The sequence below is a fragment of the Salmo trutta genome, chromosome 19, assembly GCF_901001165.1.
Source record: "Salmo trutta chromosome 19, fSalTru1.1, whole genome shotgun sequence".
NCBI lineage: Eukaryota > Metazoa > Chordata > Actinopteri > Salmoniformes > Salmonidae > Salmo > Salmo trutta.
The window spans coordinates 3,855,819-3,927,907 of NC_042975.1; the positions used below are offsets into that span (position 1 = coordinate 3,855,819).

Here is a 72,089-nt window from a genome sequence, read left to right on the forward strand (position 1 = left end):
ACCCTAACCCTATCCCTAACCCTAACCCTAGTCTATTTTGGATGGCCTTCCAGCTCTCCACCGGCACCCTGGGTGAAGATGAAAGTTTTCAAATGTAAATAAACGATGTCTATATGTGTGTTTCCAATAAAACTAATTAACGTGCAAATAAGGGGTTCTGAAAACGTGTGTGTTTTATTTGCATTATCTACTTCACCTGATTGTTTGTAAAATGTCCGATGGCATGGGTCGTTTCGAGTGATCAACAATGAGCAACATTGACCAAATCCTCATTATTTAGAGAATGACGCCACCCTGTGGATATTTATCTGGGCACTACTCTCAAGAACAAGACCAAAAAAGCAGCATGACAAGCAAAAAGCCCTTGGTATTTGTTTCCTGTTTCCTGTTTCCTTATATTTAAGCAATCTTTGATTATTAGTAATTAATTAGCAATAGTTATTATATCAACAACAATAATGATAGTACTAGGGGCATTTTACTGTTGCTTATTCCAAGAAGCATTTCCACTTCAAACAATGACCTTATCCTTACGCAGAATTAAGAGCCACACAGTATTTTTGTTGAAAAAAATAAAATGTATTAAATAACAAATATAACTTGTATTAAATATAGGCTAACTGTAATTATATAAAAATAAACACTCCACATCCCACTCCAACCCACACAGTGGAACCAACAGTTGTCACATATGACCCGTGACCTGTTCGTCAGACGAAACAGAGAACTCATCGTCTGAGAAAGTGGACCAATACGCAGCGGAGTTAGTGTTCATCAGTGAAGTTTAATTTACTAAAGAACACTACACAAAACAAAACAAGAAAACTGACAGCCAAACTGTCAGGTGCAAAACACTAAACAGAAAAAATTACCCACAAAACCCCAACGGAAAAACAGGCACTTATGTGTGACTCCCAATCAGCAACAACACTCTACAGCTGTGCCTGATTGGAAGCCACGCGGCCATAATCAACGAAAGAAACCAACATAGAAAAATGCACATAGAACGCCCACCCAATGTAACACCCTGGCCTGACCAAAATAAAGAACAAAAACCCCTCTCTATGGCCAGGGCGTTACACTGTTTCCATGGGTGGGAAGCACCTCCCCCCCTTGCACTTGGCCACACGCTCTGGCTCACCATTTTTTGGGGTGGTTTTGACATATTTTTTTGTCTGTTTTCTTTTGTGGACTGTTGAGAGAGAGAGAACATTTATTTAGTTAATCCATTTTAGTCTAAGCCATGTCTAAGGGAAGAGGGTACTACTAAGCTATATGGAATTGTTTTAAGAAGGTCATACCAAAGATCATTTTGCTATTTGATTTTGAATTTTAACCCCTTGAAGTATACGGTCAGCTCCAGAGTGGGATGCGGTCAGCCCCAGAGTGGGATACGGCCAGCCCCAGAGTGGGATGCGGCCAGCTCCAGAGTGGGATGCGGCCAGCCCCAGAGTGGGATACGGCCAGCCCCAGAGTGGGATGCGGTCAGCCCCAGAGTGGGATGCGGCCAGCCCCAGAGTGGGATGCGGCCAGCCCCAGAGTGGGATGCGGCCAGACCCAGAGTGGAGAGGATGGAAGTCCTGGAGCAGGAGGGCCTGGCATGGCGTGTCGTGGCGGGGATGAGGGACCAGTGGTGTGACCAGAGGAGGATGGACGTGGCAGGGCCGAGAGGCCGACAGTAGCGAAGCTAGAGGGGCTGAGGGCAGGGATGGTGGAACATGACAGGCCTGTTGAGAGGCCGACAGTAGCGAAACCAGAGTGGCTGTTGAGAGGCCGACAGTAGCGAAAACAGAGTGGCTGTGGGCAGGGATGGTGGAACGTGACGGGGCTGTTGAGAGGCCACATATGAAACTGGTGTTGGTTCTGCAGCTAGGGGGCCTTTCCGGGGGATGTTCGTACGTCCCCGTCCAACGGCTGTAGAATGTCCTCGTCCGGGGAGGGCGGTTGTCCGACCGCCCCCCGTCCCGCTGCCCGCAGCTGCCTCAGGGCTAGAGCTGTGACGGTGACCGTATTACCGCCACACCGATGGTCATGAGTCATGATGGCAGTCAAATTCTATGTGATCGTTTAGTCACGTAATCAGGTTTCTCCAAGCTCTGATGCTGCTGATGTTCGTTAGTAACCTACCAGACATACTAACTGCCTAGTACTCAGCACTCTATTGTCTCTCTAATCACTCTGACATCAATGCAAATGTCTTCGAAAATCTAATCAAGGACTTCATGAGAGCCCATGAGCTCATGTTGCACAACATTTATATAGGCTATACAATTGCGTGAGAAAACAGAGTTATGATGGTCTCTATTAAAAAGAGGAGGATCACATCAGCTTTCTATAGCCTAGGCCTACTATATATATTTATCAACCTTCCTAATATTAAGCACAATGCATATCTTTACAGCAGCAGATACCTGAGACCCCAACTCTTTAAGGAATACCTGGGATAGGATTAAGTAATCCTTCTAACCCCCCCCCCAAAAAAAAGATATAGATGTACTATTGTAAAGTGGTTGTTCAACTGGATATCATAAGGTGAATGCACCAATTTGTAAGTCGCTCTGGGTAAGAGCGTCTGCTAAATGACGTAAATGTAATGTAAATGAGTATAACCTGCTTGGTTGGCATGAAAATTAAACATGGGAAAAGCTGTTTAAGTCCTTAGATGATATGTATTTTTTTCCCCGCTGCCCCTGTTCCGAGACAGGAGCATGATAATGGTCCATCCTAAATCAAAACTAATTTTACACATGTATTATTTAGTACAGTGCCTTCATAAATAATTCAGACCCCTTGACTTTTTCCACACTTTGTTTTTGTTACAGCCTTATTCTTAATTTCTTTTTTTTTTTAATCCTCAGCAATCTATACACAATACCGCATAATGACAAAGTGAAAACAGGTTTTCAGAAATTGTTGCAAATGTATTAAAAATAAAAAACAGAAATACCTTATTTACATAAATATTCAGATTCTTTGCTATGAGATTCGAAATTGAGCTCAGGTGCATCCTGTTTCATCCTTGAGATGTTTCTACAACTATGATTGGAGTCCACTTGTGGTAAATTCAATTGGTTGGACATGATTTGGAAAGGCACACACCTGTCTATATAAGGTCCCACAGTTGACAGTGCATGTCAGAGCAAAAACCAAGCCATGAGGTCAAAGGAACTGACTAATACTAATACAGACTAATACTAATACAGACTAATACTAATAGAGACATACTAATACAGACATATACTAATACTAATACAGACATATACCAATACAGACTAATACTAATACAGACTAATACTAATACAGACTAATACTAATACAGACTAATACTAATACAGACTAATACAGACTAATACTAATACAGACTAATATAGACTAATACTAATACAGACTAATACTAATACAGACTAATACTAATACAGACTAATACTAATACAGACTAATACTAATACAGACATACTAATACAGACATACTAATACTAATACAGACTAATACTAATATAGACTAATACTAATACAGACATACTAATACTAATACAGACATACTAATACTAAAACAGACATACTAATACTAATACTAATACAGACATACTAATACTAATACAGACATACTAATACTAATAAAGACATACTAATACTAATACAGACTAATACTAATACAGACTAATACTAATACAGACATACTAATACTAATACAGACATACTAATACTAATACAGACATACTAATACTAATACAGACATACTAATACTAATACAGATATACTAATACTAATGCAGACATACTAATACTAATACAGACTAATACTAATACAGACTAATACTAATACAGACTAATACTAATACAGACTAATACTAATACAGACTAATACAGACTAATACTAATACAGACATACTAATACTAATACAGACATACTAATACATACATACTAATACAGACATACTAATACAGACATAATAATACTAATACAGACTAATACTAATACAGACTAATACTAATAGAGACTAATACTAATAGAGACTAATACTAATAGAGACTAATACTAATAGAGACTAATACTAATACAGACATACTAATATAGACTAATACTAATATAGACTAATACTAATACAGACTAATACTAATACAGACTAATACTAATACAGACATACTAATACTAATACAGACATACTAATACTAATACAGACTAATACTAATACAGACATACTAATACTAATACAGACTAATACTAATACAGACATACTAATACAGACTAATACTAATACAGACTAATACTAATATAGACTAATACTAATATAGACTAATACTAATACAGACTAATACTAATACAGACTAATACTAATATAGACTAATACTAATACTAGACTAATACTAATATAGACTAATACTAATATAGACTAATACTAATACAGACTAATACTAATACAGACTAATACTAATACAGACTAATACTAATATAGACTAATATTAATACAGACATACTAATACTAATACAGACATACTAATACAGACATACTAATACTAATACAGACTAATACTAATACAGACTAATACTAATACAGACATACTAATACAGACTAATACTAATAGAGACATACTAATACAGACTAATACTAATACAGACAGACTAATACTAATACAGACATACTAATACAGACTAATACTAATACAGACAGACTAATACTAATACAGACATACTAATACAGACTAATACTAATACAGACTAATACTAATACAGACTAATACTAATACAGACTAATACTAATACAGACAAATACTAATACAGACATACTAATACTAATACAGACTAATACTAATACAGACATACTAATACAGACTAATACTAATACAGACTAATACTAATATAGACTAATACTAATACAGACTAATACTAATACAGACTAATACTAATATAGACTAATACTAATACAGACTAATACTAATACAGACATACTAATACAGACTAATACTAATACAGACTAATACTAATATAGACTAATACTAATACAGACTAATACTAATACAGACTAATACTAATATAGACTAATACTAATACAGACTAATACTAATACAGACTAATACTAATACAGTCTAATACTAATACAGACTAATACTAATAGAGACATACTAATACTAATACAGACTAATACAGACATACTAATACAGACTAATACTAATACAGACTAATACTAATACAGACTAATACTAATACAGACTAATACTAATACAGACAAATACTAATACAGACATACTAATACTAATACAGACTAATACTAATACAGACATACTAATACAGACTAATACTAATACAGACTAATACTAATATAGACTAATACTAATACAGACTAATACTAATACAGACTAATACTAATATAGACTAATACTAATACAGACTAATACTAATACAGACATACTAATACAGACTAATACTAATACAGACTAATACTAATATAGACTAATACTAATACAGACTAATACTAATACAGACTAATACTAATATAGACTAATACTAATACAGACTAATACTAATACAGACTAATACTAATACAGTCTAATACTAATACAGACTAATACTAATAGAGACATACTAATACTAATACAGACTAATACAGACATACTAATACAGACTAATACTAATACAGACATACTAATACAGACTAATACTAATACAGACTAATACTAATACAGACATACTAATACAGACTAATACTAATATAGACTAATACTAATATAGACTAATACTAATACAGACTAATACTAATACAGACATACTAATACAGACTAATACTAATATAGACTAATACTAATATAGACTAATACTAATACAGACTAATACTAATACAGACTAATACTAATACAGACGAATACTAATACAGACCAATACTAATATAGACTAATACTAATACTAGACTAATACAAGTCATACTAATACAGACTAATACTAATACTAGACTAATATGAATATAGACTAATACTAATACAGCCATACTAATACAGCCATACTAATACAAACTAATACTAATACAGCCATACTAATACAAACTAATTCTAATACAGACTAATACTAATATAGACTAATACTATTACAGCCATACTAATACAAACTAATACTAATACAGCCATACTAATACAGACTAATACTAATATAGACTAATACTAATATAGACTAATACTAATACAGACATACCAATATAGACTAAAACTAATACAGACTAATACTAATACAGACTAATACTAATACAGACATACTAATACAGACTAATACTAATATAGACTAATACTAATACTCGACTAATACTAATACAGACTAATACTAATACAGACATACTGTCACGTCCTGGCCAGTATAAGGGTTAATTGGTATTGTAGTTTGGTCAGGACGTGGCAGAGGGTATTTGTTTTATGTGGTTCAGGGTGGTGTTTTTGTTGTAAGGGCATTTGATTTAGTATTCCGGGGTTTTTGGGTACTGTTTGAGTTTCACGTATTTCTATGTTGATCTAGTTAGTTGTATGTCTATGTTTGGTCAATTGGGGTGGACTTCCAATTGAAGGCAGCTGTGTGGTGTTGCCTTTGATTGGAAGTCCTATATTAGTTGGGTGTATTTGTCTGTTCAATTGTGGGAAATTGTTCTGTGTTTAGCCTTGTGCCTTGCCAGACTGTCTGTTAATCGTTCGTTCTCTTGTTTTGGTGTTCATTTTGGAAGTTAATAAACGTCAAGATGAGCTTACACATACCTGCTGCGTTTTGGTCCTCCATTACCAACGACAACCGTGACACATACTAATACAGACGAATACTAATACAGACGAATACTAATACTCGACTAATACTAATACAGACTAATACTAATACAGACTAATACTAATACAGACTAATACTAATACATACTAATACTCGACTAATACAGACTAATATTAATACAGACTAATACTAATACAGACGGTGCAGAGTGACTGACTCTCTCTCCCCAACCCCTCTCTCTTGCTCTCTCTCCCTCTTCCTCTCTCCCTCTCTCCCTCCCTCCCTCTCTCTGTCATCCCCTCTCTCTCTCTCCCTCCCTCCCCCAGTACTCCAGCGGTATGTGGTGGCCATTGATACCAGTAACCCTCTGATCGTGAGAGATGGAGAGAGGGCTGGACAGGACTATCTCCTCTGTGGCCGGTGAGAGCTACAGAGTTTGACGTGAGTTTGTCTGGAATTTTTCTGTTACAAAAAAATCATATTTAGTAAGAGTGTGATTTTTAGAAAATAAGTATATTGAGATATATATAATTTCTTATGTTTTAATGTAAAGTTTGTTTTCAATTTCTTTGTGGGTCTGTGTAATCTGAGGGAAATACACTGCATGACCAAAAGCATGAGGACACCTGCTCGTCGAGCACCACCAATCAGCCTACACCATTGCGCACACACCCGTCGTTACTATGACAACTAGCGTAGCCGTGTCAACAAATAACTGTCTGAACACACACACACACACAAGATCCGATTTGGTCACTTGTAAGTTGATGTTTGGAAAACCAGTATTCCAAAAACGGATTTAAAATACAAAACTGATTTGAGCATTAAGGCCTACAGTGTGGGCAAGGCTTAGTCATCTCTTCTCTGCAGATCACCATGGAAGAGGATGAGTCCTCATTAAGAATGACAATATTTAAGGGGCAAGAAGACTGGACCTTGGTCCATGTTTCAGGGGACAGCGACCCCTCTCAGTTGAAGTGGATAGATCTTGGTCCATGTTTCAGGGGACAGCGACCCCTCTCAGTTGAAGTGGATAGATCTTGGTCCATGTTTCAGGGGACAGCGACCCCTCTCAGTTGAAGTGGATAGATCTTGGTCCATGTTTCAGGGGACAGCGACCCCTCTCAGTTGAAGTGGATAGATCTTGGTCCATGTTTCAGGGGACAGCGACCCCTCTCAGTTGAAGTGGATAGATCTTGGTCCATGTTTCAGGGGACAGCGACCCCTCTCAGTTGAAGTGGATAGATCTTGGTCCATGTTTCAGGGGACAGCGACCCCTCTCAGTTGATGTGGATAGATCTTGGTCCATGTTTCAGGGGACAGCGACCCCTCTCAGTTGAAGTGGATAGATCTTGGTCCATGTTTCAGGGGACAGCGACCCCTCTCAGTTGAAGTGGATAGATCTTGGTCTATGTTTCAGGGGACAGCGACCCCTCTCAGTTGAAGTGGATAGATCTTGGTCCATGTTTCAGGGGACAGCGACCCCTCTCAGTTGATGTGGATAGATCTTGGTCCATGTTTCAGGGGACAGCGACCCTTCTCAGTTGAAGTGGATAGATCTTGGTCCATGTTTCAGGGGACAGCGACCCCTCTCAGTTGAAGTGGATAGATCTTGGTCTATGTTTCAGGGGACAGCGACCCCTCTCAGTTGAAGTGGATAGATCTTGGTCCATGTTTCAGGGGACAGCGACCCCTCTCAGTTGAAGTGGATAGATCTTGGTCCATGTTTCAGGGGACAGCGACCCCTCTCAGTTGATGTGGATAGATCTTGGTCCATGTTTCAGGGGACAGCGACCCCTCTCAGTTGAAGTGGATAGATCTTGGTCTATGTTTCAGCGGACAGCGACCCCTCTCAGTTGAAGTGGATAGATCTTGGTCCATGTTTCAGGGGACAGCGACCCCTCTCAGTTGAAGTGGATTAGATCTTGGTCCATGTTTCAGGGGACAGCGACCCCTCTCAGTTGAAGTGGATAGATCTTGGTCTATGTTTCAGGGGACAGCGACCCCTCTCAGTTGAAGTGGATAGATCTTGGTCCATGTTTCAGGGGACAGCGACCCCTCTCAGTTGATGTGGATAGATCTTGGTCCATGTTTCAGGGGACAGCGACCCCTCTCAGTTGAAGTGGATAGATCTTGGTCTATGTTTCAGCGGACAGCGACCCCTCTCAGCTGAAGTGGATAGATCTTGGTCCATGTTTCAGGGGACAGCGACCCCTCTCAGTTGAAGTGGATAGATCTTGGTCCATGTTTCAGGGGACAGCGACCCCTCTCAGTTGAAGTGGATAGATCTTGGTCCATGTTTCAGGGGACAGCGACCCCTCTCAGTTGAAGTGGATAGATCTTGGTCCATGTTTCAGGGGACAGCGACCCCTCTCAGTTGAAGTGGATAGATCTTGGTCCATGTTTCAGGGGACAGCGACCCCTCTCAGTTGATGTGGATAGATCTTGGTCCATGTTTCAGGGGACAGCGACCCCTCTCAGTTGATGTGGATAGATCTTGGTCCATGTTTCAGGGGACAGCAACCCCTCTCAGTTGAAGTGGATAGATCTTGGTCCATGTTTCAGGGGACAGCGACCCCTCTCAGTTGAAGTGGATAGATCTTGGTCCATGTTTCAGGGGACAGCGACCCCTCTCAGTTGAAATGAAAAGCTGGGAGCTCTGCTGCCTGCTATACAACATTCAACCACTTGGAGGTGCTGTTGTATCAGCAGACTGGGCCCGACCGTATTCACAAAGCGGTCTCAGAGTAGGAGTGCTGAACTAGGATCAGTTTTGCCTTTTAGATCTTTAATGAATTTGATTATATTGACAAATTGGGAGGGACCTGATCCTAGATCAGCATTCCTACTCAGATGCTGTGGAAGTGTCTTTAGAAGACTGACAATAAGTCGCTTTAAGAAGTTAAGAGCTAGAAGCGAGGCAGCCTTCTCTGTCGGCGCCATTTTATTTTGTGAGAACAGAGTTCCCCATGGTGGCGGTGGGGTTATGGTATGGGCTGGCATAAGCTACGGACAACCAATACAATTCGCATTTTATCGATGGCAATTTGAATGCACAAAATTACAGTGATGAGATCCTGAGGCCCATTGGGAGGCTCACTGGGAGGCCCACTGGGAGGCCCATTGTGTGATCAACAGATGCATATATCTGTATTCCTGGTCATGTGAAATCCATAGATTAGGGCCTAATGAATTTATTTCAATTGACTGATTTCCTTATATGAACTGTCACTTTAGACCGCACATGCCAAAGTCATTTCACGGAGGGCCGAGTGTCTGCAGGTTTTCGCTCCTCCCTTGTACTTGATTGATGAATTAAGGTCACTAATTAGTAAGGAACTCCCCTCACCTGATTGTCTAGGGCTTAATTGAAAGGAACGGTTCAGAAAAAGGACATTCAGTGGGATGGGTGTGTTGTTGTCTTATTCATTAAATCCTTGTAGTGTGATTTGTATTGTTGTTTTTTTATTTCCAGACTCAGATAAACTATTTTTTTTTGTTTTTTAATAAAACGTGAAATTATTGAGCACAGAAGAGGCCATTTTCACCACATTGAATCAACCATCGCAACTCACATACTGGCTGCCCATGCACTGCGCAAAGAACTGGACATAGACTTTATAGTCACTGCCATAGTACATCACACACACACACACACACACGTTCAGGGAATGAGGAGTAGAACGGAAGCTGCGGTGGTGATGGTCTCCACGGTGTCTTTAAAGTCGTTGCCAAAGTAACGCACCAGCAGTAGGTTGAAGATACCCACAATGCACATCAGGAACAGGAAGGACAGGACACGTTTCCCAAACAGGTACCCAGGAGTGCTGACAGACGGAAAATACAATACAGTCAGTCAGATACACACACACACACACACACACACACACACACACACACACACACACACACACACACACACAATCATACTTCACACAAACAGGCACACACACAGGCACACACACACACAAAACAGGCACACACACACACAAACAGGCACACACACAGGCACACACAAAACAGGCACACACACACTCTCACCTTTGAGATGTCTGACCCATATATCCAACAAAGTACTTCTGTCTGGCCACCAGGTAGACGAGCCCTGCGAACGCAGCAGGAGCTGAACACACCAAGATCACAGTCAGACTTAGTTAGGGAATCACACTAGATCACAGTCAGACTTAGTTAGGGAATCACACTAGATCACAGTCAGACTTAGTTAGGGAATCACACTAGATCACAGTCAGACTTAGTTAGGGAATCACACTAGATCACAGTCAGACTTAGTTAGGGAATCACACTAGATCACAGTCAGACTTAGTTAGGGAATCACACTAGATCACAATACAGAAACATACTGTCAATTTTACCACTGGAGAATGTTGTGTGTGTGTGTGTCTGTGTCTGTGTCTGTGTCTGTATGCATGTGTGTCAGGCTGGGTTTCTGTACAGCACTTTGAGTTATCAGCTGATGTAAGAAGGGCCTATATAAATACATTTGATTTGATTTGTTAGTAATTTACCTTGGTTGAGACACAGTCCAGCACACCACATGACAGCCAGGAAGGTAGGGTAGGAATCCATGCAGTTACGGCTTGGGGGGGGGGGTTCACACACACAAACAGGAGAATCACATTGGGAAATATTTCTCACAGCGATGTATACTGTCCTTGTCAAAGAAACCTAATAAAGTCAAGTAAATGGAAACCAAACTAAAAACCACAATTCTAGTAACTGGACTCATAACAGCTGAGGGCCGGATCCTAACAGACACTTCAAGTTTAATATTCACTTAGTGACGTCAGAAGAAGATCTAGGATTCCACCCCTTGTGTTTTGTAGGAACTGATGTAAACGATGCTGAAAATAAAATGAGTTTTACCAGACAGACTTGAGTCTCACTCAACTTCAGATTGAATCACTGGGGTGAAACCCTTTTACTACAAGAGAGCCGTTTCACATTAGTCTGTGGTGTGTAGTCTGTGTATTCTGAAGTGTTCCGGAACAATGATGTAATGGGACGGAAGCAGTGGTGGTTCTAGACCTTTTCAACTAGGGGGGGGGGGGGGCAAGCTGGGGCCAGTCGTACTGTTAGAGGGGGCCAGTTACATTAGACGTTATTGTTGTCATATAGTTTTCTTCACTGCTGTCACAGTTGTCTTCAGTGAAATAGGACCAAGGCGCAGCGGAAGTGTGGATACCCATATTTTTAATGTTCAAAAGAAAGGAGTAGAGCATCCACTTGAAACAAACAAAACAAAACAACAAACAATACTCACAACAGCAACAGCATGGCAGGCTCAAACAAAACACAGCAGTGCACACAACAATTCCCCACAAACCCAAAAGGCAAAGTAGGCCACTTATGTGTGACTCCCAATCAGCCACAACCCTCTACAGCTGTGCCTGATTGGAAGTCACACGGCCAAAATTAATGAAACCACAAAACACACAGACTCTTCTGCCACGTCCTGACCCAACTACACCCTCTACTGGTCAGGACGTGACAACTGCATTAGCAGGCAAAAGACCATGTTCATAATCATCATCGTTGCCACTGTCTAATAACGGATGTAAAAAAAAGAATGATAGCAAAAATTTGTTATGTAAAAATTATTTTATACTCCACATTTAGGGCGGCCACAAGGGGGTCCAAAATTGTTGTCACAGGGGCACTTCCCCCCCCCCCAGAACCGCTAGTGGACGCAAGGAATGACAGCACACCATTCCGCTCTCCCTCTCACTGGGTCGGAGGGGTGAAGGGAGGGACAGGTCTTGCAGTAGAAAAACAGCCCCCCCCCCCCCCCAAAAAAAAAATACAAAATAATTTCACTAGACACCTAACGGACAAAAACTGCCTCAAACGAGGAGGGACTACCTGTACTTGTCCATTAAGAAACTCTTGTTTGTGTCGCAAAAACATTTTCCGGTTGCGAAACATTTTGCTGTAATGTGCACAACTGAATACGGGAATGTTCTACTACTACTGCTGCACCTTGGAAAGTTGTAGAGACTGGGGACGTGTCCCAATAGTCAAGGCTGTAGAGACTGGGGACGTGTCCCAATAGGCTGTAGAGACTGGGGACGTGTCCCAATAGTCAAGCCTGTAGAGACTGGGGACGTGTCCTAATAGTCAAGGCTGCAGAGACCGGGGACGTGTCCCAATAGTCAAGCCTGTAGAGACTGGGGACGTGTCCCAATAGTCAAGGCTGTAGAGACTGGGGACGTGTCCCAATAGTCAAGGCTGTAGAGACTGGGGACGTGTCCCAATAGTCAAGGCTGCAGAGACTGGGCACGTGTCCCAATAGTCAAGGCTGCAGAGACTGGGCACGTGTCCCAATAGTCAAGGCTGTAGAGACTGGGGACGTGTCCTAATAGTCAAGGCTGCAGAGGCCGGGGACGTGTCCCAATAGTCAAGCCTGTAGAGACTGGGGACGTGGCCTAATAGTCAAGGCTGTAGAGACTGGGGACGTGTCCCAATAGTCAAGGCTGCAGAGTCTGGGGACGTGTCCCAATAGTCAAGGCTGTAGAGACTGGGGACGTGTCCTAATAGTCAAGGCTGCAGAGACCGGGGACGTGTCCCAATAGTCAAGGCTGCAGAGACCGGGGACGTGTCCCAATAGTCAAGGCTGTAGAGACTAGGAACGTGTCCCAACAGTCAAGACTGTAGAGTCCGGGGACGTGTCCCAATAGTCAAGTCTGTAGAGACTGGGGACGTGTCCCAATAGTCAAGGCTGTAGAGACTGGGGACGTGTTCCAATAAGCTGCAGAGACTGGGGACGTGTCCCAATAGTCAAGGCTGCAGAGACTGGGGACGTGTCCCAATAGTAAAGTCTGTAGAGACTGGGGACGTGTCCCAATAGTCAAGTCTGTAGAGACTGGGGACGTGTCCCAATAGTCAAGTCTGTAGAGACTGGGGACGTGTCCCAATAGTCAAGGCTGTAGAGACTGGGGACGTGTTCCAATAAGCTGCAGAGACTGGGGACGTGTCCCAATAGTCAAGGCTGCAGAGACTGGGGACGTGTCCCAATAGTCAAGTCTGTAGAGACTGGGGACGTGTCCCAATAGTCAAGTCTGTAGAGACTGGGGACGTGTCCCAATAGTCAAGGCTGTAGAGACTGGGGACGTGTCCCAATAGGCTGTAGAGACTGGGGACGTGTCCCAATAGTCAAGGCTGTAGAGACTGGGGACGTGTCCCAATAGGCTGAAATAGTGTCTCCTATCCTTTACTTATCTCCTTCCCTTCAAAACCACAGATCTGTGAGGACTGGGTAGTTGACAACAATACTAAGCCACATAGTAAACCTATCCACTCTATTTAGACATTAGTCATCAGAACATCAATTGACATTTGACACTATTCAAACGGATGAAAAAGAATGGAAGACACTAAGACTCTTACACCGAAAGCAACAAGGTGCTAATGTACTTTGTGTGTGTGTGTGTGTGTGTGTGTGTGTGTGTGTGTGTGTGTGTGTGTTCACATATTTATGATTTATGATGCTAACATAACCATCTTAAATGAGTCCTCCCTACAGCGCAGAGACAGGATGTTGGGTCCTCCCTACAGCGCAGAGACAGGATGTTGGGTCCTCCCTACAGCGCAGAGACAGGATGTTGGTCCACTGCTTCCTTTTTTTTAATACAGGAAGTACATCAGTGAAATAACGATGGCCTCCTATTAACAAACATAAGCAACATTTCTGAGTTTACCCTCTGTTTCTTCATCTCTCCTTACAGCCACAGGGCAGTTCAACACAGTAAACAGAGTCTAATCTCTCCTACAGCCACAGGGCAGTTCAACACAGTAAACAGAGTCTAATCTCTCCTACAGCCACAGGGCAGTTCAACACAGTAAACAGAGTCTAATCTCTCCTACAGCCACAGGGCAGTTCAACACAGTAAACAGAGTCTAATCTCTCCTACAGCCACAGGGCAGTTCAACACAGTAAACAGAGTCTAATCTCTCCTACAGCCACAGGGCAGTTCAACACAGTAAACAGAGTCTAATCTCTCCTACAGCCAGAGGGCAGTTCAACACAGTAAACAGAGTCTAATCTCTCCTACAGCCACAAAGCAGTTCAACACAGTAAACAGAGTCTAATCTCTCCTACAGCCACAGGGCAGTTCAACACAGTAAACAGAGTCTAATCTCTCCTACAGCCACAGGGCAGTTCAACACAGTAAACAGAGTCTAATCTCTCCTACAGCCACAAGGCAGTTCAACACAGTAAACAGAGTCTAATCTCTCCTACAGCCATAAGGCAGTTCAACACAGTAAACAGAGTCTAATCTCTCCTACAGCCACAGGGCAGTTCAACACAGTAAACAAAGTCTAATCTCTCCTACAGCCACAGGGCAGTTCAACACAGTAAACAGAGTCTAATCTCTCCTTACAGCCACAGGGCAGTTCCACACAGTAAACAGAGTCTAATCTCTCCTACAGCCACAGGGCAGTTCAACACAGTAAACAGAGTCTAATCTCTCCTACAGCCATAAGGCAGTTCAACACAGTAAATAGTCAGAACTACACCTGATGTGGTGTTTAGGGAACTGCGTGATGCTTACTAACGTTAGGAGAGATGGAAATCTGATGCAAAGTTTACTACACAGATGTTAGAGAGAAAACGTTTAGGAAAACCCCTCTCACACAGGAAACAGAACCAATCTGTGTCTATTATCAGGTTATAGCTTGTCTATTATCAGGTTATGGCTTGTCTATTATCAGGTTATAGCTTGTCTATTATCAGGTTATAGCTTGTCTATTATCAGGTTATAGCTTGTCTATTATCAGGTTATAGCCTGTCTATTATCAGGGTATAGCTTGTCTATTATCAGGTTATAGCCTGTCTATTATCAGGTTATAGCTTGTCTATTATCAGGTTATAGCTTGTCTATTATCAGGTTATAGCTTGTCTATTATCAGGTTATGGCTTGTCTATTATCAGGGTATAGCTTGTCTATTATGAGGGTATAGCTTGTCTATTTTCAGGTTATAACTTGTCTATTATCAGGGTATAGCTTGTCTATAATCAGGTTATAACTTGTCTATTATGAGGTTATAGCTTGTCTATTATCAGGTTATAGCTTGTCTATTATCAGGTTATAGCTTTTCTATTATCAGGTTATAGCTTGTCTATTATCAGGTTATAGCTTGTCTATTATCAGGTTATAGCCTGTCTATTATCAGGGTATAGCTTGTCTATTATCAGGTTATAGCCTGTCTATTATCAGGTTATAGCTTGTCTATTATCAGGTTATAGCTTGTCTATTATCAGGTTATAGCTTGTCTATTATCAGGTTATAGCTTGTCTATTATCAGGTTATAGCTTGTCTATTATCAGGTTATAGCTTGTCTATTATCAGGTTATAGCTTGTCTATAATCAGGTTAAGGCTTGTCTATTATCAGGATAGGCTACCATGGTGAGAAAGTGTTGCGCCTTTTAATTTTCATCCAACACTGATTGGATGAAAATTAAACCATCATTTTAACCGTCATTTTAACCCACTGTTCCCCGGTAGGCCGTCATTTTAACCCGCTGTTCCCCGGTAGGCCGTCATTTTAACCCGCTGTTCCCCGGTAGGCCGCCATTTTAACCCACTGTTCCCCGGTAGGCCGTCATTTTAACCCGCTGTTCCCCGGTAGGCCGTCATTTTAACCCACTGTTCCCCGGTAGGCCGTCATTTTAACCCACTGTTCCCCGGTAGACCGTCATTTTAACCGCTGTTCCCCGGTAGGCCGCCATTTTAACCCACTGTTCCCCGGTAGACCGTCATTTTAACCCGCTGTTCCCCGGTAGGCCGTCATTTTAACCCACTGTTCCCCGGTAGGCCGTCATTTTAACCCACTGTTCCCCGGTAGACCGTCATTTTAACCCGCTGTTCCCCGGTAGGCCGTCATTTTAACCCACTGTTCCCCGGTAGACCGTCATTTTAACCCGCTGTTCCCCGGTAGGCCGTCATTTTAACCCACTGTTCCCCGGTAGACCGTCATTTTAACCCACTGTTCCCCGGTAGGCCGTCATTTTAACCCGCTGTTCCCCGGTAGGCCGTCATTTTAACCCGCTGTTCCCCGGTAGGCCGTCATTTTAACCCACTGTTCCCCGGTAGACCGTCATTTTAACCCACTGTTCCCCGGTAGGCCGTCATTTTAACCCGCTGTTCCCCGGTAGGCCGTCATTTTAACCCTCTGTTCCCCGGTAGGCCGTCATTTTAACCCGCTGTTCCCCGGTAGGCCGTCATTTTAACCCGCTGTTTCCCGGTAGGCCGTCATTTTAACCCGCTGTTTCCCGGTAGGCCGTCATTTTAACCCGCTGTTCCCCGGTAGGCCGTCATTTTAACCCGCTGTTTCCCGGTAGGCCGTCATTTTAACCCGCTGTTCCCCGGTAGGCCGTCATTTTAACCCGCTGTTTCCCGGTAGGCCGTCATTTTAACCCGCTGTTCCCCGGTAGGTCGTTATTTTAACCCGCTGTTCCCCGGTAGGCCGTCATTGTAAATAAGAATTTGTTGTTCAGAGCCTTGTTAAATAAAGGTTCAATCTAAAACTTAAAAATAGATCAGGTGCATGTGTAATTAGAGTTGGTTATGGGCGGAGAAGCACGGTAAAGTTATCTTTCAAAGGAAACGTACTTCCTAAATATGAATTAGGTTATAGTTTACTACGTTGCCCTAGAAATAAATATTGATCAGCCGTACTTGTATCCGTCTGAAATCCATCCAACTCCTAAAAGGTAGCCTATAAAACGTAGCTCAAGAGAAAGTGCAAGTCTCTCCAACTGTGTTCTCTTCTAACTACGTCTAGCCTATTGGCTGACAGTAATACAGATAGTCTAATATAATGGGCCACATTAGAATCTCTGGTAATATAACCTAAATGTGCCTATATGGTGTAAAATTTCTGCGACCATGGCTGGCAAGTGAGCTGTGTCACATATGCCTAAAATAAGGTTTCGTGACTGTGGTCGGGTTCGGGACCAGTTCTTGCGGAAGTGGGTGGTGTATGAAAAGCTGAGGGTGCGAACGGGCGGGCAGACCTCTACCTCCTTGTTATGACTTAGTTCATATTCTAAATACACAGGGAAAGACTATCGTTGTGCATATAATACTAAAATGGAGCGTCTCGGATTTTAAGGTACGTAATAATCCGAAATGCTCTCAGACCAGGTCGTGTACATGGAACTGTTTAAGTGTGTGCATGCATGGTATATGTGATAGACAGTCACTTACTTGGCGCAGGACACTCTCTCAAAAGCAGAAGTGTTGTTGTGGTGCTCTTTACCCTCCCTCTCTACCTTTGTTGCAAAAAAAGCTGGAAATCACACAAAATATATTTTTTTAAAACACCAACGTTGAGAAATGTATATTTCATCATCGATCAGAGAAGCAAAGAAAGATCGTTGATTATCAAGTGATATACAGCCATTCGTTTACGTTACATTTGACATTTTAGTCATTTAGCAGAAGCTCTTATCCAGAGCAACTTACAGTAGTGAATGCATACACTTCATAGATTTTTTTCTCCATACTGGTCCCCCGTGGGAATCGAACCCACAACCCTGGCGTTGCAAACACCATGCTCTACCAACTGAGCCACACGCAGAATTAAGCCGTAGTATTCAACTGAAAGCCTCAACCGAAAGATTCAAGATGAAAACCCAGAACATGTCTCCGCTAATATAACACATTTTACAGTAAAAACAAACAGAGAACATGTCTCCACTACTATAATATATTTTACAGTATAAACAAACAGAGAACATGTCACCACTACTATAATACATTTTACAGTAAAAACAGAGAACATGTCTCCATTACTATAACACATTTTACAGTATAAACAAACAGAGAACATGTCACCACTACTATAATACATTTTACAGTAAAAACAGAGAACATGTCTCCACTAATATAATACACTTTACAGTAAAAACAGAGAACATGTCACCACTACTATAATACATTTTACAGTAAAAACAGAGAACATGTCTCCATTAATATAATACTCTTTACAGTAAAAACAGAGAACATGTCTCCATTACTATAATACATTTTACAGTATAAACAAACAGAGAACATGTCACCACTACTATAATACATTTTACAGTAAAAACAAACATAGAACATGTCTCCACTACTATAATACATTTTACAGTAAAAACAAACAGAGAACATGTCACCACTACTATAATACATTTTACAGTAAAAACAAACATAGAACATGTCACAACTACTATAATACATTTTACAGTAAAAACAAACATAGAACATGTCTCCACTACTATAATACATTTTACAGTATAAACAAACAGCGAACATGTCTCCATTAATATAATACATTTTACAGTAAAAACAGAGAACATGTCTCCAATACTATAATACATTTTACAGTATAAACAAACAGAGAACATGTCACCACTACTATAATACATTTTACAGTATAAACAAACAGAGAACATGTCACCACTACTATAATACATTTTACAGTAAAAACAAACAGAACATGTCTCCACTACTATAATACATTTTACAGTATAAACAAACAGAGAACATGTCACCACTACTATAATACATTTTACAGTAAAAACAAACAGAACATGTCTCCACTACTATAATACATTTTACAGTAAAAACAAACAGAGAACATGTCACCACTACTATAATACATTTTACAGTATAAACAAACAGAGAACATGTCTCCATTAATATAATACATTTTACAGTAAAAACAGAGAACATGTCTCCAATACTATAATACATTTTACAGTATAAACAAACAGAGAACATGTCACCACTACTATAATACATTTTACAGTAAAAACAAACAGAACATGTCTCCACTACTATAATACATTTTACAGTAAAAACAAACAGAGAACATGTCACCACTACTATAATACATTTTACAGTAAAAACAAACATAGAACATGTCTCCACTACTATAATACATTTTACAGTAAAAACAAACAGAGAACATGTCACCACTACTATAATACATTTTACAGTAAAAACACACAGAGAACATGTCACCACTACTATAATACATTTTACAGTAAAAACAGAGAACATGTCTCCGCTACTATAATACATTTTACAGTAAAAACAAACAGAGAACATGTCACCACTACTATAATACATTTTACAGTAAAAACAGAGAACATGTCTCCGCTACTATAATACATTTTACAGTAAAAACAAACAGAGAACATGTCACCACTACTATAATACATTTTACAGTAAAAACAAACAGAGAACATGTCACAACTACTATAATACATTTTACAGTAAAAACAAACAGAGAACATGTCTCCACTACTATAATACATTTTACAGTAAAAACAAACAGAGAACATGTCACAACTACTATAATACATTTTACAGTAAAAACAAACAGAGAACATGTCTCCACTACTATAACACATTTTACAGTAAAAACAAACAGAGAACATGTCTCCACTACTATAATACATTTTACAGTAAAAACAAACAGAGAACATGTCACCACTACTATCGACTATTATTCTAAATCCCACACAGCACTGGGCTAATTTACAATAAGTCCTCCTCAGGTCTATATTTATAAAGGTGTTATTTATCTCAATGAGACTTCCTGGTTCAAATAAAATACATGTTATAATTGATAAATAAAGTTGCTTTATTCTCTCACTAACAATGACAATGCTGGTACTGTAACTACACCACGGTTGTGTCCTGCTGAAACAGGAAAGGGTCTTCCCAAAACTGTTGCCACCAAGTTGGACGCACAGAATCATCTAGAATGTCATTGTGTGCTGTAGAGTTAAGATTTCTCTTCACTGGAACTAAGAGGCCTAGGCCTAAATCATGAAAAAAAGCCCCAGACCATTATTCCTCATCCACCAAACTTTACAGTTGGCACTATGCATTGAGGCAGGTAGCGTTCTCCTGGCATTCGCCAAACACAGATTCGTCCATCGAAGCTCCTGACGAACAGTTATTGCGCTAACGTTGTTTCCATCGGTAGTGAGTGTTGCAACCGAGGACAGATGATTTTAACATGCTACGCACTTCAGCATTCGGCGGTCCCGTTCTGTGAGCTTATGTGGCCTACCACTTCGTGGCTGAGTCGTTGTTGCTCCTAGACGTTTCCACTTCACAATAACAACACTTACAGTTGACCGGGGCAGAAATTTGACAAACTGACTCGTTGGAAAGGTGGCATCCTGTGACGGTGCCATGTTGAAAGTCACTGAGCTCTTCAGTACGGGCCCTTCTATTGCCAATGTTTGTCTATGGAGATTGCATGGCTATGTGATCGATTTTATACACCTGTCAGCAACGGCTGTGGCTGAAATAGCCGAATCCACAAATTTGAAGGGGTGTCGACATACTTTGTATATATAGTGTATATTATTTATGTCAATTGTACTTCCTAGCTGAAATACAATAAAAACTGTCATAAAACAATATATATTTGAGTTTATATAAAGTTGATTAATTCTCTCACCATTCTGCAGGACACTGACGAGGGTGACGAGGACCAGGAGGAAGATGTGTTCTACCACTACGGACAGCATGACTCAGAATGTAGGGATGACGGAGGGAGAGATGGAGCGAGAGGGAGGACAGGATATTTGAATATAAGGACGGACGAGGAGAGACAACAGTTATAGCATCTCTCTCTCTCTCTCTCTCTCTCTGCCATGTACTTCCTGTTACACAGTCTGTTTGTTTCCTCTATTTGGTTTATGGAAATACACTCAGAAATTATTGCCTCACCCACAATGGGAAAAGTTTGCAGTCAGACAGAGTACAGTATAACTCATTCAGACAGAGTACAGTATAACTCAGAGTACAGTATAACTCAGTCAGACTGAGTACAGTATAACTCAGAGTACAGTATAACTCATTCAGACAGAGTACAGTATAACTCATTCAGACAGAGTACAGTATAACTCAGAGTACAGTATAACTCAGTCAGACAGAGTACAGTATAACTCAGTCAGACAGAGTACAGTATAACTCAGAGTACAGTATAACTCAGTCAGACTGAGTACAGTATAACTCAGAGTACAGTATAACTCATTCAGACAGAGTACAGTATAACTCATTCAGACAGAGTACAGTATAACTCAGAGTACAGTATAACTCAGTCAGACAGAGTACAGTATAACTCAGAGTACAGTATAACTCAGTCAGACAGAGTACAGTATAACTCATTCAGACAGAGTACAGTATAACTCATTCAGACAGAGTACAGTATAACTCAGAGTACAGTATAACTCAGTCAGACAGAGTACAGTATAACTCAGTCAGACAGAGTACAGTATAACTCAGTCAGACAGAGTACAGTATAACTCATTCAGACAGAGTACAGTATAACTCATTCAGACAGAGTACAGTATAACTCAGAGTACAGTATAACTCATTCAGACAGAGTACAGTATAACTCAGAGTACAGTATAACTCAGTCAGACAGAGTACAGTATAACTCATTCAGACAGAGTACAGTATAACTCAGAGTACAGTATAACTCAGTCAGACAGAGTACAGTATAACTCAGTCAGACAGAGTACAGTATAACTCAGTCAGACAGAGTACAGTATAACTCAGAGTACAGTATAACTCAGTCAGACAGAGTACAGTATAACATATATATATAAATAATTGCAGTGTCCTGAAATACTGTATCCAAAAAAACACCGTTTTTTTTTTACTGCAGTAATTTCTCAGTATAACTGCAGTTCAACTGCAATCTTTTTTGTTGTTGTAAAAGCAGCTTGATATCAATCCGTCATATGTATTGGTAGTACAGTATTTACTGTGATGTACAGTAGTACAGTGTCTGCAGAGATCAGGGAATTCATACTGCATTCAATGGGGAGAGACGCTATGCTGCTGGCCTCATGTCATCAATATGAAAACTCGAGACAACTCCTTTATTAAGTGTTTTTTTCTCTCTCAAAGTTATCGGAATGTCACGTATCCTACTTATACCAGTACACTCGTAACAACTTTAATAAGCATTACGAAACTTCTATTCGATCAAATAAACCTCACGTAGCAAATAAGCCATTTGACACTCTCTCATTGACCTCAATACAAAAAGGTTTTTGCTTGATGGGAGAAATAATGAAAAACCTGCTGGGAAACAGATTTCTCTTCCTCTTCTTCTCTGGCTATGAGGAGACCTCCGCATTGGTACAACATTTGGGAGGTGCACAGCGATGTGGTACAGAGCTTGATTTGGCCTCAGAAAGCCTCCAGAGGCGCAATTCCTCCAGACCCTCCATACAGATCCTCCTGCTCGCATTGCAGGATCAAACATAAATCGTCTTTTAGGGACTGGTGTGTGTGGTGGGTAGACCTATCAACGGCTTGGTGAATTCCCTTTCTCTTCTGTGAACATTACCCCCAATGATGTATTAGAGACATACAGCAGCATCCCATATGGTCTAGCGGTTAGGATTCCTGGTTTTCACCCAGGCGGCCCGGGTTCGACTCCCGGTATGGGAACGAGTGTTTTTGTTAGTGTTCTTACTTCTAAATAAATATTGTAAGCAATTCATTTATATTTATTTAACTAGGCCAAGTCAGTTTTAAGAACAAATTATTATTTTACAATAGCGGCCTACCCCTGGCCTAACCCAGACGACGCTGGGCCAATTGTGCGCTGACCAATGGGACTCCCGATCACGGTCGGGTGTGATACATTTGCTCACATTGTATATAGACTTATTTTTCTACTGTATTATTGACTGTATGTTTGTTTTACTCCATGTGTAACTCTGTGTTGTTGTATGTGTCGAACTGCTTTGCTTTATCTTGGCCAGGTCGCAGTTGTAAATGACAACTTGTTCTCAACTTGCCTACCTGGTTAAATAAAGGTGAAATAAAATAAATAAATAAATACAGCCCGGGATCGAACCTGGGTCTGTAGTGACGCCTTTAGCACGGAGTTGCATTTGCTTACGTATTTCTACAATGACGCGTACATCCATCACGTGCCAATTGGCGACGAATATTAAATCAATCAGTCAAGCTGCTACTGACTGTTACACTATTATGAGAAAAGGTCCTTACATTAAAGGAAACATTGATTCCCCCAACTGATAAAAAAAATAGTGTGAAAAATAATTTAGGAAGCATCGGTGAAAAACCGAGGTTGGAGGAAAACATGGAGATGCTCTTTCGCATGTTCTCCACTAGGTGGCAGCCTAGTACCATCAAACAGCCTGACCTGGTCAGTACAGACTGTGCAGTACTATTCCATCTCATCTATCAAAGTTACTCTACTCTTAGCTTCATTTCTAGCTTCATTTTAGAATAAGTGGTAGTTGAACTAACTACTTACCAATTATTTTTATAACATTTAGTAGTTAACACATTTGAATCACCCTGTAATAAAGACCACAACTACAAAAAAGATAAGTTTCTCATTCCATTACTTTTTAGCCAAGTAAATTTGATTTCCCGCAGCTTGCGGCTGATTCTTAGCCTGGGTTCTAGACGGTTTGTGCCGTTACGCCACTCCATGCCAACAGACTGGAACCAGGCTAGCTGATTCTCACAAATCTCCCCCCCCCCCAAAGACTTAATTTCCTGTATATTGACAGTATGTCATGTGACACAGAGCATTTTGCATCCTGATTGATTGGCTATTAGGATTCACAGTATAATATTTTCCACTTGCTACCATACCAAAAAAAATATATATAAGATTAGGGGAAAAGGCCTTGTGACCAACAACTATCCTGTCCAGGGGGTGTAGAAATACATCAAACAGACTCAAATAATAGATACGGACTCAAACAAGTCCTCCATGTAAAGAAAGCATTTGATTTTATTAGAATTACATACAGTACCCAATCCTGTACAACATTTTACAACTGCCACTTTTGTATTACAAAAATACATTGAAAACAACTGATGGACAAGATAAGAGTTTCTACCACAACTAAAACACAAACCCAGCTTCTATCCTAGTTGTCAGGCTTCTATCCTAGTTCAGGATTTTAAGTAATTCAGACAAAACAGAAGAAGAAGAACAAAAAATAAAAGGGAAAATCAAAGCAAAAAACAGTATCGTGATTTCTTCTGAACATTACGAAGCAGGATCAGATCACTCGCCTATTAACTTTACTCTGAAACAAGCTCTCTATATTTCACATTCGTTTAAAAGCCTCAAGTCTGTCATTTTGGACAAAGCTTCAGTGAATATCAACATTATTCAACTTCAACATTCTTTTGTAAACAAGTAAATACATGAACGATATCGGAGTGTTGATGTTTACTGGCAAGCTGTTAAGATTCCGCTTTGTGTGACAACATGCTACCAATAACAGAACAACCCACTGATGCCATGTACACACACACACACACACACACACACACGACTGAAAGGTGTAGTAGCATGTCGTTTCTCCTAGCAACTGTCTACGCCTAAACTGGCAACTCTACTTCCTATATAGTGACCTACTCAAAGAATTAGATGTGAGAAAACCTTTCATTGAAGAGGATCTGTAATACTGACCAGAGGCTCTGTAGGACTAGTAGTAGCGCCCTATTTAGGGAGATATCTGAGATGTCGTCACTGCTCTGAGCTAAGTTTTGTAGTTTAAGCTCAGGGGTTGTTAAGCAGATAGCAGATCCTAGACCTGTGGTTAACGAAGCCTAAAAGAACAGGTCAAAAGCACTGAGGGCTTCTGTCTCCATCTGCTGATTGGCCGACCCCGATATGAACTCCTCCAGGAAGTTCTCACCGGAGGTCATGATTGGCCCATCTAGACCAGGCAGTGGCATTACTACACCGTGATTGGCCGGTTGTAAGGTCATCGCCTGCGAGGCTCCATCAATCGCATTCCCCCCACACGCCAAGTTCCCTCCCCCTTCTTGCCCATTGGTGGTCAGCATATCCAGGAAGCCCGTGCTGTCCGGTGATAGATTGCTGGCAGTCGTCGCGGGCGACAGAAGTTCGGCGAAGAACTCGTCGTAAGCCGGGCTGTCGTAGGCGGAGGTACTGGAGCTAACAGTAGAGGGGGAGCGAAGGTCGGCGCAGTCTGGTCTGCGGGTCACTTCCTGTCCTACTGCAGCCCCCTGGTAACCCAACATCTGATTCAGTTTCTCTAGTTTCTTCTTCTTGGCTTTCAGCTTCTTCAGCAGCTTGAACCTGAGGGCTTCTGTCTCACTGAGGCCGGCCGGAACCTTCGAGACCTGGCCACCGGGATCTTGATTCCTGGAGGAAGAGATTTTAGGGAGCTTCGTGACTCCCGGAGAAGGAGGAAGTGAGGTCATGATAGGATACGCTGCTGTAGTGTTGTCGATAGGGGGTTTTCGCGAGGCGAGGGCGCCAGGCTGACTTGGTGTCTTCCAGACACCATTTTGAGGGTCAATTCTTTGAGAGAGGAGTTGGGTTGGAGGTGAAGTCTTGGAAGAGACATTGTTTACGTTTGTATTTACGTTCCTGCTCCTGGCCTGGAACCCTCCGTACATCTCGGCGGCCTTCACCGGCAGGGCCTCGTTGTCCTCCTTACTGAGTCTGGGTTTGGGGAGAGGCGGAGGCTTCTTCAGCCTGGCGTCTGGGTTGAGGGGAGCCATCTTAGGGGTCTGTGAAAGCTGCTGGAAGCGGTTGGGTGTTGAGTGGTTGGGTTGTCTCTGGGTGCTGGGGGGAGTGGGGGTGGAGGTGGGGTGACGGCTGAGCAGGTACGACCAGTGGGAGTTGGGGTGGGGAGGGGGAGGGAGTTCAGGTGTGCTCTGCAGAGAGTTGGAGGTACTGGGGGTTTTGGGGTGGGGCGGGAGAGGGAGACCAGGTGTGCTCTGCAGAGAGTTGGAGGTATTGGGGGTTTTGGGGTGGGGCGGGAGAGGGGGAGGGAACTCTGGTGCTGCGGTGCTGGGTTCCACACATGATGGTGACATCATAGATACAACGGAAGGCAGGATTATTTCACCGCAGTTTCCAGGAAGTGCCATTGGTTTTGTTGTTGATTTGACCACCTTAGCTGCTGCAGCAACTGGAGTGTTGGATGCCATTTTAGATCTATTGCTGCCCCTCCTGACCTTGGGAGGACTAGGAGTGAGTTCTTCAGAGTCGGTCTCAGACGGACCGTCACTGCTGTCAGGGAGAAACTCACTGGCCGTATCGGGTGACGTTGGCCTTTCGACGAGGTCTTCATCGTCTGTTTCAGAGGGCGTTTCAGATTCAGTGGGTATTTCATGGGCAGATGGGGTCATTTCATGGGCAGATGGGGTAATTTCATGGGCAGATGGGGTAATTTCATGGGCAGATGGGGTAATTTCATGGGCAGATGGGGTCATTTCATGGGCAGATGGGAGGGTCTCGGTCTCAGATCTAGGAGCAGAGAGAAAGCAGACGTCTCTTCCATTTTGTTCGGGAGCCGGGGTGATGTCGTCCAACGTCCTGCTCTCCGAGTCCATTTTGACCTCTACGAGCGTCAGGGTGACGATGTCATCGTGGGAGAGGCCTTCGAAGGTGTCGAGCAGCGTGGCAGAACCAATGGACGGGTCACCGGCTGTTACCGGGGTGTCCACGATGTCGTTGTCGGTATTGTCAGACACCGTCAGCGCCTCAACAACGGCTGTGTCATTGAGAGGGAGAGAGAGGTCGTGAGACCGGGACTGGACCGGTACATCAGCATGCACGGAAGTGGAACCAATGATGATGGGAGAGTCTACGTTATTCGTTAATGTTGTGTCCATATTGTTATCTATATAGTCAGCAGTTATGGTGGCGTCCATGTCTGCGTCATCAGAGACCGTCTGAGAAAGGTCAAGAGATTCATTAACGACAAAGAGCTCGGATAAGTGAGGTCGCTTCAGTTCTTTCTGTATCAAGGAAGTGCTAGTCAGAGTTTTGGGATGAGAAGAACAGGTTGTCTGTGGGTTGTCCGGTCGGTCTGTCTCCAACTCCCAGAAGACAACATGGATCTCTCTAGGAGGGACCACCAGCTGGGTGTGCGAGACACAGTCAGGATGCTTCAGGTCATCAAACTCTAACCATGATCCTGTTGGAAGAGAGAATGTTAGGAATCGGTTTTATACACAGTTACCAGTCACAGAGGAATGGGTTTTAGACACAGTTACTGGTCACAGAGGAATGGGTTTTATACACAGTTACTGGTCACAGAGGAATGGGTTTTATACACAGTTACTGGTCACAGAGGAATGGGTTTTAGACACAGTTACTGGTCACAGAGGAATGGGTTTTAGACACAGTTACTAGTCACAGAGGAATGGGTTTTATACAGTTACTAGTCACAGAGGAATGGGTTTTATACACAGTTACTAGTCACAGAGGAATGGGTTTTAGACACAGTTACTGGTCACAGCGGAATGGGTTTTATACACAGTTACTAGTCACAGAGGAATGGGTTTTAGACAGTTACTGGTCACAGAGGAATGGGTTTTATACACAGTTACTGGTCACAGAGGAATGGGTTTTAGACACAGTTACTAGTCACAGAGGAATGGGTTTTATACAGTTACTGGTCACAGAGGAATGGGTTTTAGACACAGTTACTAGTCACAGAGGAATGGGTTTTATACAGTTACTGGTCACAGAGGAATGGGTTTTAGACAGTTACTGGTCACAGAGGAATGGGTTTTATACACAGTTACTGGTCACAGAGGAATGGGTTTTATACAGTTACTGGTCACAGAGGAATGGGTTTTAGACACAGTTACTAGTCACAGAGGAATGGGTTTTATACACAGTTACTGGTCACAGAGGAATGGGTTTTATACACAGTTACTGGTCACAGAGGAATGGGTTTTAGACACAGTTACTAGTCACAGAGGAATGGGTTTTATACACAGTTACTGGTCACAGAGGAATGGGTTTTAGACACAGTTACTAGTCACAGAGGAATGGGTTTTATACACAGTTACCAGTCACAGAGGAATGGGTTTTATACACAGTTACTGGTCACAGAGGAATGGGTTTTATACACAGTAACTAGTCACAGAGGAATGGCTTTTATACACAGTTACTGGTCACAGAGGAATGGCTTTTAGACACAGTTACCGGTCACAGAGGAATGGGGTTTTAGACACAGTTACTGGTCACAGAGGAATGGGTTTTAGACACAGTTACTGGTCACAGAGAAATGGGTTTTAGACACAGTTACTGGTCACAGAGGAATGTGTTTTATACAGTTACTGGTCACAGAGGAATGGGTTTTATACACAGTTACTGGTCACAGAGGAATGGCTTTTATACACAGTTACTGGTCACAGAGGAATGGGTTTTATACACAGTTACTGGTCACAGAGGAATGGTTAACATGCTCCCTCTCAGACCATTCCTCAATAGTAGGAAGGTGCTGAATCCTTGTGATAAATAAATGGATTATTGAAGGTATTTCTGGTGTCCATGTCTTTTAGAGTTTCCACAACACAACGTAAAGAGACCTACCGATTGGCATTTTATAAACGCTACACATTATTGGACAGACTGACTTTTCAGTTATAAAAAATCTAGATTTGTTTCTATCCTTTGATAATGGAAGTATGAATAAAAATAACACAAATTCACTCAGTGACCAGTAAACAACAACAACACGAATGAAAAGACAGTCGGATTCGCCCGAGGGGACAAATAAAAAAAGTTATACTGAATTGAGTTGAAACAGACACTAAATTTAAAAAATGTTTAAAAAAAAAGACAAACTGACCGTCAGGTCTGCGTATCCAGGTGACAAAGTGGTTGAGCGGCTGGTCGTACTGTAGGACAGTGGTGACGGAGTATCTCTGCTGCTGGAAGGTGAAGGAGTACACACTTAGGGCGTTGTCAGGGAGACCTCCTGCAAAATGGAGCACAAACACAGGAGACATCCTGGAAGAAACGACACAGGAAATGTCAGGAAACAGAAGAAGAGACAGCACTCATCTCCTCTCCTCCACCAAGTGCACTAACTGAATAAATAGGTAAAGACACAGAGAGAATAGAGGAAAATGGATATGGAGAGAATAGAGACGGAGAGAGAATAGAGACGGAGAGAATAGAGACGGAGAGAGAACAGAGACGGAGAGAGAATAGAGACGGAGAGAGAATAGAGACGGAGAGAGAATAGAGACGGAGAGAGAATAGAGACGGAGAGAGAATAGAGACGGAGAGAATAGAGACGGAGAGAATAGAGACGGAGAGAGAACAGAGACGGAGAGAGAACAGAGACGGAGAGAGAACAGAGACGGAGAGAGAATAGAGACGGAGAGAGAATAGAGACGGAGAGAATAGAGACGGAGAGAGAATAGAGACGGAGAGAGAATAGAGACGGAGAGAATAGAGAATAGAGACGGAGAGAGAATAGAGACGGAGAGAGAATAGAGACGGAGAGAGAATAGAGACGGAGAGAGAATAGAGACGGAGAGAGAATAGAGACGGAGAGAGAATAGAGACGGAGAGAGAATAGAGACGGAGAGAGAATAGAGAATAGAGACGGAGAGAGAATAGAGACGGAGAGACGGAGAGAGAATAGAGACGGAGAGAATAGAGACAGAGAGAATAGAGACGGAGAGAATAGAGACGGAGAGACGGAGAGAGAATAGAGACGGAGAGACGGAGAGAGAATAGAGACGGAGAGAATAGAGACGGAGAGAGAATAGAGACGGAGAGAGAATAGAGACGGAGAGAGAATAGAGACGGAGAGAGAATAGAGACGGAGAGAGAATAGAGACGGAGAGAATAGAGAATAGAGACGGAGAGACGGAGAGAGAATAGAGACGGAGAGACGGAGAGAGAATAGAGACGGAGAGACGGAGAGAGAATAGAGACGGAGAGAGAATAGAGACGGAGAGAGAATAGAGACGGAGAGAATAGAGACAGAGAGAGAATAGAGAATAGAGACGGAGAGAATAGAGACAGAGAGAATAGAGACGGAGAGAGAATAGAGACGGAGAGAATAGAGACGGAGAGAGAATAGAGACGGAGAGAGAATAGAGACGGAGAGAGAATAGAGACGGAGAGAGAATAGAGACGGAGAGAGAATAGAGACGGAGAGAGAATAGAGAATAGAGACGGAGAGAATAGAGACAGAGAGAATAGACACGGAGAGAGAATAGAGACGGAGAGAGAATAGAGACGGAGAGAGAATAGAGACAGAGAGAATAGAGACAGAGAGAATAGAGACGGAGAGAGAATAGAGACGGAGAGAATAGAGACGGAGAGAGAATAGAGACGGAGAGAGAATAGAGACGGAGAGAGAATAGAGACGGAGAGAGAATAGAGAATAGAGACGGAGAGAGAATAGAGACGGAGAGAGAATAGAGACGGAGAGAATAGAGACGGAGAGAATAGAGACAGAGAGAATAGAGACGGAGAGAGAATAGAGACGGAGAGAACAGAGACGGAGAGAGAATAGAGACGGAGAGAGAATAGAGACGGAGAGAGAATAGAGACGGAGAGAGAATAGAGACAGAGAGAATAGAGACGGAGAGAGAATAGAGACGGAGAGAGAAGAGAGACGGAGAGACGGAGAGAGAATAGAGACGGAGAGAATAGAGACGGAGAGAATAGAGACGGAGAGACGGAGAGAGAATAGAGACGGAGAGAGAATAGAGACGGAGAGACGGAGAGAGAATAGAGACAGAGAGAATAGAGACGGAGAGAGAATAGAGACGGAGAGAGAATAGAGACGGAGAGAATAGAGACGGAGAGAGAATAGAGACGGAGAGAGAATAGAGACGAAGAGAATAGAGACAGAGAGAGAATAGAGAATAGAGACGGAGAGAGAATAGAGACGGAGAGAATAGAGACAGAGAGAATAGAGACGGAGAGAGAATAGAGACGGAGAGAATAGAGACGGAGAGAGAATAGAGACGGAGAGAGAATAGAGAATAGAGACGGAGAGAGAATAGAGACGGAGAGAGAATAGAGACAGAGAGAATAGAGACGGAGAGAGAATAGAGACGGAGAGACGGAGAGAGAATAGAGACAGAGAGAATAGAGACGGAGAGAGAATAGAGACAGAGAGAATAGAGACGGAGAGAGAATAGAGACGGAGAGACGGAGAGAGAATAGAGACAGAGAGAATAGAGACGGAGAGAGAATAGAGACGGAGAGAATAGAGACGGAGAGAGAATAGACGGAGAGAGAATAGAGACGGAGAGAGAATGTAATTCTCCTCCACTGAACTGAAAGTTCCGCTATTTTCTTCCTATAAGGACATTTCAATTATGGAAATATAATTTAAAAATTTCATTTACTTCCTGAAATGAAAAAAAAAACAGAATTGACCCCAACCCCTAGTTGAGATCCACACCAGGTATGAAAAGGTTAAAGGTCGCGCCCTCACCTCTCCAGCACCAACATCCTGGCTTGCTTCGTCTTATTACACTTGTTGCAACGTGATTGGTTGGCAGCATTGAGAGGGTGCCAATCAGTAACCACCTTGGTGAAGGTGGTGAGGGTCTTCTTACATCTGAAAGAAAAATTAATTTGATAGTTTATGTTTCTTCATCTGAATACTGACACACACTAGTGACGTGTGGGAGGGTTTAGGGTCATTAAATATTGTGTGGATGAAGGGCTGGCGGGTTGAATAAATAATAATAATTTAAAAAAAGAGAAAACAATCCCTTAAAGTATAATTATTGTGCATTTTATATCTATAGGCTACATTGAGGTTAATCTTTCATTATCTGGCATCAGTGCATAAATCTAAGCTTTAGGGCCCAACTGCACCAAATAGCCGACAAGCCAGTCGCCCAATGCTTTCGGGAATGGGCAGAAAAAGTTAACATTGATCCATGGTGGCAAAAAGAACAATGTCAGCGTTTAATTCTGTAAGAGAAAAGCTGCGAAATGGAGAGTTGAAAATAAAGAGAAGGGAGGGACGGAAAGTAATGTTTGGAAAAGATTTGTTGAAGTGGTATAAGAGGATGATAGCAGTTCCGGCTACGCTGCGGCTACATTACGGCTACGCTACGGATACGTTACACAACGGCTACGCTACGGCTACGTTCCGGCTACGCTACGGATACGTTACACAACGGCTACGTTATGGCTAAGTTCCGGCTACGTTACGGGTGATTATTGTGAGAGGCGCTACAGAAATTCGACAGTCACAAGACGGGGACTTCAAATAGGCCTATGGCACGTCAAGAGAACTGTAGCCTACTGTTCAGATAGGTTAAACAGAAACTGAAATCTGGACACTGACTGTGGGTCTATAACCTCTCACATAGCCTTAACATCAACTCCTGCAGAATTCATTATTGCAGTAAAATTATACACCAAAATGTAGGCTACATTTTGACTCAGGAACAGAAGAAATATGATTTCTTTCAGTATCTTGAGAGATTGCGAATGGCATTTAGATACCGTCTGTAGAGGTGCTGTCTTTATCAGCATCATAAAAGCTGATAGTATATCAACAACAACAAAATATACATCCAAGACGAACTGAAATCTGATCAGAAAGATGTTGGGTCATTTTTACTATTTCCTTACAACCGGTCAAACTGAACATCGTTCCCCGTTTCTTTGGGAGGGTTATTGCATTTTCTCCCCGGTGCCTAAACGCATTTGCTCTGCGAAAGAAGCAGAAATGACTGAGAAAACTTTTTGTTGAATGACATTCTGGTGAGCAAAGGGTTGATTTAGTCGTCTAGGGCAACATGTAATAACAGAATAGAAGCTGTATGTATCCAATTAGAGAGCTTGGAAATATAAGGTTATATCTTCAAAAAGATGACAGAATTGTCTTTAAATTTCCAAACCCTTAATGGTTTATAATGGTGTATTTTTTTTTTTTATCTTGTATTCTTTTGAACTTATCATGAATTGGGGTATTTAGAGTACTATACAGTGCATTCGGAAAGTATTCAGACCTCTTGACTTTTCCCACATTTTGTTAAATTACAGCCTTATTCTCCAATTTATTAAATACATATTTTCCTCATCAATCTACATGTATGTAAAACATTTTTTGCAAATGTCTAAAAAAAATTAAGAAATACCTTATTTACATAAGTATTCAGAGCCTTTACTATGAGACTCGAAATTGAGCTCAGGTGCATCCTGTTTCCATTGATCATCCATGAGATGTTTCTACAATTTGATTGGAGTCCATCTGTGGTAAATTCAATTGATTGGACATGATTTGGAAAGGCACACACCTGTCTATATTAGGTCCCACAGTAGTTGGTACATGTCAGAGCAAAAACCAAGCCATGAGGTCGAAAGAATTGTCTGTGGAGATTTGGGGAAGGGTACCAAAACATTTCTGCAACATTGAAGGTCCCCAAGAACACAGTGGCCTCCATCATTCTTTAAAATGGAAGAAGTTTGGAACCATCAAGACTCTTCCTAGAGCTGGCCGCCCGGCCAAACTGAACAATTGGTGCAGAAGGGCCTTGGTCAGGGAGGTGACCAAGAACCCAATGGTCACTCTAACTGTGCACCAGAGTTCCTCTGTGGAGATGGGAGAACCTTCCAGAAGGACAACCATCTCTGCAGCACTCCACCAATAAGGCCTTTATAGTAGAGTGGCCAGACGGAAGCCACTCCACAGTCAAAGGCACATGACAGCCCGCTTGGAGTTTGCCAAATGGCACCTAAAGGACTCTCAGACCATGAGAAACAAGATTCTCTGGTCTGATGAAACACAGATTTAACTCTTTGGCCTGAATGTCAAGAGACACGTCTGGAGGAAACCTGGCATCATCCCTACAGTGAAGCATGGTGGTGGCACCATCCCGACGGTGAAGCATGGTGGTGGCAGCATCATGCTGTGGGGAAGTTTTTCAGCGGCAGGGACTGGGAGACTAGTCAGGATCGAGGGAAAGATGAACGGAGCAAAGCACAGAGAGATCCTTGATTAAAACCTGCTCCAGAGCGCTCAGGACTTCAGATTGGGTCGAAGGTATACCTTCAAACAGGACAACGACCCTAAGCACACAGCAAAGACAACTCAGGAGTGGCTTCGGGACAAGTCTCTGAATGTCCTTGGAGTGGCCCAGCCAGAGCCCAGAGTTGAACCCGATCGAACATCTCTGGAGAGACCTGAAAACAGCTGTGCAGCAACGCTCCCCATCCAACCTGACAGAGCTTGAGAGGATCTGCAGAGAAGAACGGGAGAAACTTCCCAAATACAGGTGTGCCAAGCTTGTAGCGTCATACCCAAGAAGACTCAAGGCTGTAATCGCTGCCAAAGGTGCTTCAACAAAGTACTGAGTAAAGGGTCTGAATACCTTTGTAAATGTGACATCAGTTAAATCTGCAAACATTTCTAAAAACATGTTTTTGCTGAGGATTCTTATTTTATACATTTTAGAATGAGGCTGTAACATAACAAAATGTGGAAAAAGTCAAGGGGCTTGAATACTTCCACAATGCACTGTATAGGTAGAAACCATTGAACAGAACGAGGCCAGGTCAATAAATACATTTTCACAAAAATGCAGATAGAACCGTACAGTCCCAAACTCTCTAAATAGCCTACCAAAATACCAGAAATTAAATAGCCTACCAAAATACCAGAAATTAAATAGCCTACCAAAATATCAGAAATGAAATAGTCTACCAAAATATCAGAAATTAAATATCCTACCAAAATATCAGAAATTAAATATCCTACCAAAATATCAGAAAATAAATATCTTACCAAAATATCAGAAATTAAATATCCTACCAAAATATCAGAAATTAAATATCCTACCAAAATACCAGAAATTAAATATCCTACCAAAATACCAGAAATTAAATATCCTACCAAAATACCAGAAATTAAATAGCCTACCAAAATACCAGAAATTAAATAGCCTACCAAAATACCAGAAATTAAATAGCCTACCAAAATATCAGAAATTATAAGCGAAAACATATCCTGATCCTGACAAATAAATATTGTACCCCAGGTCTGTTAAAAAATGTATTTTCTATATTCGTGGGTTTGGGTCAGGTGAGGGCCTCAGATTTTCACTATCACATATAGTCGGGTGGTTACAGGGCGAACAAACAGCTGACCCCACGCACCCCTAACACACACCATCTGATCCCGTTGATGTCGGTCAGTTTCTCTGACATTGCCTTGTACACTCCCATTTCTGTCAACATTTACCTCCATGTCGTTGCCATTCAAAAGACCAGTTCAACACAGAGACGCAGCTTCTCATATTCACGAGGGGCCGCAGTGTTTCGCTGGTCTGCGTACCCACATGCAGCAGCCACCCCCCCACGCCGTGCGAGCAAAACATTTCAGCCGGCCCCTCTTGACAGCGCGGCTGTAAACATTTTGCCATGCTCAGCGTGTAGTTACTGGACCTAGTTTCTTGAAGAGTCATAATCACAACAATAAATTTACACTATTAGTCAGCCATATTTTATTTTGGCTCTTTGTACTGAGAAAATGTTGTCCAATAACTGCTATCTGTATTGGAACATTGGTAGTGGTTTCTCAGAGCCACAATACGACCAATACACAAAAACCGGAGGAAGGAAATTAGGAAAGGAAATGAGATAAACGTTTGTTTTCATTCATGACTCACTTTCCAAATCGATTCCTATCCTTCTTCTTAAAAAAATACATTCTCAGAGCAAAAGACTGGGCTCTCCAGCAGTACAATCACCACGTTGATATAATCACTTCACCAGTCTTCCCCTGCCCTCTCTTTTATGCAGCCCATCTCAGCAGCGTGTTGCGCCTGTGTAGGATGCTGTTACAGGCCAGGTGATCTGTCCACTGAAAGTAGGAGGAGGGAAGAGGCAGATATCTGCTCTCTGATTGACCATTAAGGTTCATACGACATAGTCGACGGCATCGCGGCGGGAGTCGACGGCGGGAGTCGACGGTGTGGCTCAGTTGGTAGATCATGGTGTGTGCAACGCCAGGGTTGTGGGTTCGATTCCAACGGGGGGCCAGTACAAAAAAAAGAAAGCATGAAATGTATGCATTCACTACTCTAAGTCGCTCTGGATAAGAGCGTCTGCTAAATGACTAAAATGTTTAAAAAAAAAATGTAAATGTAAAATGACAGTATTGCAGTGGGAGTATACAGTATTGCAGTGGGAGTCGACAGTATTGCAGTGGGAGTATACAGTATTGCAGTGGGAGTCGACAGTAGTGCAGTGGGAGTATACAGTATTGCAGTGGGAGTCGACAGTATTGCTGTGGGAGTATACAGTATTGCAGTGGGAGTCTACAGTATTGCAGTGGGAGTCTACAGTATTGCAGTGGGAGTATACAGTATTGCAGTGGGAGTATACAGTATTGCAGTGGGAGTATACAGTATTGCAGTGGGAGTCGACAGTATTGCAGTGGGAGTCGACAGTATTGCAGTGGGAGTCTACAGTATTGCAGTGGGAGTCTACAGTATTGCAGTGGGAGTCTACAGTATTGCAGTGGGAGTATACAGTATTGCAGTGGGAGTCTACAGTATTGCAGTGGGAGTCTACAGTATTGCAGTGGGAGTATACAGTATTGCAGTGGGAGTCGACAGTAGTGCAGTGGGAGTATACAGTATTGCAGTGGGAGTATACAGTATTGCAGTGGGAGTCGACAGTATTGCAGTGGGAGTCGACAGTAGTGCAGTGGGAGTCTACAGTATTGCAGTGGGAGTCGACAGTATTGCAGTGGGAGTCGACAGTAGTGCAGTGGGAGTATACAGTAGTGCAGTGGGAGTATACAGTATTGCAGTAGGAGTCGACAGTATTGCAGTGGGAGTCTACAGTATTGCAGTAGGAGTCGACAGTAGTGCAGTGGGAGTATACAGTTTTGCAGTGGGAGTATACAGTATTGCAGTAGGAGTCGACAGTAGTGCAGTGGGAGTATACAGTATTGCAGTGGGAGTCGACAGTATTGCAGTGGGAGTCGACAGTATTGCAGTGGGAGTCGACAGTATTGCAGTGGGAGTATACAGTATTGCAGTGGGAGTCGACAGTAGTGCAGTGGGAGTATACAGTAGTGCAGTGGGAGTCGACAGTAGTGCAGTGGGAGTATACAGTATTGCAGTGGGAGTATACAGTATTGCAGTGGGAGTCGACAGTAGTGCAGTGGGAGTATACAGTAGTGCAGTGGGAGTCTACAGTATTGCAGTGGGAGTCGACAGAATTGCAGTGAGAGTCTACAGTATTGCAGTGAGAGTCTACAGTATTGCAGTGGGAGTATACAGTAGTGCAGTGGGAGTATACAGTAGTGCAGTGGGAGTTGACAGTAGTGCAGTGGGAGTATACAGTATTGCAGTGGGAGTCGACAGTATTGCAGTGGGAGTCGACAGTATTGCAGTGGGAGTATACAGTATTGCAGTGGGAGTATACAGTATTGCAGTGGGAGTCTACAGTATTGCAGTGGGAGTCTACAGTAGTGCAGTGGGAGTCTACAGTATTGCAGTGGGAGTCTACAGTATTGCAGTGGGAGTCTACAGTATTGCAGTGGGAGTCTACAGTATTGCAGTGGGAGTCTACAGTATTGCAGTGGGAGTCTACAGTATTGCAGTGGGAGTCTACAGTATTGCAGTGGGAGTCTACAGTATTGCAGTGGGAGTATACAGTATTGCAGTGGGAGTATACAGTATTGCAGTGGGAGTCTACAGTAGTGCAGTGGGAGTATACAGTATTGCAGTGGGACTACCATGAAAAATAAAGAAGTTGTTAAAAACAGATCTTCTAGGATGACGACTAATGAGGATATTGATCACTAAATCACTGATCGAGAAATGGATGTCACAGGAAGACCAAAAAGATCATCGAGGACAACAACCACCCGAGCCACTGTCTGTTCACCCCGCTATCACCCAGAAGGCGAGGTCAGTACAGGTGCATCAATGCTGGGACCGAGAGACTGAAAAACAGCTTCTATCTCAAGGTCATCAGACTGTTAAACAGCCATCACTAACTCAGAGAGGCTGCTGCCTACATGGAGACCCAATCACTGGCCACTTTAATAATGTTTACATATCTTACATTTCTCATATCGCATGTATGTACTGTATTTTATACCATCTACTGCACCTTGCCTATGGCGCTCGGCCATCGCTCATCCATATATTTATATGTACATATTCTTATTCCATCCCTTTAGATTGTTATTAGGTAGTTGTTGGGGAATTGCTAGATTACATGTTAGATATTACTGCACTGTCAGAACTAGAAGCACAAGCATTTCACGACACTCACATTAACATCTGTTAACCATGTGACTGTGACCAATAACATTAGATTTTATATATTCTCCATTGAAAAGTGTTTCTTTAGTCCAAGACTAGGTTTAATCTACGTCCAGAAAACTGGCCCAAACAAGTTAACGACGACTCTTACTTGGTTTTGGTGGCATGCTGGCAAGTTGTTGAGATACACTGAAACTGCCAGTCATACGCGTGCTGGAAGAGAGGCTCGGCCCAGGAGTCAGCCCCGAGGAGGAGAGGCAGGACGAAAACCAGCCTCTCATTCTGACCTGCAGGAGAGGAGACAACACAGCAGGGGTCATGGTGAGGTCAAGGGTGAGGTCAAATCGGGTCCATCTGGAATCAAAGGTAATGTTAGGGAATGTGTGTGTAAGTCATGAAGGTAAGAAGACATGGTTGGGACTAACTTCTAGGAGAGGTTCAGATAGGGGATGCTAACTGGTGAGGCAACAACAACAACACAAGCATCTGCGTTAACTGCAAGAAAAACGTGCCTATTTTCAGAGTGGGGTTGTCACGATACCAACATTTTACTAACGATATCAGGCCAAGTATCACGATGCCAACATTTCACTAACGATATCAGGCCAAGTATCAGGATACCAACATTTCACTAACGACATCAGGCCAAGTATCACGATACCAACATTTTACTAACGATATCAGGCCAAGTATCACGATACCAACATTTTACTAACGATATCAGGCCAAGTATCACGATACCAACATTTTACTAACAATATCAAGCCAAGTATTACAATACCAGCATCTTACTAACGATATCAAGCCAAGTATCACGATACCAACATTTCACTAACGATATCAGGCCAAGTATCACAATACCAACATTTTACTAACGATATCAGGCCAAGTATCACGATACCAACATTTTACTAACGATATCAGGCCAAGTATCACGATACCAACATTTTACTAACGATATCAGGCCAAGTATCACGATGCCAACATTTCACTAACGACATCAGGCCAAGTATCACGATACCAACATTTTACTAACGATATCAGGCCAAGTATCACGATACCAACATTTTACTAACGATATCAGGCCAAGTATCACGATACCAACATTTTACTAACAATATCAAGCCAAGTATTACAATACCAGCATCTTACTAACGATATCAAGCCAAGTATCACGATACCAACATTTCACTAACGATATCAGGCCAAGTATCACGATACCAACATTTTACTAACGATATCAGGCCAAGTATCACGATACCAACATTTTACTAACGATATCAGGCCAAGTATCACGATACCAACATTTTACTAACGATATCAGGCCACGTATCACGATACCAACATTTTACTAACGATATCAGGCCAAGTATCACGATACCAACATTTTACTAACGATATCAGGCCAAGTATCACGATACCAACATTTTACTAACGATATCGGGCCAAGTATCACGATACCAACATTTTACTAACGATATCAGACCAAGTATCACGATACCAACATTTTACTAACGATATAAGGCCAAGTATCACGATACCAACATTTTACTAACGGTATCAAGCCAAGTATCACGATACCAACATTTTACTAATGATATCAGGCCAAGTATCACGATACCAACATTTTACTAACGATATCAGGCCAAGTATCACAATACCAACATTTTACTAACGACATCAGGCCAAGTATCATGATACCAACATTTTACTAACAATATCAAGCCAAGTATCACGATACCAACATTTTACTAACGATATCAGGCCAAGTATCATGATACCAACATTTTACTAACGATATCAGGCCAAGTATCACGATACCAACATTTTACTAACGATATCAGGCCAAGTATCACGATACCAACATTTTACTAACAATATCAAGCCAAGTATCACGATACCAACATTTTACTAACGATATCAGGCCAAGTATCACAATACCAACATTTTATTAATGATATCAAGCCAAGTATCGCGATACCAACATTTTACTAACGATATCAAGCCAAGTATCACGATACCAACATTTTACTAACGATATCAGGCCAAGTATCGCAATACCAACATTTTACTAACGATATCAAGCCAAGCTAAGTAACAACATGGTAGCAGCACAAAACATGGTACAAACATTATTGGGAACAGACAACAGCACAAAGGTCAAGAAGGTAGAGACATCAATACATCACACAAAGCAGCCACAACTGTCAATAAGAGTGTCCATGATTGAGTCTTTGAATGAAGAGATGGAGATAAAACTGTCCAGTTTGAGTGTTTGTTGCAGCTCGTTCCAGTCGCTAGCTGCAGCGAACTGAAAAGAGGAGCGACACAGGGATGTGTGTTTGCTTTGGGGACCTTTAACAGAATGTGACTGGCAGAACGGGTGGAGGATGAGGGCTGCAGTAGATATCTCAGATAGGGGGGAGGGGAGAGTGAGGCCTAAGAGGGTTTTTATAGATAAGCATCAACCAAGGACATCTAGCCGCTCGAGGGCATACAGACCTCTGGTGTAAATGGGAAGATGCACAGGACAGAGGAGTGAAGGAGACGAGACCAAAAAGACAACATGGGAACAAGAGAACATAAAATACCAACAAACAAAAAAATGTTTAAAGACTCCACGATAGAGGCATTTGGAATATCGCACAAAGACATAAATTCAAATTAATCGACTTAATTCGATATATCGCCCAGCCCTAATTTGGGGCATAACTTTTGAGTGGTTTTCGGGGTGATTTTTTTTAGCAGGTCACACGTGTTATATGATAAAACAATCATTCTGAACTACGATGTTCTAAATTGGAGGACGGGTTGAATTCTGTGCTCAGTCATTCATTACCAGAGAGATGGCAGTGATCACACAGGGAGAAGACTCTCCTTCAAGTGCGTAGATGTAGAGTGATAGATCACCCCCGCAAAGTTTTATTCTCATGGATGAGCCATTTTGAGATCAAAAGAGCGAATTATCGCCTGAAATAAAATGTGTCAATTTTCACCTCCGTAAACTTCTGTTGTTCTGGAAACTTCTCAGTGGTAGAGAACGGCTCTCGCAACGCCAGGATTGTGGGGTTTGACTCCCCGCGGGGGGGGGGGGGGGGGGGGGGGGGGGGGCAACCATTCTTAAAACGTATGCACTCAGATTCTTACCCAGTTTACATTTCAGTAGAGGCTCCAGCAGTTTAAAGATGGCCGTCCTGATGGCTTGCATCTCAGTCTGGACCCTCTGTAACACCGCAGAGGGCACTCTGACTACACCGTCTGGAGAGAGGTGAGAGACAGGGAGACGGACTCAAATTAAGTGTAAACATTCATGTAGGACCAAAAACAAAAATAAAAAAAAATACTACTTGTTTAGGACTTCTCTGGAAAGTGGAAAATGCTGTACAATGTCAAATTGAGAGGAATACACAAGAGATACTGCTAACAGCAGCTGTATTGGATCAGAGCAAGAGAGCTTACGAATACATTCTGTCCAATTCCAAATAGATATTCAGCTCTTAGCTGCCAATGTGGTACATCAATTCAAATAAACCTTAGCAAATAGATAAGTCCACCCACCTGCGCCAGTGTGTTGGTAGGCCGTGCTGAGACTAGAGGCCCGGTCGTACCTCTCACACAGATCCCAGACAGGTTGACCTACAGTGGGCCTCTTGATGGGTCGTCTGTCCCTCAGGGTGCGACAGTGGACCAGCGCTACCAGCAAGGTGTTCAGCCAATCCAGACTGTGCTCGTTCCTCCAGAACAGGTGAGGTCCGGGAACTGGGACCAACTCCCCCGTCGAGATCACTTTAGGGTCAAAGTCGGGCAACACTTCCTGCGTATAATTAATAATAGCAGTCTTTCTTGGCCGACCCCTTTTCTTTTTCGGCGGCGGTGTCAGGACTTCCACTTCCTCTTTGATGCTTACTTCCTGTTCCTCATCCTCAGTGCTTAGACATTGGGCGTTGTGAGCTCTTCTTCTAGCTCTGATAGGACCATCATCTTCCTCATCATGACTATCAGGCACTTTGCTCTGACTGAGGTCCACACTGCAGGGTCTACACCCCCCCTGTGGGGGGCACTCTTCCTCCTGCATCTTCTCTTCCTCGTCAAAGACAGGCAGATCCTCCTCCTCTTTCTCTAAAGCAGGGACAACCTCAATCATGGCAGGTATAGACACAGCCTCCAAAGCCCCAAGTGTAGCGACTTCTTCCTTCTTCTCCAAGGCGAACAGAGCTTCTTCTTCCTTCTTATCTTTCAGTAAGACACTTAGACCGTCCTTCATGCCAGGTGAAGCCTCTTCTATGACAGTTAGAGCCTCGTGCAAGACCAGGACAGGCTCCATGGTAGGGACAGGCTCCTTTCCCTCCGCATCTTCCTCCATAGCAGAGACAGCCTCCCCTGGGACAGGTAGAGAATCCTCTAACAGAGGGACAGCCTCCCCTGGGACAGGTAGAGAATCCTCTAGCAGAGAGACAGCCTCCCCTTGGACAGGTAGAGAATCCTCTAACGGGAAGACAGCCTCCCCTGGGACAGGGGGAGAATCCTCTAACAGAGGGACAGCCTCCCCTGGGACAGGTAGAGAATCCTCTAACAGAGGGACAGCCTCCCCTGGGACAGGTAGAGAATCCTCTAGCAGAGAGACAGCCTCCCCTGGGACAGGTAGAGCCTCCTCTGGGACAGGAAGAGCCTCCTCTAGCAGAGAGACAGCCTCCCCTGGGACAGGTAGGGCCTCCTCTAGCAGAGAGACAGCCTCTCCTGGGACAGGTAGAGAATCCTCTAGCAGAGAGACAGCCTCCCCTGGGACAGGTAGAGCCTCCTCTAGCAGAGAGACAGCCTCCTCTGGGACAGGTAGAGAATCCTCTAGCAGAGAGACAGCCTCTCCTGGGACAGGTAGAGCCTCCTCTAGCAGAGAAAAAGCCTCCCCTGGGGCAATCAGATCCTCTAGGAGACGGACTGTGTCCTGTAAATTAGGGACAGTTACCTGTGGAGCCAAGGCTTTCTCTGGGGCAACCACATTCTTCTTTGAGGCAGAAACAGCCAAGTGTAAGGGAGGTAAAATCTTCTCTGGGGCAGAAACGGCTACCCGAGGGAGAGATAAAGTCTTCTCTAGGGCAAATACAGCCTTGTCTAAAGGACAGATAACCTCCTTTGGTGCAGGCTCAGTGTCTACAAAAGACACTGCCAGTTGTGACGTAGGTACAGTCTTCTCTGGGAGAGGCAAACCACTGTCTAAAGTAGGTGTACCCTCCTCTGGGAGAAAGACACCATCCTCTCCCTCTTCATCCTCATCTAGGACTTCCTGGTCCATTTCCTCTGGGATCGGCCAATCAGAATCCTTGTGGTATCCATTGGCCCCTTCCCTCTCAGTCTCAGGAAGTGGATAGTTGAGGGTTTTATCCACCAGCTCCATGTCTGTGGGTTCTGATTGGCTGATTCTCTCCTTCTGTACTGGCGTTGTGTGCTTCGTCCTATTAAAACAGCCTTCCCCGTTGAGTTTGGTGCTGGTGATCATGGCGACTGGGCGAATCTCATTCTGTGATACGGCCTCCTCTGATCGTGCGCTTTTGGGGGAAGGTACAGAGTCTCCGTTCTCCAACCCACAGGGACTCTTCCTCTTCCTCCCCGTCTGTGTTTGGGGTAGAGGTGGTACGAGGCTGGCCAGGACATCTTCCAAAGGCCTGGATACCAGGGGAAACAGGCACTGTGGGAGAGAGGGTAGAGGTTATTTAAAACAGGTTAGTCAATTAAGAACAACATTGTTATTTACGGCCTGGCAAGAACCGGCGCTGAAGGAATAAATTATTCTAACGGGTAACTATCTGGGAAACTTCTTCAACCTAGAACTTGTATTTACTCTTTCTTTCAAGGTGAGGTCCAGGACAACGCTACAGGACAACATCCACTCTCTATAACGTAGGACAGTGAAAGGACACCTTAGCAGTCGGACGGCGAAAGGACACCTTAGCAGTCGGACAGTGAAAGGACACTTTAGCAGTCGGACAGTGAAAGGACACTTTAGCAGTCGGACAGTGAAAGGACACTTTAGCACAGTGTCTGGCTGCATTGACTACCAACAGTAACATAATTCACCCATGCCTTAAGTCCCTCCTAATACTGCCACTACGCCGGACAACAAAGCCAACCTAGACAAAGGACAAGACACTGAAACAATGTTTTTACAGGAAACTACTCAAAAACGGGCATCTTGTTTCAGACATGTTTCTATAACAAGCGACTAAATCGGGCGTCTCGTTTCAGACAAACTACTAGAACGTGTGTCTTTGATCCTCACTCATTGGCCCTGCTGTGTGAAATACCCCACTGTTTTTTGTCGTGCTGATTGTGCGCGTGTGTTAGCATTAGCCTACCTGTGGGTCAGTGCAGAGGGTGACGAAGTCCTGGATGCCGATCCTATAGGAACGCAGGGCCTGAGTCTGCCCTTTAGCAGCACACCATGGACAGGTCTCCAACGAGTCTGAGCGCTCCTGGATCTGCAGGGACCAATCATTATGGACAACAGAGAACATGTTAAATAACCTGATCGATATCAGGAGAAGGGGAGGGCAGCTTAGTCGCCTAGGAGACAACATACCGTAAGGCATCACAGAGCATCGTACAGCATAATTGAGCACAGGTGAGTGTCATACAGTAACATGGAATATCATTCAATATCTTTCTAAATATAATTCAGTGCTTTAGTGCAAGGGGTGGGTAATTCCAGTGCTCGAGGGCCTGATAGGTGCCACAGTTTTGCCCCCAGCTCCCAGCTAACACAGCCGACTCCAATAATCACCTAATCATGATCTTCAGTTTAGAATACAATGTGATTAATCAGCTGTGTTAAAGTGTGACGGCAATCAGACCCTCGAGGACTGGAGTTGGCCCACCCCCTGTTTAAGTGTATCAAATACAGTATCATTGATTCTAAGATATTTAGATAATATGTCAATGTCATATAGTACACTGGAGTATCAGGTCAGAGTACACAGGATCATTGAGTTTGTTAGAGCGAGTATGAAAGTATCAGAGCTGAAATATTACAAAGTCCAGTCCAATTGTAATGAAGTTCAATGATTTGAGTAGGAATTCACAGGGACATGCATTATGTGCAATGTACCAGGCCAATTGATATAACCCTCAACAACAAAAAAACATCCACACAAACGTTTCGCCTTTCGAAAGCAAAGATTTCCAATTTTCATTTGAGTATTCTTTTTGTTGGATTTTGATTTGGATACAATAAGGATATTATACCCAATATAAATCCTTAAATCCAAAATAGCTTTGCACAAGTGACAGTAAGGGTAGAGGAGAGGAAGACAATGAGTTCGACTGACTTTTTCCCAATACCCTGCAAGTGGGCCCAGGGCCCCCAAACCAGTGCCTTCGCAACTCATCACAGGCAAATCTGCTGTTCCTTGTTGTTGTTGTTGTGTCCAGCGCTAGTCACTATACATTACCATATCCCTGTGACCAACCAGGCTCACCTCCTCCGCATGAAGGGCTACGGGGGGGACAGCACATTAGCAAAGTTAACGTAGCAAAACGTTGGCATTACGTTTGGATCGCACGCTAATAGCTTAAAGTTATAGGTACGTCCTTAATTGTTAATAATAATGTCAAAATACAGTTTACATGATCATACATGAATCCATTGCTGCTGTGATACCGTATGAAACTCTTAAACACAAAAATACCAACGTTAGCTAGCTTGCTAATGGAAGGTGGTGGTGGATAGCTAGCTTATTAGCAATACAAACTAACGTTAGATAGCTAGCGAGCAGTTCGAAAATGCGCTGGACCTTAAAACCAGGCTATTATTTTTTTTACCTACCTCGCTAAAGAGCATACTTTATTCAATTTAGAGACGATGGTGATGATCACAATAATGAATCAACTCCTGCCGGTGTTGTGTTGCTTTCCATAGCGTATCCCTCTATCGTGGTCGAAACGTTCTGTTTCCGGTTTTGGGGGCTTGACGCCGGTTGTGTAACAAACTTTACCTTCCCCCCTTTTTTCGAATGAGGAAACAAGCCGTCAGTGTACCGCCTCCCACTGGCCATACAAATGTATTACATCTTATTGTCTAGACTTGAACAATGTGATTCAAATGGAGAAGAACAGCAGATTCAAGTTGCTGCGACACACAGACACTGTGAAGGCCTAGAGGTCTGAAAAATAGATGTTTCTGCTAGCTAGCCGGTAATATAGCCTAGAGTACCACTGACTTGACTGGTGTGATGAGGACTTTGTATTTAATAATAATAATAATTATGAAATCCAATCAATTTGATACATTTGATGATAATATAAGATTATATGCTTATTCATAATGTGAATAATTGCTGTATTAATACTAGTAATTGCTGTGCTACTATTCTAAAGGAGGGAACTGTAAAAAAAACAAACAAAAAAAACAAGACTAATGTAAAATAGAGTAAAATGCTAATATTTCATCCTTTGTTTGTCGTTTTCTGATTTGAATTTACAAGAGAAAAAACATTAAACGAAGAGGGGGTACGGGGGTTCTTTGGGGTACGGGGGTTTTCGGGGTACAGAGGCGAGAAGGCGGGGTGGTGAGGTACCTATACCGCCCCTGCTACAAATATCTGAAAAACAATGCCCCCTTCATTTATAGCTCAGTGCTCCTGTCCCTCCTCCCCCCACATCCCCTTCTCCTGTCTCTCGTTTATACCTCCCACCCCTTTCCTTATTTCCCCGGCTGTACCTCTCCCCTTGTTTCCTCTGTGGTGCCTCTCTCCCCCCTTTCCTTATTTCCCCTTTCCCAATACCCCCCCAACACCTGAACACACACACATGCACGTACACATAAACACACTCTGACACCCCTTCTTCCAGCCCCTCCTGTATGCACCGCTGCTGTCCTCTATTTTCTCTTCTGATTACAAATTAATTTGCATATTTATTTTCCAGAGAGGCCTCATTAGAATGCATAGATACACTGGTGATGAACTCTCCCCTCACCCTCCTCTCCTCTTCCTCTCCTTCTCTTTCCTACCCCACCCTCCTCTCCCATCCTCTTCTCTCCTGTCCCCTCCTCCCCTCCCCTCTCCTGTCCTTTCCTCCTCTCCTCTCCTACCCTCCTCTACCCTCCTCTCCTCTCCCCTCCTCCCCTCCCCTACCCTCCTCTCCTCTCCTCTCCTCTCCCCTCCTCCCCTACCCTCCTCTCCTCTCCTCTCCTCTCCCCTCCTCCCCTACCCTCCTCTACCCTCCTCTCCTCTCCCCTCCCCTCTCCTCTCCTCTCCCCTCTCCTCTCCTCTCCTCTCCTCTCCTCTCCTCTCCTCTCCTCTCCTCTCCTCTCCTCTCCTCTCCTCTCCTCTCCTCTCCTCTCCTCTCCTCTCCTCTCCTCTCTCCTCTCTCCTCTCCTCTCCTCTCCTCTCCTCTCCCCTCCCCTCCTCCCCTACCCTCCCCTCCTCTCCTCTCCTCTCCTCTCCTCCTTGTGCTTCATGGACAGGCTGTGTGACTTTCTGTCATCGTGCTGCAGGTACTACTGCTACTACTGCCACACGGGACAGATGACAATATAAGTTGCCCTTAGGCACAGATCTGGGTTCAGTTTCTGCTCCCTGAATCCTGATCGTAGATATGAGGGGTGGAATTGCTACACTAATCGTAGATCAGTGTCTATGAGGGCCGGCTCCATTGACAATTTCCCTTTGTTTCAAAGATGTGACTGTGACATGTACCCTTTTCAAATGTTAAGTATCATCAATTGCTTCCCCTTTATTGTTTTATAGCACTGTGCTAGAATGTATTCCTATGGCAAAATCTGATAGATGCCACAATCAGTAGTCTCCCTTTCACTGTTCTGTATGTTTAAGGGTACCAAACCTACCTCCTAAGACAATGGAGAGGGTACCAATCCTACCTCCAAATACAATGGAGAGGGTACCAATCCTACCTCCCAAGACAATGGAGAGGGTACCAATCCTACCTCCCAAGACAATGGAGAGGGTACCAATCCTACCTCCCAAGACAATGGAGAGGGTACCAATCCTACCTCCCAAGACAATGGAGAGGGTACCAATCCTACCTCCCAAGTCAATGGAGAGGGTACCAATCCTACCTCCAAATACAATGGAGAGGGTACCAATCCTACCTCCCAAGTCAATGGAGAGGGTACCAATCCTACCTCCAAAGACAATGGAGAGGGTACCAATCCTACCTCCCAAGACAATGGAGAGGGTACCAATCCTACCTCCCAAGTCAATGGAGAGGGTACCAAACCTACCTCCAAATACAATGGAGAGGGTACCAATCCTACCTCCAAATACAATGGAGAGGGTACCAATCCTACCTCCCAAGACAATGGAGAGGGTACCAATCCTACCTCCCAAGTCAATGGAGAGGGTATCAATCCTACCTCCCAAGTCAATGGAGAGGGTACCAAACCTACCTCCAAATACAATGGAGAGGGTACCAATCCTACCTCCAAATACAATGGAGAGGGTACCAATCCTACCTCCCAAGACAATGGAGAGGGTACCAATCCTACCTCCCAAGACAATGGAGAGGGTACCAATCCTACCTCCAAATACAATGGAGAGGGTACCAATCCTACCTCCAAATACAATGGAGAGGGTACCAATCCTACCTCCAAAGACAATGGAGAGGGTACCAATCCTACCTCCAAATACAATGGAGAGGGTACCAATCCTACCTCCCAAGTCAATGGAGACGTTTGACATAACTGCAGGCAACATAGTCTGCATACAGGCCCTGGTGAATATAAAGCAGGATTCCTTATTGATACTTTGATTGATTGATTGATTGATTGATTGATTGATTGATTGATTGATTGTAGCAGTACACTGTAAATCCAGGGCTATTTAATTGAAGATGATAATGCCAACAAAGGTGGCTAACTAACAGCAAATTACAATCAGACTGTGGACGAAAGCATCATTATCACCATCACCCATGTCATATACCATTATTATTATTATTTTAATTACTAGAAATTAGCTTTAAAACTGCACAATTTTCTCTCGGCCTCATGGCAAAATGGGGCTGGGGGCTTGAGTTACTGGTATGATGATGATGATGATGAATTTGAGCTTGAGGGACTAAGGAATGAGAAAACCATCATTCACTGTGATATACTGTGATACAAAGATATAAAGGGTATAAAAGGCATGGAATATAGCGCTATCTACAAAAAGGTCCAATCAAATCTGTCAAAATGTGTCAAAATCGAAATATTATTATATTTCTTAATGATATATGATTGTTTTTTAATTTAACTTTTAAGTTAGGCTTAAATCAATGAAACGGGTTGACCTTATACGTGTGATTTTAATGCGCCTGTATGGGCCTGGTGCAACGCAATACAGTTCTATTCATAGGAGCGCTAGCAGCGCATGTGAGAATTGGAACATACACGCATGTGTCGGCGCTTTGACATCAAAGTTATTCTAGCAGGTCTCCAGGGGATCCACTTGCTTGTATCCTAATGCATGTATGTATCCACAAGGTTTATCCTTTAGCTACATTCTAACAAAAACGTAACAGTTACAATAGCAGAAAAAAATAACGGTACAAAGTAACGGTTCGTGTCAAAACTGTAGCCCTATAAAAGCGCGGTCAACACTGCTTCAGATAGCCAGAAGACCGCGGATAAAACGGATTGTTCCGTTTGTGGTAATGAGGACTATAGTGAGGACATATAAAATAGAAAAATAAATGGTCTTAAAATTGCTTATCTACTTTTAGTTTTATTAGGCTACGGTTTTCATTAAACCTCATTATTTTGTTAAGAGTCCCTCTGCTATCAACATGCATTAGATTATACAGTGTGATGAACATTTGTTAAATAATCTTGTATTGAAAAGTAGAACCTCGTTGCTTTAATACTGCCTCTTTATACTGTTATTGATACATCTTCATTGATAGTGTATACTGTGCCATGTCATTCAGTGGTTCATCACAAATGCCAAAATTATCTCAAATTCCTTCTACATTATATACTGTATCATCCTACCAAGAGGTCCCTCAAACACTTCTCTATTATTCCTATTTTAAAACTCACCATTCCTAATATTCTATTAACAAAAATCATAATTTGCTAATACAGTTAACATAGGATGGTGTGAATAGTCAATGGATTTGCAATTGATCGGGGGGGGGTTAAACTTCCTACCCACACCTTGTTCCCGTTCACTTTAACACGCTGTAGTTCACTCGGAACGCTCCGCCGTTGTCTTACACTTGTGTTCAACGCACAGAAAACTCAATACTATGGCAAACACTCTACAAATATCCAGGAAGCTCAGCACCACCACCACCAGCAACAGCAGCAGCAAAAAAATAAATAAATAAATAAAAATTCATATCACCGCGCCATTTTACAACTCCCGTGACGTTTCACAAAAGGTAGCCAATGGCGCATCGTCTGATATTAGGACAATGAAAAGGTTCTATCCAATCAGATGGACGTTGAACTTGGCGGTAGCCAATAGGGGGGAAGTGGGGAGAGCGAGCTCCATCCAGAGTAATGTTTAACAGAAGCGACAAGACGCTGCGTATCGCATTCGCCTTGGTTTTCCCACCGTACAGCCATTTGCAGTGCGTTTGAGATACAAGCTGGGCAGGCAGCCTTTTGGTAAGTATCTCACACGAAACAGGGAGAGAGAGAGAGAGAGAGAGGAAAACAATTTTATGAAAGTGTCTGTAAGGATGAAAAAAAATAATGACAAGACAATTTAGAAATACCTTTGAAAAATGTATTGACCATGTTTTGAATATTAGGTTCGTAAAAAAAATGGGGTGATTTTTCATTCGAAGGAAGCAGTTAAAAACTACCAAGAAATTTGCCAGCGAAGCACACAGTATTAGCCGCTGGTTGAAACAAAAAAAGGTGAAAACTAAAATAATCAACATAAAAAAAAAATAATAATAAAAAATATATATTTTATAAATTATAATTAGGTAATTGTTCCAGTGTTATTATAAAAATGCGATGTATTTACCGAGTAAAAAAATCGGTAATGTTCAGTGGACAGCTGGCTAGCAAGTTGTACCTATTGCTAGCCATTGCAGTGTATTGCGAGGTTGTGTGATGCCTGTCATGTGAAGATGAAACCGTGGGGAAAATTGACAATGAAAATATCGGAAAACATTGAGAAAGAAAATGTGCTCTGAAAACTCTTTTAACTGTTCGTTTATTAATCTTCTTCACAAATTGCCTCATAATAGAGTGAGAAATTACCTCAGGGGATCTCTGCGCTTTACTGTAATGGCTGACTGTACTCGCATAGGAAACAAGGCAAACAGTAACGGCCATACAATCGCAGTTCACTTCAACTTTTTCAAACCGTGATTTAATCACTAACCATGTGTCTAACTGTAAAAAAAAATTAAATTAAAAAAATTAAAATTAAAGTCCTATCTATCCTTATTCCAACGACACTCTTTTTTTGTTAATATATATTTTTTTCCTCAGTTAAAAATGTAAAGGGTTGGGGAGGTGGATACCCCCGCGGTCGCTCTGCCCTCTACTGCATGTAATGGCTGTTGCATTGACACAAAGAGAAGGAAACCCATATTCTCCATGTTAGTGGATGAAGACAAGCGGCCATTCCGAGCTCATAGGAAATCTACACAGTACCGCACATAGACATAGCGACAGACCCAGTGTATTACTATACACCACGGCTATTTGCAATAGGAATCTACCGGGCGGGGGGAAACCAAAAATATGGTCAAGCTAACGGGGTTTTGTCAACATATTTTTCGATTAAAAATGTAATCGAGAATACGGGTGGAGACATTTCAGGGTGACTTTCTTTCATGAAGAAGTGCTTTCTCACAAAATGGAAGAAGAAATATTGCCGTCCGTTGTTGACCTCCTTTTTGCTTCAACGAGAGAAAGCCTATGCGCCATTACTGCTTTACTCGATAGATAGAAACGCATTGCTTTGCTACAACACAGATATGCAGCCATACTAGCAATATAATAGGGAATTTGACGAGATTTTTTCTTATTCTTTCCACATTTTAATCATTTTTTCAAATGTTGGTGAATCGAATTTAGATCGAAATTGAAACATATTTTAGACTTTTTATTTTGTGGTTTTTAGGGTCTTTTTTTCTAGATTTTTTTCCGGGTTTTGTTTTTCTAAGGAATAGATTTCTGTAGAGTTAGCTAAATGCACTAGTATGATTTTAACATTATACACGAATTTACCAGATTTTACCTGGTACTATATGCATTTCTCATTTTCTTTTCCGATTTAGTTCGTGAAATAGTGAGAGAGAAAAAATGTCAAATCTTTGCATATGTCCGAAGGTTATCCCCATGTTCTGCACTTGAACTTAACAAAGTTTGAAGGATTTTGTTTTCTTGTATTATGAGAACTTCTAACGTTCTGTAGCTAAAACTTCAATGATCGAATGACAGGCAATCTGCATTAAAAACAAAACAACTCACACATATGAGGTGACTAACGTAAGACTGTACAAAATGCATGAAAATAGCGTCTATTTTTATTTTTTTATTGACATTTCGCATGATTTGACCAGTAAAGGTAACAGCTGTGTTTTCAGCAAAGGGCACATTCCGTGTTACAATCCGTAAACGTTCCTGTTTGTTTCCACAAACTTATTTTCTATCAAACACACAGAACCGGACGTGTTTATTCGCAGAGGGCTGCGTTTACAGTTCTGATGCCAAGAGTAAGTAAGGGAAGGAAACAGTCTATTGAGTGCAGCCTGATAGGGGAAGGGGGGGGGAACCCAAATGATAGAAAATAAATTATCCAAATAAAAAAAAGGTCTATAATATTAAATATGTTTTCAACCCCTTTGTCAAAGCAAATCTAATAACTCAGATGCAACAAATATTTGTAACAATTTGAGAAAGGGCTTCGACCTGTATACAATAATACACCTGTCTCTGTTAGGGCCTTCCGTCAGGTAGTGAATTTCAACGAAAGCTTCAATCATGAAGAACAAAGAGCTTTCAGAAGAGTTCAGGGATAAAGTTGTAGATCGATAACAGACTAGGGGTAGGTTCTAAGAAAATGTCCTATACATTGGAGCACAGTCAGGTCAGTCATTAAGAAGTGGAAGGTGTATGGAACCATACAGACTCTTACCAGATCAAGATGGCCTTTCAAAATAACCAGCTGGGACAAAAAGATTGTAGCTGTAGAACTCACTTTGAAAGAGCTGCGTTAGAGTTCCATGGCTGAGATGGGAGAAAATGTTCACGAAACAACTATAGCTCGATCATTCGCCAACTGTAGCCGGTACGGCCAATCGGAAAGAAGGTCATTACAGAAAACAAAGATAGATCTCCAATCACATTCAGTTTGCATGAAAGCATTTAGGTAACATTTCAAAATATATGGCGGTAAATAATTTTTTTGGGGGGGGTGGGGGTCAGAAAATACTGAATAAAATGTGACTTATGTTTTTTTTTACTTTTCTTTGACATTTTGCTAACTTCTAAAACGTTCTCTCTTATCCATTTAAGATAACGATATCGACATGGGGAAAGATCCAACGAAGCCGAGGGGCAAGATGTCCTCCTATGCCTACTTTGTCCAGACCTGTCGAGAGGAGCACAAGAAGAAACACCCGGAAGCTTCCGTCAACTTCTCCGAGTTCTCCAAGAAGTGCTCTGAGAGATGGAAGGTAAGTATGGAACACATCTCAGCTGTGACGGTCTGGCACCCTATTCCCTATATAGTACACTACTTTTGACCAGCACCCTATGGGCCCGGATTGAAAGTAGTGCACTAAATTGGAATAGTGTGCCAAAGGTAGTGCCATTTGGGATGCAGAACCCTTTAGTGGACACTGTCCTGTACCACTCGTAATCCCTTGATAGTTGTATGGTACGAGATAGTTTCAAATGAACTGTGTCACAGCTAAGTTGTTCCATACTAATCTGCCACCCCTTGCATATCACTGTTTTGTTTACGTTGTATTCCTCTACCACGGTGTAGCTCCTAACTGACACACACACACACACACAAACTGTTGACATCTGATGACACCTTCTGCTTCTCTCAGACCATGTCCGCCAAGGAGAAGGGGAAGTTTGAGGATCTGGCCAAGCTGGACAAAGTGCGTTATGAGAGGGAGATGAGGAGCTACATTCCTCCCAAGGGAGAGAAGAAGAAAAGGTTTAAGGACCCCAACGCCCCCAAGAGACCATCGTGAGTACTGCCTGACAGTAAAAGACAGTCACACCTCCTCCTCCTACCCCCCCGCCCTTCTTTCCAAAACTCATAGCTCATGGATAATGTGCAGAGATTCAACTCCCGATGTCCGGGTGAATCGGTAGAACATGTCTAAAGTAAAGTTATGAAACAATTACTATTATAAAATAATGAACAATAACCCTATATTTGAATAACACAAGTACTGCATTTAAAGCAGCCATTTAACACTTAAAACAAAACATCAGTGTTTCCCATGTTGTGTCAACAACAATCGATTCATTGACATTCAAACAAAAACCAGTGACCCTTCTGTTTCCTCCCTCCTTTTCTTCTTCTTCTCTCACCCTCCAGGTCTGCTTTCTTCATCTTCTGCGCTGATTTCCGACCCCAGGTGAAGGGGGAGACCCCTGGCCTGTCAATAGGTGATGTGGCCAAGAAGCTGGGAGAGAAGTGGAACAACCTAACGGCGGAGGACAAGGTGCCCTATGAGAAAAAGGCTGCCAAGCTGAAGGAGAAGTACGAGAAGGTAAACAAACATCACCCCTTTTGTTATCTTATGCATTTCATTTGTTTATTTATATCTCTGTCAGCTGTTAGATGGGATGTTCTCTCAGTCATGCATTGCCTAACAATTCAAGTTACCACTAGTCATGCATAGCCTTACAATTAAAGTTATTACCACTAGTCATGCATAGCCTAACAATTCAAGTTACAACTAGTCATGCATAGCCTAACAATTGAAGTTACCACTAGTCATGCATAGCCTAACAATTCAAGTTACCACTAGTCATGCATAGCCTAACAATTCAAGTTAACACTAGTCATGCATAGCCTAACAATTCAAGTTATTACCGCTCGTCATTCATAGCCTAACAATTCAAGGTACCACTAGTCATGCATTGCCTAACAATTCAAGATATTACCACTAGTCAAGCATAGCCTAACAATTCGATTTATTACCACCAGTCATGCATAGCCTAACAATTCAAGTTACCACTAGTCATGCATAGCCTAACAATTCAAGTTATTACCACTAGTCATGCATAGCCTAACAATTCAAGTTATTACCAATAGACTTGCATAGCCTAGTTATGCATAGCCTAACAATTCAAGTTATTAACAGAAGTCATGCATAGACTAACATTTTAAGTTGTCACTAGTCATGCATAGCCTAACAATTCAAGTTAACACTAGTCATGCATAGCCTAACAATTCAAGTTATTGCCACTAGACTTTTATAGCCTAGTTTTGCATAGCCTAACAATTCAAGTTATTACCACTAGTCATGCATAGCCTAACAATTCAAGTTATTACCACTAGTCATGCATTGCCTAACAATTCAAGATATTACCACTAGTCAAGCATAGCCTAACAATTCGATTTATTACCACCAGTCATGCATAGCCTAACAATTCAAGTTACCACTAGTCATGCATAGCCTAACAATTCAAGTTATTACCACTAGTCATGCATAGCCTAACAATTCAAGTTATTACCACTCGTCATGCATTGCCTAACATTTCAAGTTACCACTAGTCATGCATAGCCTAACAATTCAAGTTATTACCACTAGACTTGCATAGCCTAGTTATGCATAGCCTAACAATTCAAGTTATTACCACTAGTCATGCATCGCCTAACAATTCAAATTATTACCACTAGACATGCATAGCCTAACAATTCAAGTTATTACCACTAGACTTGCATAGCCTAGTTATGCATAGCCTAACAATTCAAGTTATTACCACTAGTCATGCATAGCCTAACAATTGAAGTTATTACCACCAGTCATGCATAGCCTAACAATTCAAGTTACCACTAGTCATGCATAGCCTAACAATTGAAGTTATTACCACTAGTCATGCATAGCCTAACAATTCAAGTTATTACCACTAGTCATGCATTGCCTAACAGTTCAAGTTATTACCACTAGTCATGCATATCCTAACAATTCAAGTTAACACTAGACATGCATAGCCTAAAAATTCAAGTTATCACCACTTGTAACGGGTGTCGTAAGGATTAGACCAAGGTGTTGCGGGAACGTGTATACTCATCTTCTCTATTAAATCAAAAGAAGGAAAAACAAACAAATCACGTATTCAAAACAACGAACGACACTAAACAATCCTGTCAGGTGCACAGACACAATACAGGAAACAACTACCCACAAACCCCATAGCACAAACACCCGTATACATTGGACCTTCAATCAGAGGCAATGAGGAACAGCTGCCTCCAATTGAAGGTCAATCAACAAACCCTAAACATAGAAGTAGAAAACTAGACTGAACATAGAAAAACACTAACCTAGAACATAGACCAAAAACCCCGGAACACTCTAAACAAACAGCCCTCTTACATAATACCATAGCCCAACAAACCCCGAAACACTCTAAACAAACACCCACAGCCACGTCCTGACCAAACTAAAATAGCATATAACCCCTTTACTGGTCAGGACGTGACATCACTAGTCATGCATAGCCTAACAATTCAAGTTATTACCACTAGTCATGCATAGCCTAACAATTCAAGTTATTACCACTAGTCATGCATAGCCTAACAATTCAAGTTACCACTAGTCATGCATAGCCTAACAATTCAAGTTACCACTAGTCATGCATAGCCTAACAATTCAAGTTAACACTAGACATGCATAGCTTAACAATTCAAGTTATTACCACTAGACATGCATAGCCTAACAATTCAAGTTATTAACACTAGACATGCATAGCCTAACAATTCAAGTTATTACCAATAGACTTGCATAGCCTAGTTATGCATAGCCTAACAATTCAAGTTATTAACAGAAGTCATGCATAGCCTAACAATTCAAGTTATTACCAGAAGTCATGCATAGCCTAACAATTTAAGTTACCACTAGTCATGCATAGCCTAACAATTCAAGTTAACACTAGACATGCATAGCTTAACAATTCAAGTTATTACCACTCGTCATGCATAGCCTAACAATTTAAGTTACCACTAGTCATGCATAGCCTAACAATTCAAGTTATTACCACTAGTCATGCATAACCTAACAATTCAAGTTACCACTAGTCATGCATAGCCTAACAATTCAAGTTATTAACACTAGACATGCATAGCCTAACAATTCAAGTTATTACCACTAGACTTGCGTAGCCTAGTTATGCATAGCCTAACAATTCAAGTTACCACTAGTCATGCATTGCCTAACATTTCAAGTTACCACTAGTCATGCATAGCCTAACATTTCAAGTTATTACCACTAGTCATGCGTAGCCTAACAATTCAAGTTATTACCACTAGTCATGCATAGCCTAACAATTCAAGTTATTACCACTAGACATGCATAGCCTAACAATTCAAGTTATTACCACTAGACATGCATAGCCTAACAATTCAAGTTATTACCACTAGACTTGCATAGCCTAGTTATGCGTAGCCTAACAATTCAAGTTACATTACATTTACATTTTAGTCATTTAGCAGACGCTCTTATCCAGAGCGAATTCAAGTTATTTCCACTAATCCTGCATTGCCTAACATTTCAAGTTACCACTAGTCATGCGTAGCCTAACATTTCAAGTTATTACCACTAGACATGCATAGCCTAACAATTCAAGTTATTACCACTACTCATGCATAGCCTAACAATTCAAGTTACCACTAGTCATGCATAGCCTAACAATTCAAGTTACCACTAGTCATGCATAGCCTAACAATTGAACTTATTACCACCAGTCAAGTGTAGCCTAACAATTCAAGTTATTACCACAAGTCATGCATAGCCTAACATTTCAAATTACCACTAATCATGCATAGCCTAACAATTCAAGTTAACGCTACTCATGCATAGCCTAACAATTCAAGTTATTACCACTAGTTATGCATAGCCTAACAATTCAAGTTATTACAACTAGTCATGCATAGCCTAACAATTCAAGTTATTACCACTAGACATGCATAGCCTAACAATTCAAGTTACCACTAATCATGCATAGCCTAACAATTCAAGTTATTACCACTAGTCATGCATAGCCTAACAATTCAAGTTAACACTAGACATGCATAGCCTAACAATTCAAGTTATTACCACTAGTCATGCATAGCCTAAAAATTCAAGTTATCACCACTTGTAACGGGCGTTGAAAGGATTAGACCAAGGTGTTGCGGGAACGTGTATACTCATCTTCTCTATTAAATCAAAAGAAGGAAAAACAAACAAATCACGTATTCAAAACAACGAACTACGCTAAACAGTCCTGTCAGGTGCACAGACACAATACAGGAAACAACTACCCACAAACCCCCATAGCACAAACACCCGTATACATTGGACCTTCAATCAGAGGCAATGAGGAACAGCTGCCTCCAATTGAAGGTCAATCAACAAACCCTAAACATAGAAGTAGAAAACTAGACTGAACATAGAAAAACACTAACCTAGAACATAGACCAAAAACCCCGGAACACTGTAAACAAACAGCCCTCTTACATAATACCATAGCCCAACAAACCCCGAAACACTCTAAACAAACACCCACAGCCACGTCCTGACCAAACTAAAATAGCATATAACCCCTTTACTGGTCAGGACGTGACATCACTAGTCATGCATAGCCTAACAATTCAAGTTATTACCACTAGTCATGCATAGCCTAACAATTAGTCATGCATAGCCTAACAATTCAAGTTATTTCCACTAGTCATGTATAGCCTAACAATTCAAGTTATTACCACTAGACATGCGTATCCTAACAATTCAAGTTATTACCACTAGTGTCATCGTTGTCGTAGGAAGGAGCGGACCAAAGTGCAGCGTATCGTTCCACATTTTTATTGAACTGTGAAACTATGCAATTGTTACGAATCCCTTTGGCCCTGCAGTCTAGGGGGGGATGGAAACGAGACCTGTAACATAACTCATGCAAATTATAATGGTGAAAGGGAACAGTGAGAACAAAAACCCCAGACAACTTAAATCTACCGTCAAACACTAATGGTTTATTTTAAATCACACAGTAAAGGGGTGTGGGAAGAGGGGCTGAGCTGGACCCAAGGAAAGAAACAATAATCCAAAAACACCCCTAAGCTAGACTAGCCTACTTAAGTAACAGCTAACTAACTAACCAAAAATACAGTGGGTGGTCCGCCCAGTTCTAACGAGGGTACTTAGACAAAGTATTCCTACGGGTAATGTATGCCCATGGGAGACTGGTCTTGTTACCCCCTTTTCCCACCAAACAAACAAACAGTCAAACAACAAAACAATACTCACAGGATAACTGGACAAATGTGACATGTAGGAGAAAAACAAGAGAGATCAATCCAGAGAGAGAGAAAGAGAGAGAGAGAGAGAGATATGGACACAGAGAGATTGAACACAGAGAGATTGAGTTTACAGAGAGAGATTTAACTCCAGAGAGAGAGATTGAACTAGAGAGAGAGACTGGGGTTTTAAACCAAGGGAAAGGGTTGTGATAGTGTACTGAAAAAGGAGCAGGTGTCTTCTGATTGGGGGAATGATGATTGTCACCTGTGAGGAGGAGAAGAACAGAAAAGAAATACACATACAGGATACACACTACCTGTATCCATAACAGCAATACATACACAATAAACTTAACGAACAAAAACAACAAACCGTGACGCAGAGTAAAACATAAAACATACACTACTCAAAAACAATCTCCCGCAAACCCCGGTGGCAAAACCCCCTACTTAAGTATGATCTCCAATTAGAGACAATGAGGACCAGCTGCCTCTAATTGGAGATCATCCCAAACAAAACCCAACATAGAAATATAAGGACGTGACAGTACCCCCCCCCCCAAAGGTGCGGACTCCGACTGCACTTAAACAAAACAACAACAACAACCCCCCCCCCCCCACCCGAAAAAAAAGGAAGGGTAGGGTGGGTAACTACTGTCTATGGCGGCTCTGGTGCGGTACACATAACCTTCTCATCCCGCGGATCCTCCAACAGAGGAGGCGGCTCCGGTTCGGGGTGTAACACCCGCTCCGCCTGCTGATCCCTCTGCTTCTGTGCCACCGGACTGCAGATCATTGCCGGAGGCTCTGGGCTGCAGGCCGCCGCCGGAGGTTCCGGGCTGCAGGCCGTCACCGAAGACTCCGGGCTGGGGAACATCGCCGGAGGTTCCGGACTGTGGGCCGTCTCAGGAGGTTCCAGACTGTAAGCCATCTCAGGAGGTTCCGGACTGCAAAACGTCACCGGAAACTCTGGACTGGGAACTGTCGCCGGAAGCTCTGGACTGGGCAGGCGCACTGGAGGCCTGATGCGTGGGGCTGGCACAGGTGGCACCAGACGATTAACACGCACCTCAGGGCGAGTGCGGGGAGCAGGAACAGGGCGTACCAGGCTGGATAGACTCACTGGAGGCCGGGTACCTGGGGCAGGCACAGGATATACTGGCCCGTGGAGGCGTACTGGAGGTCTCGAGCATAGAGCTGGCACAACCCGTCCTGGCTGGATGGTCAACCTAGCTCAACAAATGCGGGGCGCGGGCACAGATTGCACCGGGCTGTGAATGCGCACTGGCGACACAGTGCGCATCACCGCATAACACGGTGCTTGCTTCTTCACTTGCTCCCCACGGTAAGCACGGGGAGTTGGCTCAGGCCTCCACCTTGACTCTGTCAATCTCCCCGTGTGCCCCCCCCCCAAAAAAATGTTTGGGGTGCCTCTCGTGCTTCTGTCATTGCCTTGCTAGTTCCTCGTAACGTTGCTGTTCCTCCCTCGCTGTCTCCACCTGCTTCCATGGCAGGGTCTTGACCCCTGCCATTACCTCCTCCCAGGTCCAGGATGTCCTCCACTCTTTCCTCTCCCGGACCCAGGATCCCTGCTCCTCCTGGGCACGCTGCTTGGTCCTTTTGTGGTGGGAGATTCTGTCACGGTTGTCGTAGGAAGGAGCGGACCAAAGTGCAGCGTGATTATCGTTCCACATTTTTATTGAACTGTGAAACTATGCAATACATACACAATAAACTAAACGAAGAAAAACAACAAACCGTGACACAGAGTAAAACATACACTACTCAAAAACAATCTCCCACAAACCCAGGTGGCAAAAACCCCTACTTAAGTATGATCTCCAATTAGAGACAACGAGGACCAGCTGCCTCTAATTGGATATCATCCCAAACAAAACCCAACATAGAAATACAAAACTAGAACCTGACAACATAGAAAAACTAAACTAGAAAAAAAACTGTCACGCCCTGACCTACTCTACCATAGAAAATAACATGACCTACTCGTCATGCATTCAGGTTAACACTAGACATGCATAGCCTAACAATTCAAGTTATTACCACTAGTCATGCATAGCCTAACAATTCAAGTTATTACCACTAGTCATGCATAGCCTAACAATTCAAGTTAACACCAGTCATGCGTAGCCTAACATTTCAAGTTACCACTAGTCATGCATAGCCTAACAATTCAAGTTAACACTAGTCACCCCAAGTGGTCAGTAGCAGATGCAGTTGTTGTATGTTTACTTCCATGTTGCAAGAAACCTAGAGAGGAACCAGGCTATGGTGGGTGGCCAGTCCAAGTGGTTACTTGTACCAATAAATTGAAATACTACTCTCGTCCACTTCCCCATTCACAGGACATCACTGCGTACCGCAACAAGGGCAAGGTGCCCGTCAGCGTGCCAGCGAAGGCCGCTGCCCCAACCAAGGACGACGACGACGACGACGATGATGATGACGATGACGACGACGACGATGATGACGACGACGATGACGAGTAGATCAACGTTGTTACGTGTAGAGCTTTATCACTTCTTGTTTATAAAGCATTTAACCCCTCTTGTTCACACATCACTTACTCAGAACAAAAAGAAAAAACATTACTTGAAAAAGTTACAAAAAAAGAAGAAGAAAAAAACCTCCCTCTCCCTCCAAAATGTAAACGCTGTGTATAAGAATTGTTTTGCAGCTGTACAGGTTGTTGTCTCCTTTTTGTATAGTTAACACTACAACAGTGTCACATGTGTCTGTCTGTGTTTCTATCTCCCAGTCTTTTGCGTCCCCCAAAAAATGGAATCCTATTCCTTATTTAGTGCACTAACTTTTGACAAAGTCCTTATAGGGTTCAGGTCAAAAGTAGGGCACTATATAGGGAATAGGGTGCAATTTGGGATGCGTCCCCCCTCCTTTTGTTACAGTTTAAAGCGGTTGTAAAAAAAAAAAAAATACAAAAAATTGGCTTGGAAACCAATGGGTCTATTTGCCTTAGCTAGCAGTGCACAGCAGCACATTACCAAGTTATAATGTAGTGTCTTAGTAGTTCTTCTGTTTCCAATGGCTGGTGCATTTGTTTTTCTTGTTTTAAATGACGTATTATCAACTTGCCGTATTATCATAAAGTTATTTTACTGGACTATTTGAATACCACTGTAATTGCAAAAAGAAGAAATATTTGCATTTGTTTTTTTTGTTGTTTTTTTTTAGTTTCTGAATTGCTTCTGACGTCAATAAACGTTTTTTTTTTTTTTTAATAGACTGGTTTCTTTCTTGTACGTTAGAATCTCTTGGTTACGCAGATAATCTCGTCCAGTGTTTCTCAAACTCGGTCCGTCCCCCGGATAGACGTTTTGGTTTTTCCCCCCTAACGCTACACAGCCGATTCAAAATAATCAAAGGCTTGGTGATTAGTTTGGTTATTTGAATCAGCTGTGTAGTGCTAGGGGGGAAAAACCAAAACCTGTACCCAGGGGGGGACCGAGTTTGGGAAACTGATCTAGTCGATCATGTCGGTCTACAGATTTACTCTATTCTAGACTCTGATTGTGTCATTCAGAAGTTTTTATTTGAAACATTTTACATTTGAGTCATTTAGCAGACACACTTATCCAGAGCGACTTACAGTAGTGAATACATACATTTCATTTCATGCATTTTTTTTTTTGTTTTATTTTTTGTACTGGCCCCCCGTGGGAATCGAACCCACAACCCTGGCGTTGCACACACCATGCTGGCGTTGCAAACACCATGCTCTACCAACTGAGCCACAGGGAAGGCGTACGGTAGTAACCAATGCAGCTATAGCTGCGTCTACCAGCTGGCCATGTCTGTTGAACCTATGCGATTTAGCCTGGGGGACGAGATTCCTCATCAATGGACTTGACTGACAGGTAAATTGTTGGTTAATCAATGTGTTCACTGGACAATCATCTCCGCTGCTTTGTTAACAAAAGTCCTGTTGACAACCAATTCCAGTCAATAATGCATATTCATTAATGGTACGTTTAGTGATGATGACACAGGGAATAAACGTAGCTGGGTGTGTTATTGGCGGTGGTGCTCACCTGGCAGTGGTACTTTACAGGAACTGTGTAGAAGGCTTCAGATGCATCCCAATTGGCACCTATTCCCTATAGTGTACTACCGTTGGCTTACACTACTACAAGTTACTGTCCAACTGTAATGTCTCTCCTGGGACTGTGAGGCCTGGTGTGCCCCCTGTCCTGTCCAACTGTAATGTCTCTCCTGGGACTGTGAGGCCTGGTGTGCCCCCTGTCCTGTCCAACTGTAATGTCTCTCCTGGGACTGTGAGTCCTGGTGTGCCCCCTGTCTGTCCTGTCCAACTGTAATGTCTCTCCTGGGACTGTGAGTCCTTTTGTGCCCCTGTCTGTCCAACTGTAACTGTGAGGCCTGGTGTGCCCCTGTGTAGAGCTGTCATTTGGAGCTAACGAGAGGGAAGATCTACGTGCCAAGTTGAAATGGTGCTGGAATAGTGGAGGCAGCAGCTCCTTGTTTTCTTTGTGCCTTGAGGTGACTAACTCTGTGCTTCTAAATCAACAGTTGTTTAGTAAATTTTGAAATTGTCGGAAACATTACCTTGCGTGACCATGCTGCAGGTCATGTAACTGTCTGTTACTGTACACATTTTTACATTTTAGTCATTTTAGCAGACGCTCTTATCCAGAGCGACTTACAGTAGTGAATGCATACATTTCATACAATTTTTTTCTTCCCCGTACTGGTCCCCCGTGGGAATTGAACCCACAACCCTGGCGTTGCAAACACCATGCTCTACCAACTGAGTCACACGGGACCAGAGAGCATGCTTTGTGGACTTCACTGGATAGAGGTTGCTCTCTGGTTTTGTGATTAAAAACAAAAGGTGTGGTTGGAATTTATTCTGCCACTGTGTCTTCTTATTGTCTCGGCCTTTAGGCCTACTGTATATATCACGGTGTCAAGGCCTATCAACTAACAGGTTACAGAGCAAACAACACAATTATCACAACACATAGGTTATGATATGGCTCTACTGGCTTGGCTCCCCTCACGGGATTTTTACCCACTACTGGTCCCAAATAACTCCCCTTATAGTGTGTGTGTGTGTGTGTGTGTGTGTGTGTGTGTGTGTGTGTGTGTGTGTGTGTGCGTGCGTGCGTGCGTGCGTGCGTGCGTGCGTGTGTGTGTGTATTGCTGTGTCCTGACCTCTCCTTACCCCGTGGTGGAGGTGGCTGCTGTGACTAGGCGATAGATAACAAAACAGCGTTCAGACAGGATGTTAGTGAGTCTTTGTGGCTTGTGGCTTGGTAACAACACTCACCACTATCTCCTTGTTCATCTCTGTTTCATTTACACACCGCTGCCTCTTCCTCTTTCCCTCTCTGTCTCCCTCCATCTCGCTTTCTCTCCCTTTCTCTCTGTCTCTCGCTGACTTCCATCCAGGATGGTGGGGGAAAAAACAGACGAATTTATGTAAGGATTATGTGCTTTGACAAACCTAGTGACACAACAATATGGTGTTGTGGAACATAATGCACGCCTTCACTTAGCAATCACACACACACACACACACACACACACACACACACACACACACACACACACACACACACACACACACACACACACACACACACACACACACAGGACAGAGACCTTAGGGTTTATTCAGGAGGGGGCGATGATACAGAATCAGAACGTTCAGATAGTAGAATAGACATGACTGTATGATGTGTAGAACACTGGGTGATGTCAACAGAACATTGGGTGATGTCAGTTCTATCTGCACCGTTCTAAACTGAGAGGTCTTGGTACTGTTCAACTCTACTGTACTGTAGACTGACAGATCTGGGCTACTGTTTACCTCTGTAAATATTCTGTACTGTAGACTGACAGAGCTGGGCTACTGTTTACCTCTGTAAATATTCTGTACTGTAGACTGACAGAGCTGGGCTACTGTTTACCTCTGTAAATATTCTGTACTGTAGACTGACAGAGCTGGCCTACTGTTTACCTCTGTAAATATTCTGTACTGTAGACTGACAGAGCTGGCCTACTGTTTACTTCTGTAAATATTCTGTACTGTAGACTGACAGAGCTGGGCTACTGTTTACCTCTGTAAATATTCTGTACTGTAGACTGACAGAGCTGGGCTACTGTTTACCTCTGTAAATATTCTGTACTGTAGACTGACAGAGCTGGGCTACTGTTTACCTCTGTAAATATTCTGTACTGTAGACTGACAGAGCTGGGCTACTGTTTACCTCTGTAAATATACTGTAGACTGACAGATCTGGGCTACTGTTTACCTCTGTACTGTACTGTAGACTGACAGAGCTGGGCTACTGTTTACCTCTGTAAATATTCTGTACTGTAGACTGACAGAGCTGGGCTACTGTTTACCTCTGTAAATATTCTGTACTGTAGACTGACAGAGCTGGCCTACTGTTTACTTCTGTAAATATTCTGTACTGTAGACTGACAGAGCTGGGCTACTGTTTACCTCTGTAAATATTCTGTACTGTAGACTGACAGAGCTGGGCTACTGTTTACCTCTGTAAATATTCTGAACTGTAGACTGACAGAGCTGGGCTACTGTTTACCTCTTGTAAATATTCTGTACTGTAGATTGACAGAGCTGGGCTACTGTTTACCTCTGTAAATATACTGTAGACTGACAGATCTGGGCTACTGTTTACCTCTGTACTGTACTGTAGACTGACAGAGCTGGCCTACTGTTTACCTCTGTAAATATACTGTACTGTAGACTGACAGAGCTGGGCTACTGTTTACCTCTGTAAATATTCTGAACTGTAGACTGACAGAGCTGGCCTACTGTTTACCTCTGTAAATATACTGTACTGTAGACTGACAGAGCTGGGCTACTGTTTACCTCTGTACTGTACTGTAGACTGACAGAGCTGGCCTACTGTTTACCTCTGTAAATATTCTGTACTGTAGACTGACAGAGCTGGCCTACTGTTTACCTCTGTAAATATACTGTACTGTAGACTGACAGAGCTGGGCTACTGTTTACCTCTGTAAATATTCTGTACTGTAGACTGACAGAGCTGGCCTACTGTTTACCTCTGTAAATATACTGTACTGTAGACTGACAGAGCTGGGCTACTGTTTACCTCTACTGTGCTGTACTGTAGACTGACAGAGCAAACGATGAGAGATACAAAGTATAAAAACAAATAGTGATTTCCCCCTTCACAGTTGTTTTATAATATGTGTGTTTTATTCCAATGGGAATGCCAAGGCCAGCTGTAGAGTTGGCATCAATGTCATCGTGATTAGACTATGGATGTAAAAAAATTAGGGTGGACAGAGTTAATCAGTTAACTTTTAGTAGTTTTAGCAGTGGTGTAAAGTACTTATGTAAAAATACTTTAAAGTACTACTTAAGTCATTTTTTGGATAATCTGTACTTCACTTTACTATTTATATTTTTTGAACACTTTTTCTTTTACTTCACAACATTCCTAAAGAAAATAATGTACTTTTTACTCCACACATTTCACTTGACACCTAAAAGTACTTAGAGATTGAATGCTTAGCAGGACAGGAAATGGTCCAATCCATGTACTTATCAAGAGAACACGTGGTCATCCCTACTGCCTCTGATCTGGCGGACTCTGATCTGCTGGACTCTGATCTGGCGGACTCAAATGCATCGTTTGTAAATGATGTCTGAGCATCGGAGTGTGTTCAGCTCTTGCTGTTTAGTGTGCTGTACAGTGGTCCTATCGACCTGCTGGCGCAGAGTAGACAGACAAGCAGCAGCCTACAGCCAGATACAGACAGGAAGGCAGACAGGCAGGTGGCACACAGCAGCCACAAAACAGACAGACAGGCAGGCAGGTGGCACACAGCAGCCACAAAACAGACAGACAGACAGGCAGGCAGGCAAGTGGCACACAGCGCCACACAACAGACAGACAGTGGGCCTCAGAGCTTTACAAATCCAGCCTCCTGCTGTTCACTGACAAATACACCGTACACAATACCTAGGCTTAGATCGACATCTAGTGGACATTTAGTGTAACTGCAGAGGTCTTGGCAAATACATTTACATGATATTTTAGTCATTTAGCAGATGCTCTTATCCAGAGCGACTTACAAAAGCAATTAGGGTTATAAGTGCCTTGCTCAAGGGATCATCGGCAGATGTTTCACCTTGTCGGCTCAGGGATTCAAACCGGCGACCTTTCATTTACTGTCCCGACGTCTTTAACCTCTAGTAGATTTTTTTTTCAATCTCTGTGCTATTTGATGATGATAAAATATGTGGGAACAAGAAAAGTTCATATACCACTACTTATATGAGCAGTTACAGTATTGAAGAAACACATTTTCTACCTGAAATCTTCTCTTGGAACGGTCGGTCGAGGCATGGTTGAGAAATGAACATTCAGTTCTCTGGCAACACAGCTCCAGTGGACATTTCTGCAGTCGGCATTGCCAATTGCACAGCTCCCTCAGAAACTTGAGACATCTCTGGCATTGTGTTGTGTGACAAAAACATTTTAAAAGTGGTCATTTATTGTCCCCCAGCACAAGGTTCACCTGTGTAATGATTGTTGCTGTTTAACCAGCTTCTTGGCATGCCACACCTGTCAGGTGGATGGATTATCACTAACAGGAATCAAAAACAAAATGGTGTACAACATTTGAGAGAGATAATCTTAATGTGTATGGAACATTTCTGGGATCTTTTATTTCAGCTCATGAAACATGGGACCAACACTTTACATGTTGTGTTTATATTTTTGTTTAGTATAGATCATTTTGAAATTTGTTTTATACATCAGTTGGGATCTCTATAAGCTACGATATGAGGTCATAGAACTTTCATGAAAGTGCATCCCTGTAGCGGTGTGGGCTAATATAGTCCAAATGTTTACTTTAGGGTAAGTTGAGAAAATGACCTTGAGATATGTTGAGCCAATGACCTTGAGCTATGTTGAGCCAATACACCATAGGATATGTTGAGCCAATGACCAATGACCTTGGGATGTGTTGAGCCAATGACCTTGAGCTATGTTGAGCCAATGACCAATGACCTCGGGATATGTTGAGCCAATGACCTTGAGCTATGTTGAGCCAATGACCAATGACCTCGGGATATGTTGAGCCAATGACCTTGAGCTATGTTGAGCCAATGACCTTGAGCTATGTTGAGCCAATGACCACCATACCCCATATGTTTACACGCTTTGTCAGTTTTATGCATAATATGCATAGTATTTTTGCAATGTGTCATGCATATGAACTCAAGATAGTGTATTTTGTATTGTTACAAATGTAAAACAAGCAGGGGTCTTAGCCTCCCTCGAGGCTCTTGAGAGAGCAGCCAAGGAAGAGAGAGACGGGAAGAAGTCCATTTGAGCAGCAGCAAGGGATGAGAAAAATGGACTGAGTGACACTGAAGAGATTCATTAACAAACAATATAATGAACATGTACCTGTGAGAAAGATAGAATATCTAATGACATGGAGTCACTGAGTTTGATAATAATATCAAGAAGCTCAGAGACCAGTTTCATGAACTTAGTAGCCTCAATTGCAGAGAACTTGTCTATGAACCGCAGCACATCAAATCAACATTCCTGTCCCAGACAACTGGTCAAGAAATGAAAGGGTAAGTGATATTGAACAGGGAGATTTATATCTGAATGTAGGCATACATTTAAGATATACAATATACCACCACCCCCATTCCATGAATTAAATTTTGACTTACAAGCATCATCACCCACTTACCCCCAAGACGGCTCAACTTAGCCTGTCCTTATGGCAACTACACCATACCTGGGGGGAAATTGTAGCAAGAGACAATGTTTTGTTGGGGGACAAGCTATGTTTTCAAAACGGTTCTGTTTACATGAATTCTGACTATTTCCAGGGATACACAACATCCTGAAATATATATAGATATTTTTGTTAGAAAGAATACTATATTTCCCTTGATGGAGTGATGCTGAATCAAAAGAATGGCTCAACTTCGTTTAAATCAAATCAAATTAAATGTATTTATAAAGCCCTTCGTACATCAGCTGATATCTCAAAGTGCTGTACAGAAACCCAGTCTAAAACCCCAAACAGCAAGCAATGCATGTGAAAGAAGCACGGTGGCTAGGAAAAACTCCCTAGGAAAAACTCCCTAGAAAGGCCAAAAACCTAGGAAGAAACCTAGAGAGGAACCAGGCTATGAGGGGTGGCCAGCCCTCTTCTGGCTGTGCCGGGTGGATATTATAACAGAACATGGTCAAGATGTTAAAATGTTCATAAATGACCAGCATGGTCAAATAATAATAATCATAGTAGTTGTCGAGGGTGCAACAAGCACGTCCGGTGAACAGGTCAGGGTTCCGTAGCCGCAGGCAGAACAGTTGAAACTGGAGCAGCAGCACGGCTGGTCAAAGGTAAGCTTCCATCCAAATCAAATCAAATGTTATTAGTCATGTGCCCTGAATACAACAGGTGTAGACCTTACAGTGAAATGCTGAATAAAACAGGTGTAGTAGACCTCACAGTGAAATGCTGAATACAACAGGTGTGGTAGACCTCACAGTGAAATGCTGAATACAACAGGTGTAGTAGACCTCACAGTGAAATTCTGAATACAACAGGTGTGGTAGACCTCACAGTGAAATGCAGAATACAACAGGTGTAGTAGACCTTACAGTGAAATGCTGAATACAACAGGTGTAGTAGACCTTACAGTGAAATGCTGAATACAACAGGTGTAGTAGACCTTACAGTGAAATGCTGAATACAGCAGGTGTAGTAGACCTCACAGTGAAATGCTGAATACAACAGGTGTAGTAGACCTTACAGTGAAATGCTGAATACAACAGGTGTAGTAGACCTTACAGTGAAATGCTGAATACAACAGGTGTAGTAGACCTCACAGTGAAATGCTGAATACAACAGGTGTAGTAGACCTCACAGTGAAATGCTGAATACAACAGGTGTAGTAGACCTCACAGTGAAATGCTGAATACAACAGGTGTAGTAGACCTCACAGTGAAATGCTGAATACAACAGGTGTAGTAGACCTCACAGTGAAATGCTGAATACAACAGGTGTAGTAGACCTCACAGTGAAATGCTGAATACAACAGGTGTAGTAGACCTCACAGTGAAATGCTGAATACAACAGGTGTAGTAGACCTTACAGTGAAATGCTGAATACAACAGGTGTAGTAGACCTTACAGTGAAATGCTGAATACAACAGGTGTAGTAGACCTCACAGTGAAATGCTGAATACAACAGGTGTAGTAGACCTTACAGTGAAATGCTGAATACAACAGGTGTAGACCTTGCAGTGAAATGCTGAATACAACAGGTGTAGTAGACCTTACAGTGAAATGCTGAATACAACAGGTGTAGTAGACCTCACAGTGAAATGCTGAATACAACAGGTGTAGTAGACCTCACAGTGAAATGCTGAATACAACAGGTGTAGTAGATCTTACAGTGAAATGCTGAATACAACAGGTGTAGTAGACCTCACAGTGAAATGCTGAATACAACAGGTGTAGTAGACCTCACAGTGAAATGCTGAATACAACAGGTGTAGTAGACCTCACAGTGAAATGCTGAATACAACAGGTGTGGTAGACCTCACAGTGAAATGCTGAATACAACAGGTGTAGTAGACCTCACAGTGAAATGCTTACTTACAAGCCCTTAACCAACAATGAATGCAGTTTTAAGAAAAATAAGTGTTAGGTAAAAAATAGATAAGTAACAAAAAATAAAAATTACATATAATTAAAGAGCAGCAGTAAAATAACAATAGTGGGGCTG

General features: G+C 42.4%; 3 protein-coding genes and 1 non-coding gene across 10 annotated transcripts; 2 read left to right on the forward strand and 2 right to left on the reverse strand.

Annotated features, from left to right (window-relative positions):
- Window positions 1–10,402: 10,402 nt before the first annotated feature.
- Window positions 10,403–21,397, reverse strand: LOC115153845 (arachidonate 5-lipoxygenase-activating protein-like). Its single transcript, XM_029699457.1, has 5 exons — window positions 21,224–21,397; window positions 17,968–18,049; window positions 11,265–11,335; window positions 10,780–10,861; window positions 10,403–10,565 (listed from the first exon to the last, which is right to left on the reverse strand). Exons 1-5 carry the CDS (start codon window positions 21,291–21,293, stop codon window positions 10,403–10,405), a joined length of 468 nt encoding a protein of 155 aa, XP_029555317.1. The 5' UTR covers window positions 21,294–21,397.
- A 1,763-nt stretch (window positions 21,398–23,160) lies between these two features.
- Window positions 23,161–23,232, forward strand: trnae-uuc (transfer RNA glutamic acid (anticodon UUC)). The gene has a single exon. It is a non-coding gene; the product is annotated as a tRNA-Glu (tRNA).
- A 1,300-nt stretch (window positions 23,233–24,532) lies between these two features.
- On the reverse strand, window positions 24,533–46,792 carry uspl1 (ubiquitin specific peptidase like 1). 7 transcript variants are annotated; one of them, XM_029699455.1, is made up of 9 exons: window positions 46,652–46,792; window positions 46,278–46,321; window positions 45,186–45,308; window positions 42,394–44,518; window positions 41,983–42,093; window positions 38,987–39,122; window positions 32,025–32,150; window positions 29,406–29,566; window positions 24,533–27,737 (listed from the first exon to the last, which is right to left on the reverse strand). In XM_029699455.1, exons 2-9 carry the CDS (start codon window positions 46,278–46,280, stop codon window positions 25,390–25,392), a joined length of 5,133 nt encoding a protein of 1,710 aa, XP_029555315.1. In that variant the 5' UTR covers window positions 46,281–46,321; window positions 46,652–46,792; the 3' UTR covers window positions 24,533–25,389. The 7 variants fall into 7 exon arrangements, with proteins under 7 accessions (XP_029555315.1, XP_029555313.1, XP_029555316.1 ...); XM_029699453.1 differs by having other exon boundaries at window positions 46,155–46,321; XM_029699456.1 differs by having other exon boundaries at window positions 42,394–43,210; window positions 43,379–44,518; window positions 45,186–46,321.
- A 4,523-nt stretch (window positions 46,793–51,315) lies between these two features.
- Window positions 51,316–63,203, forward strand: LOC115153846 (high mobility group-T protein). Its single transcript, XM_029699459.1, has 5 exons — window positions 51,316–51,439; window positions 54,314–54,474; window positions 54,856–55,001; window positions 55,359–55,533; window positions 62,630–63,203. Exons 2-5 carry the CDS (start codon window positions 54,328–54,330, stop codon window positions 62,771–62,773), a joined length of 612 nt encoding a protein of 203 aa, XP_029555319.1. The 5' UTR covers window positions 51,316–51,439; window positions 54,314–54,327; the 3' UTR covers window positions 62,774–63,203.
- Window positions 63,204–72,089: the final 8,886 nt, after the last annotated feature.

Excerpts from the sequence above, each read along its gene's own strand:
- LOC115153845 (XM_029699457.1), bottom strand. The coding sequence starts at position 21,293 with ATGCTGTCCGTAGTGGTAGAACACATCTTCCTCCTGGTCCTCGTCACC. Across the intron at positions 11,336-17,967 it reads GAGAGAGTGTCCTGCGCCAA|CCGTAACTGCATGGATTCCT; the intron begins GTAAGTGACTGT and ends CCCCCCCCCAAG. Across the intron at positions 10,862-11,264 it reads TGGACTGTGTCTCAACCAAG|CTCCTGCTGCGTTCGCAGGG; the intron begins GTAAATTACTAA and ends TGGTGTGTTCAG.
- LOC115153846 (XM_029699459.1), top strand. The coding sequence starts at position 54,328 with ATGGGGAAAGATCCAACGAAGCCGAGGGGCAAGATGTCCTCCTATGCC. Across the intron at positions 55,002-55,358 it reads AACGCCCCCAAGAGACCATC|GTCTGCTTTCTTCATCTTCT; the intron begins GTGAGTACTGCC and ends CTCACCCTCCAG. Across the intron at positions 55,534-62,629 it reads TGAAGGAGAAGTACGAGAAG|GACATCACTGCGTACCGCAA; the intron begins GTAAACAAACAT and ends CCCCATTCACAG.
- uspl1 (XM_029699450.1), bottom strand. The coding sequence starts at position 45,419 with ATGCCTTACGGTATGTTGTCTCCTAGGCGACTAAGCTGCCCTCCCCTT. Across the intron at positions 44,519-45,185 it reads CCCTCTGCACTGACCCACAG|TGCCTGTTTCCCCTGGTATC; the intron begins GTAGGCTAATGC and ends TCTCTCCCACAG. Across the intron at positions 29,567-32,024 it reads AGGATGTTGGTGCTGGAGAG|GATGTCTCCTGTGTTTGTGC; the intron begins GTGAGGGCGCGA and ends CGTTTCTTCCAG.